At 33.4% G+C, this 61,992-nt stretch overlaps 3 protein-coding genes and 1 pseudogene across 3 annotated transcripts in view; all 4 read left to right on the top strand.

Moving 5' to 3' along the window:
- Positions 1 to 13,167: 13,167 nt before the first annotated feature.
- Positions 13,168 to 17,939, top strand: LOC118054214 (glutamine synthetase leaf isozyme, chloroplastic-like; annotated as a pseudogene).
- Positions 17,940 to 20,054: 2,115 nt separating this feature from the next.
- LOC118054215 (membrane protein PM19L) lies at positions 20,055 to 21,307 on the top strand. The gene is made up of 4 exons (XM_035065697.2): positions 20,055 to 20,376; positions 20,474 to 20,693; positions 20,827 to 20,872; positions 20,970 to 21,307. The coding sequence occupies exons 1-4, from the start codon at positions 20,250 to 20,252 to the stop codon at positions 21,087 to 21,089; spliced, it is 513 nt and encodes a 170-aa protein (XP_034921588.1). The 5' UTR covers positions 20,055 to 20,249; the 3' UTR covers positions 21,090 to 21,307.
- A 22,928-nt stretch (positions 21,308 to 44,235) lies between these two features.
- On the top strand, positions 44,236 to 48,915 carry LOC118054217 (protein ABCI12, chloroplastic). Its single transcript, XM_035065699.2, has 8 exons — positions 44,236 to 44,646; positions 45,000 to 45,116; positions 45,664 to 45,900; positions 46,209 to 46,373; positions 46,545 to 46,620; positions 47,134 to 47,198; positions 47,816 to 47,991; positions 48,606 to 48,915. Exons 1-7 carry the CDS (start codon positions 44,311 to 44,313, stop codon positions 47,966 to 47,968), a joined length of 1,149 nt encoding a protein of 382 aa, XP_034921590.1. The 5' UTR covers positions 44,236 to 44,310; the 3' UTR covers positions 47,969 to 47,991; positions 48,606 to 48,915.
- Positions 48,916 to 52,172: 3,257 nt separating this feature from the next.
- Positions 52,173 to 61,992, top strand: part of LOC118058536 (DEAD-box ATP-dependent RNA helicase 22) — a 15,441-nt gene continuing 5,621 nt past the window's right edge. The window contains exons 1-2 of the mRNA XM_073411037.1: positions 52,173 to 52,181; positions 52,288 to 52,435. Coding sequence (XP_073267138.1) covers positions 52,173 to 52,181; positions 52,288 to 52,435 — 157 coding nt within the window. The remainder of the gene's footprint in view (positions 52,182 to 52,287; positions 52,436 to 61,992) is intronic.

Genomic DNA, 61,992 nt, shown 5'->3' with positions numbered 1-61,992 from the left:
CCAATAGGGGTGATAAGGCTAAGGATTTTGCTGAAATCAAATTCGTTACTCTCGTGTAGGGCTCTAAAGTTTTTTCCAGCCCATTATGTGTGAAAGATTATCCAATAAATTATGTCAATTTTATTGGATTATCATTCAATGGTAGTATTAGACTGATTTTTTCTTACTGTTAGTTATAGGCGAGGAGTCTAATTATTAGGGTTATTTTGTAAAACTATAATAGATAGATAAAGAGTATAGTAGTTCCAGTAGAAAATGTTGTAAATGAAAACCTTTTGTTATTTAGTTGATTCCATTATTGGAGTGATTTTGTTGAGTGGAAATGAGCCAATGAGCCTCCTTGTTTTTTACATTCCTGGAACTCTTTGTTTGCAAAAAACTATCATATTCTATTCTTTTCCTGTCAATTTAATTTTCTTTTCTGTACAACTGAGTAGTAGCACTGAGTTTACTTTGTTTTCATGTAATTGTTTCAATCCATAATGTCTTTGGCCTTAATTGATATCAGAGTATGTTTCGAATCCATTATTCTTTTTATGCTTGGTACTTGCAGTGGACACTCCTACAATCCTATAAACCAGGGATTGCAGGATCATGGTCTTCCCAACCCAACTTGAACTCTACACAACAAACAATTCCACTAAATGACCCTGCCTTAATGTTTTAACCAGTTTCAACAACAAATGGAACTTGTTACTCATACCTTGGAACTATTGTTGGTTGTTTGGATGTCACAGGAGAAGTTTAATATGGATATAATAGCAGGGGTCGACTGAGACAGAATTAGTAGGGAGATGTGGGTGTTAGGTGAAAAGGAAACGGGGAGAACATTTGGGTGGAGGTAGAAACAGGGAAAATGAGAAGGTTATGAATAAACTCACTAAACAAATGAAAGTAGAAGTATCTGATTTTAATGGGAAGTTTGATCCTGATGTTTCTCATGATTGGTTGGTGTCTCTCTAGAGGACTACTTTGAATAGTTTTCAATGCCTTAAATAAATCAAGATATGCTTCGTTGGACTCAACAACGGGATGAGCATGCTAGTTTGATCAATACACTGCATCTAATAGTGAGGAGTCGGATTATATAAACTGATCAACAAATCTGTGCTCGTTATTTAAAAGGTTTACGAGGGGAGATACAAAAGGACATGTTCACTGCCAGTCTATTCACAGTGGATGAAGCCTATCATAGCTTTGCAATTAGAAAAGCAACAAGCATTCCAAAGAAACAAAGCAGTGAGAGATTGACATCGGAATGAGTAGCATCACTATATTTCAATGCAAAACATATAAAAAGCAACATAAACACTGTTAAAATTGCAGCACTCTCTTGTGGAGACCATAAAGCAAATATGGGATTCTATAGGACCATAATGTTATAAGTGCAAGGGATATGGGCATTTTACAGCAGTGTGCCCTACAACTGGAGAAAAAAAAAATTATGGCATGCCTCTGAATTGAATCTGAAGTAGCACTAGAATCATCAAATAGAGATCAAGACACCGTGGAAGAAGATATTGAAGAGGAAGGAGCGCAGGCTATTAATCTACCTATTTATGTGGTTCATAAGATGCTTCTAGTCGGACAATTCCATGGCACACAGTGGAGATGATTGGAAGAGGACTGACATCTTTCACACTAGAGTTTCACACAAGGGCTAGACACTTAATGTAATTTTTGACAATGATATTAGATTTAATGTCATCTCCATCCTGTTGTGATAAAAACTCAGGAGCAATGGAGAACCTGAATCGCTCATTACAAACAGATGGAAGCATCAAGCCTCCATACAATAAACGGTGTTGTAACAATTAGTTGGATCATGAAAAACATCCAAAAGGCCTGAGTATATTATAGTCGAACATCGCTGTTTGATATACCATTTTCTTTGGGCAACCATTTTTGACGATGAAGTTTGTGTGTGAGGTGTACTCCCCATCAAAAAGTATGTCATTTACTCTTGGGCCAATCATGGCTATTGATAGCTATTATATAATCGTGAGAGTATAATAGGCATGAAAATACGGGATGGGATTATTCCTTATCATGCAAAAAGGAAAAATTAATTTCTAAGCCTCTTCCTATTAAAGAGTTTTGATAGAATTCAACCATGATACCATCACTTCAAGGGTTTCAAAGAACACTACTTGAGAATCCAATTGTGTTCATGCTCGTTTGTAAGGCTATAAATAAGAAAAGGCAACCAACATTTGAAGTTTTGCCAGTAGTGCTTCAACATTTCCTACAATAGTTTGAAGATATTTTCCCAAAAAAAACCCCTTTCCAACTACCACCCTAATTAGTAAGTACTTAAAAGTGCATTTTATCAAGGTTTTGTATTATCAATTTACACTTGAAGTATCAATTAACTCCTTAACTAAAGCATGTTTATAATAACGTACCTAATAATATAAGATACCTTTTTTAATTTATGGTAAATTTCATCTTAAATGCAGGCCTATCACATAAATCAAAGGATTGATTGATGAATTCAAGTATTGGAATTGAAAGGATAAAGAAAGGGCCAAACTTAGAAAAGAGATGTTGGTGCAGTCCAAACTGGAACAATGTTCGGTAATTGGGTCATATCTCGTGTTCTAGATGTTCAAATGATCTCAAATTTTTACATAGATTAGGTAAGACATAGACCTATAACTTTCATGTGGACGTTAAGATCTAAGAAGACCATTTTCAAGTTCAAATTATAGCAACAATGAAGAAGTCTGAATCTGTCCTGCAACCCAGACACTGTTCAGTGTTCAACCCATATCTCAAGTTCTAGAAGTCCAAATGACCTCTATTTTTTTTTCCTGGAAAGCTAAGGCAATTTCCTACAACTTCATAGGTATAGGTGGATCCAGTTATTGATGCTAGCACTTTTTTTTTTATTCAGACAAGAAGATAAGGATTTTCACCAAGTTAAGAGTTGGCCACCCATTCAACAATTAGTCATCAAATCAATAATTCTGAATTTTGGCCTATAAAAGGAGGCATTTGCCATGCATTTAGAGGTTGATTGTTCAAATCAAGAACTTGTTCTTGCTCTTTCTCTTTATAATTTTTTTTTGTAATTTTTAAGTTTTGTTTTCATTAATATCTTGTTTATGCATTTTTCATTTTCCTTTCCTTTTACTTAGTTAACTTGTATCTTATTTATGTTCTTGTTTATTTATTTATGTTTCTCTTCTTCATTATGTTTTAGCTAAGTTGATTATGTTAAGGTGAAAATGTTACACTAATGGTGTAATAATAAGTATAATGTAAACTCAATATGAAACTTTAATGTTTAATATTAACATGTCTTAATTTTTTTTATCTTAGTAATTTCTTAATATCTTGCTTGTTAAATGGTTAATCTAGATTTGTGTTGTATATAACACTTGGTACAACAAATGCTTGGAACTTCCATAGCCCAATCGTATGGTATTACCTACACTTGTGCTATGAAAGGAACTTGATTTGTTGTTAACATAAGTTAGCATCATGAATTTCTAACAATATTTAAAAGTTTGGTGTTACTTAAATAAGATAATTAATATGATCATGTTAATAATTTATAATGAGCTATTAATAACAAATCATCCGATTGGAACCTTCTTTGTATGTGGTTTCCAGTTGAGTAATAAGAGTTTATACTATACTTGTTTGAAATATCATTAATGGATTTTTCTAACCTTGACATTTGTTTTTTATCATTGTTTAATTCTCACATTGATCTTCCATCTTAAAATTCCATAAACTTCTTCCTCTTCTTTATTATTATTTATTATTATTATTATTGTATTACTATTACTAACTACTATTATTAGTATTATTATAACTATTACTATTACTATTATTGTTGTTTATTGTGTTGTATTATTGTTGCCTATAAATTTATACAATTAACTCCTTGTGGTTCGACCCCGGTCTTTGCCGGGTTATTTATTACTTCGACACTTCTGCACTTGGGAGAAGACATCAATCTTTTGGTCGTGTCACACCCCTACTTGGTATACAATATTCAATTGATTTGGTTCCAAGTTCTTCATTTCCAAAACTTCCACATTATCGAATAAGCCCCACAGAACACAAAGAGTTACAACGAAAAGTATATGAGCTTGTAAACAAAAGGGGTTTCATCAGATAAAGCTTAAAGTCCCTATGCTGAATCAACCCTTCTCATGGCCAAAAAAAGATGGAGCTGGAGGATGTGCATTCATAGTAAGGTAGTGAATAATATCACAATCAAGCATTGTTTTCCAATTCCACGGCTGGACGACAAGCTTTGATCAGTTAGGGGCGTCAAACCTTCTCTAAACTAGATCTAAGGATTGGTTACCATCAATTCATATATGATTTGGAGATGAATGGAAAATATCTTTCAAGATGAAAGACGAATTGTATGAGTGACTGGTAACACCCTTTGGCTTAATAAATGCACCAAACATGTTCATGAGAGTAATGATTCAGACATTTAAGCCTTTTCTAGGCAAAAGTGTGTTATCATGTATTTTAGAATGACATATTTGTTTTCAGTCAAAATATGGAAGAACATCTAGAACATTTGGAGCAGATTTTACAAGTCCTGTGATAAGAAAAATTCTATGCAAATCTCAGCAAATGCTCTTTCTTTCTATCCAAGGTGATCCAGAGAAGGTTCAAGCAATTCTGGAGTGGCTAGAATCACAATTTTTTTTTTTTTTTTTTTTAAGGTTAAGTTTTCATAGTTTAGCCACCTTTTATCGTCAATTTTTTCAAGCTGTTAGCACCATTATGGCTCCAATCATAATGTTAGAAGTGTTTGAAAGAAAACATTTTTAAATGGTCTCTCCCTACAACAAAGGCCTTTCAGATTATCAAACAAAAGATGGCGTAAACTCTTGTTTTCTTAAACTTCTAAACTTCTTTCAAGTTTTTTGAAATTTCTTTGTAATGCATTCCTATATAGGCATTAAAGGTGTATTGAGCCAAGTAGGACATCCCATTATGTATTATAATAAAAGGTTAAATGATATCAGGAAGAAATATTTAAAATATGATTTAGAATCTATGCTCTTGAAGCACTGAAGGCTTTACCTCATACATCAAAAATTCATTTTATTCACATATCATAACTCATTAATGTATTTGAATTCTCAAAACAAGTTAAGTAGCAAGCATGCTTGATGGATTAGTTATCTATAACAATTCAATTTTGTCATCAAGCACAAAACTAGCCACGAGAAGAAAGTGGCATATGCATTTAGTCGCAGACCCCATCCATTAACCATTCTCTTAATAAATCCGTAAGGTTTTACTTTACTAAAAGACTGATAGAGTACATATTCAGATTTTCAGAAGACATGGGGTTCCTTACACAACAATCCTTTTATTCTAGTAACAGATTATGCCATTATAGATGGTTACTTGACTAAAGGTGGGTGTATTTGTATTCCTAAGGGTTTATTTCGGGAGTTTATTAATCAAGAATTACATAGGGGAATAGTAGGTCATTTGGGCAAAAAAAACATTTTTCCTTGGTTGTTGATCATTTTTTATTAGCCAAATATTATAAAATATGTCAACACCTTGTGAACGGGTATATAATTTATCAATTGAACAGGGTAAGAAACACAATACTGGTCTTTAACTCCCTTACCTATTCTATAGAGGCTGTGGCTTAAATTGAGCATGTGTTTTGTATTGAGACTTTCAAGAACAGTTTGAGGCAATGATTTTATCATGGTGGTGGTGGATTGATTTTTCAAAATGGCTTATTTTATTCCTTGCAAAAAGAATTTTAATGCTTCCCATATTGCTTCTATATTTTTAAAAGAAATTGTGTGACTCATAACCTTCCACTTTCAATTGTTTCTAACAGAAATGTCAAAGTTGTTAGTTACTTTTGAAAGACACTATAGGCTAAATTATGCACTAAACTTATTTTCTCTAGTGCCTTCCACCCACAGATTGACAGTCCAACTAAAGTCATTAGCACGAGTCTTGACAATATGCTCAGATATTTAACTAATGATTTTGGTGAAAGTTAGGACTTAATTCTACCCCAACCTGAATTTACATTTAATAACACTATCAATAGAACAATATGATGTACACTATTTGAATTGATGTATGGTTTACATCCCAAGGTACTTACAAATGTTACTTCCTTACCTCTACCTCAGAAAGTTAGTGAGGCAGGATTGAATTTTACAGCGTTTATATCTTCCTTACATGAGAATGTTAGGTGTAAGATGGAAAAACAAGTTGCTAAGTATATTGCTCAGGCAAACCATCATGGAAAGGATATACAATTTGAAAAAGGTGATCTAGTGTTAATAAGATTAAGACTTGAGAGGTTTCCCACTAAAATATATAACAAGTTACATTCTAGAAGGGGTGGTCCATTCAAGATTCTCAAGAAATATGAACTAATTCTTTTTTAGTTGATTTACCAATAAAATCTCAATTTAGTCCAATTTCAATGTGGAAGATCTCACAGGTTATCATGGTTCTACCTCTATTTATGAACTAAATGGTCCTCCTTAAAGTATTCCCCACATTTCATCTACTCTTGAAATTATGGATTCTATATTGGCATATTAGTATGTACCTACCAAGAGGGAGGGGGTTATATCAAGTTATTGATATAATGGGCATCCAAACCCTATTCGAAGGCAGAGTATAGTTACATAAAGGTGATGTTCATCGTCTTAATCCTAAATTGCTTCAAGATTATATTCAACATTACTTGCCTAAGGCAAGTTGTTTGGGGAGAGGGGAAAATGATGCCAATTCTGGTGATTAAGATAGGAGCACCTGAAGTAGAAGGAATTGACTGAATCTAACAATATGAATAGGGTTGATAAAGCTATAGATTTTGATGAATCAGATCCTAGTGGATTGAAGTACTCTGTGTAAGCTAAAGTTCCAGCCATTTATGTTGGAAAGATTGGGCAGTTGATATCCAATAATTGATGTCAATCTTATTAGATTATCATCCAAGTGACAGTAATAATTGATGTTGTCCTTGTTATTTGTAAAACCATATATAGAAGATTATTAGTTCTAGTAAGATATGTTGTAATAAATACCTATTTGTTATTTGATGTGATTCTAATATGTGAGTGATTCCTTTTAGTGGTGTGAGACTAGTTTCTTATTCCCTGTAACTCTTTGTTTGCAATAAAACTATTAGATTTCTTTCTTTCTTGCCATTAATTTTTTTTTGTACAGTTGAGTTTACTTTATTTATAAGTAATTGTTCCAATCCATAGTGTCTTTAGCATTAACCTTACTAGGTCTAAGTTGGCAAACAATAGGTAAATCAGCAGGAAAGCACTCTAACAATATGGTTCAAAGACAAGTTATTTGGTATGTATTATGCTTCAAAGTTCAAAAATTGTTCACAATATGACTAGAAATTCTAGATTTTGCTTCTTTATCTTTTTGTCCTTTTTCCTCCAGAGGGGTTTCATAAAGATAGAATCATGACATGAGAGTGAACTCTGAAATAAATAAAAAATGATGAACATGGGCTTTTTAATCAACTGAAGTTAGCTTGTCATTATATGGTCTCTTACACACACAAATAAACATGAACGATTTTGAAGGTATGAACCTATGGGAGGGTTAACCATATTGAAGGCTGGATAAAATATGAATTTCCTATGATGAAATGCATGGATTGTGACCATGTTAGAGTATTATATCACGTTGGAACCAAAACAAAACCAATGTTTGTGTTAATGACAAGACTTCTGCATATGTGATTAAAGAAATTATATGAAAATATGTTAGAAAGATGTTATGTATAGAATTGTATTGTCATTTGAACCTTATAAGCATGTGGAAGCTGAAACTGAAACTGAAATCACTCCATGTTAATGCCATGAATTTGTGTGTGTAATGGATGAACTTGTTTATTTAGGAATCAAATGGTTATATGTATGAACATGACATGTTATTAGGAATATTATTATGTCAGACTTGATGGAATGCATGCAAAAGATTAAAGGAAAGAGGCAAATATACTTCAGCAAAAAATAGGCAAATATCCTTATATCGACGTGAAATAGTACGTAGAACTTGTTATGTGTTATTGAATTGCTACTAATGTTGTTGATGAACTTTGGATAATACAATAAAGAACTTAAAGTGATGATTAAGGGATTCTTTGAAAAAAGATGTATGTTGAGAATTGGCTATGCATTGTTGATGGTTTTGTGATAAAACTTTGAATGTGGTTGATTTCTGTATATGTTCAAACTCAGTTAGGGGTGAGTTATGAAGGGGGAAACTAACGTAAACTTTATACTTAGTCGAGGGAAAGAGTAAAATCAGAAACGACACCATTGTCACTTTGATTTCTAAATCGACAATGACTTGTGTTGTGTTGTGTTGATGATTTCTAGATCAATAGCGACTCAATTTTGTCAATGATTTTAGTAGCATGTGTGCACACGATTTCATCGTCAATCATAGATATGTGTTGCGTTGACGATTCTAGATCGGTAGTGATTCAGTTTTCATAAACATTTTTTGAGTCAATAGTAGCCTGTGTGCGCTGATGATTTTAGTGTTAGCTATAAACATGTGTTGTGTTGACAATTTCTGGGTTGACAATGACTCAGTTTTCATCAATGATTTTTTAGTTAGTAGTATCATATGTGCGTTAGCAATTTCTGCCGAATTTTATGTCACCAACAAATCATTTTTCAATGTCGAATCGTTTATGGCTAGTGAATCAATTTTCGCTGCCGAAATCTATGTCCCCAATAAATAAGTTTTTGCTACTGAATTTCGCTGTTGAATTTTGAGTCACCAATAAATCATTTTTCACTGCTGAATCTTGTGTCGCTAGCGAATCAATTTTCGTTGTTGAATTTCGATGTCGAATTATGTGTCTCCTGTGAATCAATTTTCACTGCCAAATCCTGTGTCACCAGTGAATCAATTTTGCTTTTGATTTTCTATAATAGATTTCAATGTCAGAAATGACTTAAATGCTTATAATGATTTCACGGTACAATTATGTAATATGTGGAACACTTGAATGCGAACATGTGTATTTTGGGAATATGTATGGTGATGAGTTATAACATTTCCAAATACAAATGTGTTGACTTGTGATCATTAATGTGTTAGGTGGTGCTATCGAGATTGGACCTACGATCGGACAAGGATACCCTACAAGAGGAGCAGGTTGGTGGTTTCCACTTTTTTCTTGTATAATGTTAATGTTCTGAAATGATTTAGTTATGGATGATATGTTATTGAGTTGTTGATAAATGTTAAAGCAATTATGAAATGTTGATTGAGTTGTTGACGAATGTCAAAACGACTATGAAATGTTCATAGAGTTATGGATGAATGTCAAACTAACTATGTCATCCGAGATGGATGGCCGAATTATGTTTGATGAGTTGCTTCAGCTAATGGCATCCTAGATTAATGGTCGAGTTGTGTTGATGATTAGTTTGGGCTAATGGCATCCTAGATGGATGGCTAAGTTGCGTTGATGATTAGTCTTCGTTAATGGCATCATAGAGGGATGGCTGAGTTGAATATGACAATTAGCTTTGGCTAATGACATCCTAAATGGATGACCGAGTTGATTATGATGATTGGCTTCAGCTAATGATATCCATAAGAGATGACAAGTTTGATTTTATGATTAGTTTTGGTTAATAGAATCCGAGATGGATGACTGAGTTTGGAAGTTATGATTAACTACGACTAAAAACAACCATAGTGAATGACCGAGTTAAAATGAAGTAATTAATCCTAATCAATGTTTAAACTTCAGTCTCATAACTCCTATAGAGAAGTTGGAGCGTATGAGTGAGAATAATACACTTAACAAAATAATAAAGATTGCACAGTGCATATGAGAAGTAAAAGAAGGAATGTATTCATTTTAAGTTAACAGCGAAAAGTAACAATAATGTTCCTCTAGTTGTTTATTATCATGTTTAAATTAATTAAAATTCTTGTATCTATGTTGTTTTTATAATAAGAACATCACACAATCAAGGTGTGTAGGGAAGCTCGTTTTATAGGTTCACCTACTTTGAAAAGTGCTATGGTGAATAGTATGTTTTAGGTGTTATGTATTTGATAAAAAACCGAACTAGTTGAATATTTGCCATTCGGTATTTTTGTAAGGACTTGTATCGAAATTTATAATGGAATACGGATGCAAAAATATGATCTTGTATATATAAGGTGGTGATTGTATGTATGTGATATTCTCTTTTATAAGAATATTATATTGAGAAATCATATGAGTATTGCACTATACTAGAGATGAATTCTGTTATGATAAACCCTAAATATTGTTGCGAGAAGATTTATTGTCACTTTTTATGGGATGTTGATTAACCTTATGTGGGTTGTGCTTTGCTAATGATTGGAATGCATTTATAAATTCATAGGATGATTTTGGCTTTAAAGAAGCTGGGCTGTTACAATTATTATCTACAACTCTATGCATGTTACTATCATTAGAAGTTGACTCAACCATCCCTTTTTCATAAACTTTTTTTTGTAGAAGATGCATCATTACAACATCTAGATTGATAAACTTTTTATTTTTATACCTCTTGTATGGACATATAACATCGTTTCCACTAATATTTCTTGGATTAGATATTGTGTAATTATTAAAACCCTAAACCTCATTACAATAATTCATCATCTGCAACCATTGGGGTGAGTCTTAAACTTCCATGAACGATCATCCATTACTTCTATCAAACCTATATAAAATAATGATGACAACATGTATTAATTAACTATGTTAACCAAATAAATTTGCAAATATATTGGTTTGGCTCAAGCTCATTCAATCTATTTTAATAATTCTCTTAATTCATTATCAATTATCAACATAAATTCAAATTTGTACACATTTACCAGAAATTACAACTTGATAATAAAATTGACAAAATATAAAACAAACCCATTAAATAAGCCATTATTTATTTCATCATAGAACACCTAAGTAAAAAAATTCAACATAAGTTTTATCAATTTACAAACAAATATAATTTCACAAAATCTAAAACATATACAAATCATAAATTCATACAAAAAATTTGTTTGAAAAAAAAACTATAAAAACAAGTAAACACCCAAACAAAATACATATAAAAAAGAAATGCAAAAAAAAATTAACATTTTAAAATTGTATTCAAATAAAAAATGGGTAGATTTGCTTACTTAAGGTGTAGAATCCTTAATAAAATTTGAATCAAAACATATAAATTGACAAACCGAGTGTTGTAGTAGCCAGATTTGTTCTAGAAGATTGAATTGTGTTGAGATTGAGTGGGGTGACTATTTTCATTGGCATATTCATAAACGGGTTTTATTGTCGAGTTAATTTTATCAGTAACATTGTATGTAAAACTTATATGTCATCGTACTGTTTGATTTTTTTTATTCCTTATTTTAATTGTTATCATCTTGGTATATACTATAAAAATATTTATGTCGGTGTTTACTAATAGATTTAATGATAAAAAATTCAATTAATAAATATTACCATAATATACCCACAAAAAACCTACAACAATATTTCTATTTATATTCGCTATATTTCTAATAGTGATCCATCTCTTAGTATTTATCGTAAGCAGCAAGGTTGATGGCATCACCGTAAACGATCTTCGAAAGCGAAGAGGGTAGGTGGGAAATCGTAATCTCCTTTCAGAATTTTTCCGCTAACAACTCGTGCCTACCGTTCATAGTTTGGTAGTAGATTGTGTTTGTTGATGCATCGAGTTAAAACGACGACGCCTGCTTGGAATTTGAAAGTGTAGGTAGGCTGTCAACATCGTCGTGGTCACAATTCCATGCTTCCATGTAATTACAGATATAGGGTGGGTGGGGAAAAAAAAAAAGTCCTTGCAGTCTTTCACCGCTACCGTTTGTTATTTCTGTAGTTAAAAGTAATTTTTAATTTGAAATATATTAATATAATATATTTTTATATTTTTTTAAAATTTATTTGAAATATCATAACATTATAATTATATAAAAATATTAAAAATATAATTGAAAAAATTAAATTTAAATAAAAAAACATATTAAAACTCACTTTAAACATCTACGATTAAGAAACCTCATGAAATATATGATGATCACTGAAGATTTATATGGTCGTTAACTTTAGGGCCCATAAAATTAATTAAAGTATGCGCAAGCATAATTATTAAACTCAGCCCAGATGTTAACCTAACCAAGGGGCCAGGTCTCGGGTTTCATGGGTCAACCCAGGTCAAATTAAAAAATAAACATGCATAAAATTTATTAAATAAATAAAAGAAAAAAAATATAATGCAATATTGCACATATTATAAATATTATCTAAAAAAGTATTACTTATTTTTTAAAAATAGAGTTTATCTATATAAAACATAGAAAGATAATTATTTAGAAATGGTTAAAAATAAAAATAAAAAATCAAAAGAATTAAGTTAGAAATTGAAAATACCAAAAACAAAAAAAAGCCAACTTATAATTATTTAGGGAGGATAGAGAGAAAAAAAAGTTCATCAATGACAAATCGTCTTATTAACACACGTCGCATTAGGAGAAAAAAGACACAACAATACTTTTAACAATATAATGATAGAGCAAGTTTGGCCACCAAAATACATGCATGTCCCAACAACTTTTTAAATTTAAATATTAATTAATCAAGAGAAAAAGACTAAATTGCCTACAATGGTTATGAAATTAACAAAAAATAAAAAATATTTGAAAAAAAATAAAAATTCCTTGAGCACTTGTCTTATTTTTTCTTGACCCAAGGGTAAAGATGTCCTTTCAGTACTTTTAAAATAATAAAATAAAAATAAAAATATCCTTATCAACAATTTTAATTTTTTAAAAAAAATTCAAAAGTAATATAATTATCTTACTATTTCGAAAACGTGAAAAAGATATATATACCACTGGACAACACTTTAATCACCAATTTGTCATTGGAAAAACACCAAATTACTCCCGCAACCAAAACATCTCATTTTTTCTTGGAGGGAGGAAAAAAAAAATAAATTTCAACTAGGTCTGGGGTAGAGCATTTTCCCACGTGTTTTAGGAGCATATAGCTTAATCTTGCATGTTATACACAATGTAATTTAATTCAGCTCCCAGCTTCTGTCAGTGCTTTGAGGTAGATAGAGAGAGCTGAAAACCCTGAGATCGAAAGAACCTTATCTCTAATAATTTTTATGGAGTCCAAGCTTCTCTTGGTGTCGTCAAAGAGACCAAAACCCATTTTCCGCCACTCATAGCACGCCCCTATCTGCTTGGGAAAAGCCAAGAGACCTTTTTGTTTTGATCATTAAAGCCTTTAGTTTAATGCTACACTAATATATACACTTCTGCACCATACACAGTTCCCCCTCTCCCTTCCCTCTCTCTGCTAACGCAACTTCTGTCTGCTGCACAACCCACATTCCAGTCTCTCTTCCAGCCATTTTCAGGCAGTTCCCAGGTAATTAAGAACCTTGTTTACTTCTCTGCCAACTCTTTTTATGGGTTTCCTTGACAATGGTAACTTTGTATGATGACCTAAATTAGACTTTGGATAGTAGGCAGCGAGCATATATCTGGCACGTTTTCCTCATATCTACCAAGTACGTTCTTGATATTTGAGACAATGAGAGCAATCGTAGGTTCTGTTACTAAACTTCTTATAAGTTTGAGTGTATCATTCATAGTTTGATCAATCTTGAGATTAATTTTTGAGAGAGTTTCATCTTCTAAAACCTGTTTTCCATTTCAAAGCTGTCATGATGGTATTATATTCCTGAGCTACAGTAAATCTTGGCTAGATTGCTACCAGCAAGCATGAGGTTCGTGGGGGTTCTTTTGGTCATTTAAATAATAGAGCCCTTTCTGAACTTTATGCCACTGAATGATCTGGTCCACACACGAGGAATGGTATTGGGAAGAGAATAAGTCAACCTGTTAACCAGTGGACTATCACTATGGCCATCCAACACGAAGTTCCTTACTTTAGATTTCTCTTTACTTTTTGAGGTGAAACATTGTTTTATATTGCATTCTTGAAAACTGATCTACCCCTTCTTTAAATTATGTTGTTTTATAGCTGACAAGTTATATAGTTGACTATATTGTAGCATGCCAGAAATTAAGTGAAGGAGCATTTGTTCGGCCATTTTGGAAGTGAGAATTGAAATCTTTAAGTTTTGCATATGTTATAAACCAAAACTGGGAAATTTGATAAGAGGGTTCAGAAATAACTCAGATCATTTTAAAGTTCATCTCTGTAGCGTAGAAGAGGTAAGTTTGTTTCTTGATCAATTATGAGGTTGATCCACTTTCATCTTTTGATTTTGAGTGTTGCTGATATGATTTGCCTGTTCTACAGTGGACATGGTTAGCTAGACTACTGGTTTTATTAATTTCCCGTTGTCAAGTTTTGAAAATCTTGGTCAGAATATTTGTTCTAATTTTCCAGGGAGGAATAGGTGAATATGGCACAGATTCTAGCACCTTCTTCACAATGGCAGATGAGAATAGCAAAGAACTCAGCACCCGCAAGTCCCATGACTGCAAAGATGTGGAGTTCTCTAGTTTTGAAGCAGAACAAGAAAGGAACAGCTAAAAAGCTCTGCTAAATTTAGAGTGTTCGCCGTCAAGTCTTGAGAACGGCACTATCAATAGGATGGAGGATCTTCTAAATCTAGATCTTACTCCGTACACTAACAGTTTCATTGCTGAGTACATCTGGTACTATCGTCTATGCTAATCTAATTTGAATCAGTTCGAATAAGCTTATGATATTGTGTTTTCTGGATTGAGTTTGAGTTCACTTGGAATAGTAAATTTTAAGCTAGTTGCATCAGTAAGGTTATGGCATTGATCTTTCGACATCTCAATGAGTAGACTTGGGATCACTCATGATACTATTCATTTTGATACAGGATTGGAGGATCTGGCATTGATCTTCGTAGCAAGTCAAGGGTAATAAGACCTTGGTGATATTACTTGGTGAAATAAATTGCATGCCTTTTCATTTAAGGATTAGATTTTCTCATGCCCTTTCTTTTTTCGTTGCTATCGGTTGATGTCTACAGACAATTTCAAAGCCTATAGAACATCCATCTGAGCTTCCCAAGTGGAACTATGATGGATCAAGTACTGGACAAGCACCAGGAGAGGATAGCGAGGTCATTCTATAGTAAGATCTCATGAAAAATCTGATAGCATTCTGTATTTCTTTCTATTATCAAGCAATAGTATTGACTTAGCACCTTATCCCAGTCCCCAGGCAATTTTCAAGGACCCATTCCGTGGAGGAAACAACATCTTGGTGAGTGCTGTCTAAGAAAAGCAACCAGTTATGGTTCTGAGGAATTGAATTCTTAGGGAAATTGAACTGCATAAATAACTCCATTGACATCGTCTTGTCCATTCTACAAAGGTTATGTGTGATACATACACTCCACAAGGTGAGCCCATCCCTACAAACAAACGCCATCGGGCTGCTGAGATTTTCAGCAACAAGAAGGTTGTAGATGAAGTTCCATGGTATGTCTTCTTAAGCTGTCAGTCTTTCGTTAGTTTTTTTCCTTTCAATAAATCAACATGCGCAGGTTTTGAAGTAGAGTTCATGTACTTTGTGATAAATATGTGGTTAGAATTAGATGTGCTAATCCTCTGTGATCTCATAACATAGGTTTGGGATAGAGCAAGAGTACACCTTGCTTCAAACAAATGTGAAGTGGCCTTTGGGCTGGCCTGTTGGAGGCTATCCTGGTCCTCAGGTACTAGTCTGCTTGTAAAAATTCCAGTTTTATTTTTGACATAACCATTGAAGACATGGGATTTTAATATACAATGGTGATTTCTACCTATTTCAGGGTCCTTATTATTGTGGAGCTGGCGCTGATAAATCGTTTGGTCGTGACATATCTGATGCACATTACAAGGCTTGTTTATACGCTGGAATTAATGTTAGCGGCACCAATGGGGAGGTTATGCCAGGCCAGGTTTGCCTCTAGCCATTAGCATTTTCGTATCATGCACAACTCAATATGTAGCTAACAGTGTAACTCTCTTTAATCCCTACATGAATCTTTTGTTGTTATGCAGTGGGAATATCAGGTGGGTCCTAGTGTGGGCATTGATGCTGGAGATCATATCTGGATTTCAAGATACATTCTAGAGGTAATTCACCTTTATATTAAAGATTTGAACGAAAGAAAGAAACTCTAAGGAGAAAGTTGGTGTATTGAAAGACATCTCTCCATAAGCTCCAGTCACTTTTCTTATTCTATCAGCATCCTTGTCAAAGATTTGCTCTTGTTTTCTTCATAAACTTGCCCTCTTCTTCCTTCAATTAGTTTCGTGCTGCACTTTAAGGTATCTATAATTTATCAGACTGGCAAGTTTTGGAATACCCTAAATTGCAGATGGGTAAAACTGAAGATGGTTATGGGGGAGGATTTGAGTTTGTTTTAGCATCAAAATGATTTCTTTTTTTCTCATCCTCTGTTCTGACAGAGAATCACTGAACAAGCTGGTGTCGTGCTCTCACTCGATCCAAAACCAATAGAGGTAATACATATTCTCATTTAGCTTTATTATGATTTTCAGAAAACAGGTTATAGTTCTCTTTAATATTATGGATGCATATATTCTCTGTGTTGGTAGGGTGATTGGAATGGCGCTGGATGCCACACCAATTACAGGTAACAGCACTATCATTTTATCTTGAATATTAATGCTTTTATAGTACCAAGGCACACGAAATGTAAGAGAATACTGAGTGATATACATATATTGCTATGTCTGACAGCACAAAGACCATGAGGGAGGAAGGAGGCTATGAAGCAATAAAGAAGGCAATCTTAAATCTGTCACTTCGCCATAAGGAACACATTAGTGCTTATGGTGAAGGAAATGAGAGAAGGTTGACAGGAAAGCATGAAACAGCAAGCATTGACACATTTTCTTGGGTATGCTCTTAAGATATATGAGATTCCAATGAACTGAAAACACATAAATCAGAAGGGAGCTTTTCTTTGCCATAAATTGTTAATAGGTTTTCAATTGTTAATGTGCAGGGAGTGGCTAATCGTGGATGTTCTATCCGGGTGGGACGTGAAACTGAGAAGCAAGGAAAAGGTACTGAGTAAGCTAATTTTATGAGGACTCTTTTCAAAGTGATTGGTGGGTTGAGCGAATTAGGTTTAAACCTCTAGTCATATTTGGCATCACAACAAGAACAATGGATCATCCATATATATTTGGGATCACAACAAGAACAAAGTAAGAATGTTGCAAATCCTGTGATGTTGTGACCATTGTCCATGAGTGACTTCTTTTGGATAGGTTAAAATAAATGTGTTGGAATCGGTAGCTTCCCCAACTATACGAGTTATTTCCTATTTTTTACAATGTTATTGCTCTGCACTTTGGATCTGTCCTGGAATCAACATCTGCATTGTTGATCAATTTCCTGATTTTGCTTTTTATTTTCTTTTTGCAATTAGGTTACTTGGAGGATAGACGTCCAGCCTCAAACATGGACCCTTATGTCGTGACTGCTCTACTTGCTGAGAGTACAATTTTGTATGAACCAACACTTGAGGCTGAAGCTCTTGCTGCTCAGAAGCTGTCTATGAATGTCTGATATTTGTTGGTTGAAGATAACCTGAAGAGACTCAGGGAGCACCACTTGGATCTAGTTGGCCTGCGCATGGGAAACTTCTCTCTTATTTCTTCTGGACAGATCCTCGTAAATAAAGTTCCTGATGAACAAGTATTCATGCCCAAGATTGTAAAATGGCCTCTTAGATGATTAGTTTCAAGTAACGAGTAATTTGTTTTGATGCTCAAACCATCGACGTTTTGAACCTTTCCCTGCAGCTAATTGAAAATTATGGGCAGACTTTATCAGGCACTATCAAATTGAGTTCTTGATTTATTTCCTTGGCCTTGTGGGGAATTATCTAATATCGAATTTATATATGATAAAGATGATGTTTCAAAAATCCAAGTAGCCTAAGAATAGGATTTCCAACTTGGATAATTGATTAATTTATTAGTTCTAATAATCTTATGCATTCTTCCTAACTAGGAAGGTTGATAACTTGTATTTGGTGCTTTGTAAGCCATTGCAACTTATAACTAGCACTTGCAAAAGTCTTTTTTTAATGGAGGTAGGAACTCTTCAATGATTAACTAAATATCTTTTTAGAGAGCAAATACAATAATATTCTAGAAAGATGCTTTGAAAATATGCATGTAATAGAAAATGAAGATTCCAGACCTTTTATTTTGAAAGATTCATGGTGTATTTATAACCTATAAGTTTTGTCATTTTGTGACAAGAAGAGTTAGAAATGTAATTTTACCCTTATAGCATTTAATGAGAAATAAATATTTTTTACATTTATATTAATGTTTGATAGAAATATGATGAGGCCTTGGAGGAATTTTATTCATTTAAAAGGTATAGAAAGATTATGATCCTAGATATCAAATGTAGTTGAGCCTATGAAGCTTGAGCATTTCCCTAAGCTACAACTAAGGGAGGTGGGTTCGTTCTTTGAGTGATCCCAAGTGAAGTTGGTCATTTTCTTTGGCATGCCCAAGAGAGAAGATGCCATGCAAAAAGAAGAATGATCATTCCATTGGGCAAGTCTAAGAAAAGATGGTTATTCCCCCCAAACATGCCCAAAAGGAGATGGTCCATTAAGCATGGCCAAGAGAGGATGCCTATTGTCTTTGTCCTCCCATTAGAATATCCAAGGGAGGATGATCATTCCATTCGGCATGCCCAAGGGAGGAAGGTAGTCATTCCCCTAGTCATGCCATGGCTTGGCACACTGCCAAACCATATCTCGGATTTGAATGACTGCCAAGCTCACATACCAAAGTCCATGTATCTTGGACTTGACTGACTGTTTAGTCCAACTATCTTGGGTCTAGCATATATGCTAGACCTATGTTATCTCGGACTTAGCTGTCTTCCAAATCCAAATATATTAGATCTGATATATTTGTTAAACTTACACTACTTTTAACTCATTTGACTACCAAGTATAGGTATCATGAACTTTGCTAACTATCAAATCTGAATACATTGGATCTAACATGTTTGTCAAACCTACTTTATCCTGGACTTGGTTACCTGCCAAGTCCAAGCACTGTGGACTTGGCTAACTACCAAGTCCAGGTATTATGGGTCTGATATGTTTGTCAGACCTATATTATGATGAACTTGATTGACTGTCAAGTCCATGTATTTTGAATATGGTATGTTTGCTAAACCAATATTATTTTAGACTTGACTGCTTGCCAAATCAAGGTACCTTAAGTTTGACATATTTATCAGATCCATGTTGCCTTGAACTCGGTTGATTCCAAGTCGATCTAGATATCTGGAGCCTAAAATATTTGCTAGATCCATTTGATATAAAAAGATTTTTATTTATAAAAATCTTAACAAAAAAGAAGATGAAGAAGAAAACTCATCATATAAGATCTATGATTATCAACTCGCACCTGGTAAGGTGGTTCTTATTTTGCTTCTTTCCGGCTGCCAAATATAATCTAGAAATTGTCCTTATGCTATAATAAATTGTCTTAATTATTTCCCATGCCACCAATTGAACGAATAGGACAGTCCAGAAGAGAGACGGAGAACCATTTACAAGTATCTGCCATAGCATTCAAGCTGGAAACTGAAAAATCTTCTTCTTTGTTTGCTGGGCGTGTAGGAAAATTTGTGCAGAAGAATATTTTCCAGTTGAAGTGATGTCTGCGGCTCACTTTCCATCAACATAGCGATAGCAAAGAAGGGGCAAGTGAACGCAGCTAATAGCTGGTGATACTAATTCTAGAAGGTAGATACAGGATTCCAGGAAACTTTATTCTTTGTTTATGATCTGCTGGTAAAGGAAAAGTATATTATTCCAAGCAAAAGCAAAGCCCCGCAGTAAACAAACCGACAAGCCCCGCTTCAAGACTCAGGTTGATTCCTTCCCCTTCAATGAGGCAAGCCCATGGAAAGGACTAAGGGTAAGGAATTGAAGACATTTCTTCAAAATCAAGACAACGCCATTTCATATTGGAAGTAAAGAAAGACATATCAATCTGGCAGGACCAGCAACTATCTATTGAAATTTCTGGTTAAGACCAACTACTTGCATATATAATACAACGGATCTCTTCTTAGCATAACAAGTTAGGGTGACTTATTTTCTCCTCCTGTTTTTTGAGCCAGTCATAAGGCCATGGCTTCCGGAGCAAGCAAATCTGCTGCCTTCATGCTCTTAATCCTCAATATGGGGCTGTATTTTCTCATGATAGTAATCGGTTCTTGGGTTATAAATCATGGGATTGTTAGATCTCGTGAAGCAGGTGAATCAGATACCTTGCAGAGATATATATTTTCAATTATGGATTGAATTTTTCAAGAGATTACTGACTTATGCTTTACCTGTTTGAATCTATGCAGCGGCTATTTTGACAATCCCAGCACGCATATTTCCGATATACTTCCCGATGGGAAATTTGGCAACAGGTTTCTTCATCATTCTCTCCCTTCTTGCCGGCGTTGTGGGCTTCACCTCCTCTATTACTGGACTACATAACGTTTCTCTCTGGAATGCTCCAAACTTGCACGCAGCATACGCGTCTTCTCTAGCATCATTGTCACTCACCCTTCTATCCATGGGGTTGATGCTTATGCTCTCTCACTCTGTCTTTACTTAGAATCTTCCATTTTTTCTCTCAAACTCACATCGAATTTCAATTATTTCATGTTGGTTCATTCAAATTTACCAAGCCTTTTCTCAATGTGCATTGCAGATTCGCATGCAAAGAGATCGACATAAGCTGGACAGATTCAGTCTTGGTATGTCTTTCCTTTTCCTTTGTGTGTGTGTGTTCCAAGCAACGAGGGAAAGACTTTCTAACAGTGCATGGTATTGGATGTTGATGTTGATAAACAGCGTACTCTAGAAGTGGTGACGATAATTGTGAGTGGAACCCAATTGTTGTGCACTGGAGCTATCCATGTTGGAGTAGAAGACATGGTCGCACGACAGAAGAACCTGGGAGGAAGAGTTTGATTGAGCCTTCGATTTGAAGCCTGGCAACTTGTTCTGTATAAAAACACATATCTGTGGTAATAAATTAAACTGGATTTGACCATTGAGTGAGTAAATCATGTATTTCTTCTGTTGAGAATCTGTATGTAAGTACATTTATTTTCTTAATTGGATTATGAAATGAAATTTATGTACAATTATACATGATGTTGTTACTATAAAGACGAGAGATTCCACAATTCTAATTAATGCCCCAAATCACGCAGATGGGACATGAGATGATGAGGTTTTTAGGGTTATTTTTCATGTATTGATTGAGATGTGAATTAATCAACCTCTATGGTAGATACCTGAGAAACGCAATAAAGACACCTGACAGGGATGTTTTCTCTTGGACAATGATCGGCAAACAACAATGGCCGCGTTAAGGAAATGCGCTAAAGGTGGCATCCTTTCATGACTAAAAAAATTACATTAAATATTGTATTTTGAAAGTGTTTTTAAATAATTTATTTTTTTAAAAAAATAATATATTTTTAAATTATTTTGATGTGCTAAGCTCAAAAATAATTTTTAAAAAATAATAAAAAATTATTTTAATGTGTTTTGGAATGAAAAACACTTTAAAAAAATAACTGATACCACACTTTTAAACATCAACTAAAATAAAAGGGTTTTTCACCCTTCATGAGCTCAGTATTCATCCTCTTATAAATATAGATAGATTGTGTAAAAAATTTTAATTTGATTCTTGATTTTTTTTCTAGTGATTTAAATTTAATTGAAGATTAGTTAATTTTGATTTTTTATGAAAGAGTGTGATTGAAAAAAGAAGGATCCAAAAGTAAAAGACACTAAACATGAGTGGTGTTCCATAAGTTTTAAAAAAAAATGCACTTTAATCCTCAAACTTAAAAAAATAACGCAGATTATATAATTCCCTTACCTCAAAATTTTTCAAATTCAATTTTGATAGAAACGTTTATTTTTGTTATTTTTTTAGTCTTTGGTTGAGAGAGAAAAAAAAAAAAAGTCACCAAATCCTAATAATATAGAGAAATATGTCGTTGACATCGATTTAGGCTACCAAAATAGACGATATTTGTGTCAAATGGTTTTTTTTGTATTAAGGGAGTTCATATTAGCTGGTTTTTTTTTTTTTAACTTTTAAAGTTTATGAAAAACATATCTGAGCTCAGGTTGATTTTTGATTTCGGGTTAATTTTGGTTTTTTGGGATGATTTTTTGGAAGTCATAAATAGGTTTATCATGGTTCTTAAGGTGTTTTGTAACAACCCCGATTTCCCACATCCTTTTTCGCGATACATTGGAAATTTTCAGGTATATATATATATATATATATATATATATATATATATATATATATATATATATACCTGAAAATTTCCAATGTATCGCGAAAAAGGATGTGGGAAATCGGGGTTGTTACATGTTTTTATATGTATTTTGGGTTAAAATGGGTTGAAATTAGGTAAAAAAAAAACTTAGACTCCGATTTTGCGGCCATCATAATGGCCAGAGTGTAGGTAAGATCAAACAACATGTTTTCTGATTTTTTTTTTTTCAAAACAATTAGGGCAAACAACATGTTGTCTTCCCCGAGTACAACAAAAAAAATAAAGTCCTAGTTGTTTTGGCCTAGCCTTGACAAAATAGACCAAGCAGATTGGCCTAGTTTGCAAGCTTAGTAGCATCTGACCTTTTTTTTTCAACGAATGCTTCTTTTTATATGTATTTTTTTAAAAAAACAAATTATATTTAAATTAATATTTTTTTCTCTCTTTTATTTTGTTTAGAGAGCCACTTTTAAAAGATAAATTTTTTTTATGCCTTTAATTTTCAAAGAAGTTTTTTTGATTAATCTATATATATATTTTTTAATCTTTTGTATAGATAAACTATATTTTTGAAAAATAAAAAAATATTTGTTTTCAAATAATATTTCTAATATGTGTTGCCTTGCATTTTTTTTATTGTTTTATTTAACCAATTTAATGTGTTTGTTTATTTCTATTATCATTTGATTGAATAAAAAAGTATTATAATAAAAAAAAATTAGCAAATATAATCGAGTAAATGTCCAATCTTGCAAAATTAAATATTTTGATCTGCATCTATCTTTTGGTTTTCAAGTTTTATTTTTAGGTATTGTTAATGACTATTTACTTATTTATTAACATACATAGTTCTCAGTTTATTGATTTACATATATGAATAAACTTTTTTATTTGTACTTAAATTTTTTGAACTACAAAAATACATTGAAAAAACCTGTATATACAGTTTTTTTTTTATAAGAAATAAAAATATCTGACCAACGGCGAAGCCCAAGTCACATAACTAGTAAAAATCTAAAACATGTAGGCTAGGTACTATTGAGCCGCACTATTCACACACACACAAAACATTGTGGATGGCACTGTGCATTTTCCAATAATTAATTTTGATCTTCAAAGTTTTATTTTAGACGATTTAATCATGATAAAAGGCCAATTGATTTGGATTTCTTAGTTAATGGTTGAATTGGAAGAATAGAGATCAAAATTAAAAAGACACCAAACATAGACGGCGTGCCAGAAGTTTTGGGAAAGATACATTTTAGTCCTCGACCTTTAAAAATATCGCATATTATACAATTTCAATACCTCAATATTTTTTCAATTTGATTTTAGTATAAAAGCTCATTTTTGTTATTTTTTTTAGTTCTAGTTAAGAGAGGAGAGAAAGAAAGAGGTCATTGATTTTTGGCGATAGGGAGAGAAAAATATATTTGACACGGATTTAAGGCATCAAAATAGTCGATATTTGTGTCAAAAGGTTCCATTTGATAAGGGGAGTTCATATTAAGTGTTTACTTACCTTTAAAGTTCGTGTAAAAACATATTAAGCCCGAGTAGATTTTTGGTTTCTGGTTGATTTCGGTTTTTTGGACAATTGTTTGGTTTTTTAGGTCGTGAATAGGTTTATCATGATTCTTAAGGTGTTTTATAGGTGTTTGGGATTAAGAATAGATTGAAAAGTGAGTTTTTTTGGATAAAAAAAAAACTTAAGCCTTGATTTTTCAGCTACCATAGTGGCTAAAATATAAGAAAAGTTAGACAACGCATTGGCTACCCCAGGAGGCGACGCGTCATTTGATTATTTTTTTTCAAACATAATATTTGTTTTCTCTTTTATTTTATTCAATCAATTTAATGTGTGTGTCTATTTCTATTATCATTTAATTGATTAAAAAATTATTTTAATAAATAAATTTATTAAATAGAACCAGATAAATCTCACGTCTTGCTCTACACATGTAGCAAATAAACAAATTAAATATCTTGATATATATATGTTTCTTATTTTTTTTTGTTTTATTTTTTTTTATCATTGATGGTTTATTTTATTTATTAACACGCATAATTCTCAATTTATTTATTTACATGTATGTATAAAGTTTTTGATTTTTGGGTTTTTAGATCGTGAATAGGTTTCTCATGATTCTTAAGGTGTTTGGGGTTAAGAATAAATTGAAAAGTGAGTGTTTTTTTTATTAAAAAAACTCAAGCCTTGATGTTTCAACTACCATAATGGCTGAAATATAAGCAAAGTTAGACCATGCATTGGCTGCCCTAGGAGGCGACGCGTCATTTGATTTTTTTTTCAAACATAATATTTGTTTTTTCTTTTATTTTATTTAATCAATTTAATGTGTGTATCTATTTTTATTATCATTTAATTGATTAAAAAATTATTTTAATAAATAAATTTATTAAATAGAACCAGATAAATCTCACGTCTTGCTCTACACATGTAGCAAATAAACAAATTAAATATCTTGATATATATATGTTTCTTATTTTTTTTGTTTTATTTTTTTTATCATTGATGGTTTATTTTATTTATTAACACGCATAATTCTCAATTTATTTATTTACATGTATGTATAAAGTTTTTGATTTTTGGGTTTTTAGATCGTGAATAGGTTTCTCATGATTCTTAAGGTGTTTGGGGTTAAGAATAAATTGAAAAGTGAGTGTTTTTTTTATTAAAAAAACTCAAGCCTTGATGTTTCAACTACCATAATGGCTGAAATATAAGCAAAGTTAGACCATGCATTGGCTGCCCTAGGAGGCGACGCGTCATTTGATTTTTTTTTCAAACATAATATTTGTTTTTTCTTTTATTTTATTTAATCAATTTAATGTGTGTATCTATTTTTATTATCATTTAATTGATTAAAAAATTATTTTAATAAATAAATTTATTAAATAGAACCAAGTAAATCTCATGTCTTGCTCTACACATGTAGCAAATAAACAAATTAAATATCTTGATATATAAATGTTTCTTAATTTTTCTGTTTTATTTTTTGTTATCATTGATGGTTTATTTTATTTATTAACACCCATAATTCTCAATTTATTTGTTTATATATGCATAAACTTTTTGATTTTTACTTATAATTTCTTTTAACTACAAAAACATGTTGAAAAAGCCTGTATATAAAACTTTTTATTGAAAATACAAATCTAACCCATGGCAAAGCCCAAGTCAACTATCTAATATAATATAATTCAATTTTACAATTGAAAGCTTATCTTTATTATAATTCTTATTTTCTAAGTTAGATGTAAATGTTTTTACACTAAATGAGAATTTTTTTATGTACATTATAATTATGAAATGTAGTAGAATATTACAAAATGATCATACAAAACCACGAACTAAACATGTTTATTAAACTTGATTAGGATTGGCATGTTGTTCTTGTAAACATGGACCTATAATCTAACTTGAATTAAGTTTCTAGTTGAATCAGACAAAACATTAATGCAACATCCCTATTTCTGGGATCAAACAACACAATTATACTACTGAATTTTTGGGTACACACACATTAGGTTTACCAAAATTTCTATAGAAATTTGGGCAGAGTCTCCCCTATACCGGGAATATCCCAAGTTATCGACAATTTATCCTGCATACATTTCATTCTCATTCCACAATCATAACATATTCATTTTGCATCGCAACCAAACTCACTGCTAGTCACAAAAATAATAACTCACATATTCTTTTCCCTTCTCAATTACAAACACGTACAAATGGTAGTCAAACATGGATAAGCAACATCAATATTACAAGAATAAAATGGTAAGAATCTTAGGTCTTGATGATTAATATAAAGAGTTACTCATACAATTTGAGTCATATAATTACTTCAGGCAAAATACATTGGAATTCATTTAATTTCTAATTCATAAAAGGGAACTAGAAACACTAATTTCCTAATTCATTCAAAAGGACTTAGAAACATGAATTCCCTAATTCATACAAAAAAACTAGAAATCTATGACACTACTCTTGACGTGAATGAGAAGGATTTGTAACAAAATACATATTATTGAAATATGAATATCACAATAACTATAGCAACATAAATATCTAACAATTTATTAATGCAAACATGTTTTCATATTCCATTCACTTCTTTCTTCTAGTTCCCATTGGAACTCCTTTTTCATTCATCTACTAAAAGTGTTTCCTTTTCCATTATCAATTCCATTCAAGATTTCATAAGATTAACAACGATTATTTTCCGCTAACACATTACCAACACCAATTTTACTAGTATCATCATCACCCCGTAGATGTCGATGCATAGCGATCCCTTTACTCGGGATCCTAGTATACACTAAATGTATGCTAGCCAGTACATGGTGATCCCCTTACCCAGGACCCTTACATACATTAAATGCATGCCAGTCCACGCTCCATATCACACTTCTCATTTTTTCTTTATCAGCAATAATTTCATTACTTGGCAATTCACACAAGAATCATTCACCTTGAATACATATACATTCAAAATATTATCCAAAATATCAACATCATTACACAAACTTTCATCCTGTCACATAATATCCAACATTCATTAATTTACATTTCACATCAATAACATATTAAATCATGGAATTTAACTAGAAAGTATAGGTGTGAATCACCTACCTACAGTAGAAGCTCTACTCGTGCTCCTTTGTTGCTGCTGTTGCACAATGCTTGTGGTCCTTCCTAGTAATCACATGCGTATCTCATAAGTTATTCTCATTCAAGGATACATTTCATAATAACGATATCAATAGCGAATACAAGCCTTTCTTTAAATTATTTATTTCCTTATATTTTACGTTCTCTCATTTCATCCATTAATATCGTCATTCTTTGTCCCATTATAGTCATCATTATAAATTTTCATTTTAAATATGGCTCGTTTCCTTTGGAAATTAAAATGCAATATCCCATGTTTTTCGAAGTAAAAAGACCCAGTTTTCACCCTTAACGCATCTAGATAATCGCTTTAGCAACTTTTCAAATTTGCCAGTAGAGGTCGTATTCCGATCTCTCCTCAGATTTTTTACTATATCTTGAGCTACATGACTCCATTTTAAGCAAGGTCGTCGCTTTGGAAAGCTATGGCACAGGGTTACAAGTCCCTTGAAGAGAGAAGAACCCAGTTCTGTCCCCAAGACACTAAAAATTACTTATCAACAAATAAGATCTACTGCTCTACAGGGTCTATCATGACCCAGTCTCGATTGATGACCAATAAATGGAGTTCTATAGCTCCAAATTAAGCAAAACCAACTTTCTTGGTTAGTCAACATCCAAAATATAATTTTTATAAAGGAACCTCATCCTAATTCCTTCATCCTTCTACTTGAATTCTCTTTGAAAGTCAGGAAATGAATCTGTCTAGATTCCTTAACCTTTCCATTTACACACAACACTTACAATTTAACTTTCCCTCTTTTCTTTTCATATGGCTGGCCACCCCTCACTTAATTACCAATATATTTTCTTTAATAATTGATTATGATTTCATGCCGTTAATCACATATAACACATGAATTTACTTAATTTTAACAATTAATACATTTCCCCCAATTCAAGTCTAAGAACCGAAGCTCAAAATTCAACATTCAACGTTAAGGCATCAATTCATAATCGAATTTGAAATGACTTATAGGATCATGTTTAGAACTCCTTACCTAGTAAAAATCAAGGTCTCGATCTTCAACCAATAATTTTTTTTTTTGACTCCCCTTCTTTTCTAATGGCAGTCGACCATCCCTTCTCTTTTTTTGTTCAAATCTTCTTGTTAATCTCTTGCCCATAAGTGTTTACTCTACCTAAAATGAGTTCTTGGAATTTTGGTGTTTTCCTTTTGATTTGGCAAGAATAAATTCAAAAACTCCCTTCCTTTATCTTAATATTGCTGCAGATTTTTTATGAGCAAGGAAGAGGGGTATTTATACCCCATAATTTTTTTTATTTGTACTTAGGTCCCATTTCCTTTAGTTGTACCATTTTTGCCCCTTCAACTTTTTAGCTTAGTTCATTTTTTTTTTAATTTAATCTAACCCTCAATATTTTTTAGTTAAATTTATAACATCTCGAAATATTTCATCCAGAAATTTATATCCAAATTTTTTTTGAATTCTTGTTTTTATTTAAATATGTAGATGAATTTCTTCACCTTTATTTCCCATTTATTTAGTTTACAATTTACACAAACATTTATTTCTCAGGGTTTACATTCTCCCCTCCTAATAAAAATTTTATCCTCGAAATTCAAGTTACATACCCATATCGAAGAATAGATGTGGATATTTCCCTTTCATCTCAGATTCTTTTTCCCATGTTTCTTTTTCTATTCGAGAGCTTTTCCACAATACTCTCACTAAGGGGATTATTTTATTCCTCAACACTTTCTCATCTCGATCCAAGATCTTGACGGGTTTGGCTTCCATGGTTAGATCCTCTTTAATCTCCATAGGAACTTGTGGCAATACTCGTGAGGGTTCTATCTTGGTCTTTCACAACAATGATACATGGAACACATTGTGAATCTTATCCAAATATGTAGGTGACACGACCAAAAGATTGATGTCTTCTCCCAAGTGCAGGAGTGTAGAAGTAATAAATAACCCGGCAAGACCGGGTTCGAACCACAGAGAGGTTAATTGTATAAATTATAAATAAATAAGACAACAACAACAATAACAATAATAATAACAATAATAACAATAATAGTAATAGTAATAGTAATAGTACTCAGTACGTGGCGTTGTTATACCTGAAAATGATATAAAAGATCGGGTCACAGGTTTCCAGCCTATATACTGAGTTTATGAAAAGATCAAAGAGATATATTATATAATATAAACAAAATGTAAATAATAATAATAAAAAAAAAAAACATCAAAGGATCCACCAATGGTATTTCAAACAAGTATAGTATAAACTCTTATTACTCAATTTGGAAGCCACACACGGAGGAGGTTTCAATTGGATGATTTGTTATTAATAGCTCATTATAAATTATTAACATGATCATATTAATTATCTTATTTACATAACACCAAACTTTTAAATATTGTCAGGAATTCATGATGTTAACAACAAATCAAGTTCATTTCATAGCCCAGGTGTAGGTAATACCATACGATTGGGATATGAGAGTGCCAAACATTTGTTGTACCAAGTGTTATACAACACAAATCTAGATTAATCATTTAACAAGCAAGGTATTAAGAATCAGTAAGATAAAAAGATAAGACATGCTAATATTAAACATTAAGGTCCATGTTGAGTTTATACTATACTTATTCTTACACCATTAGTGTAACCTTTTCACCTTGACATAATAAACTTAGCTAAACATAATGAAGAAGAGAAACATAAATAAACAAAACAAAAACATAAATAAGATACAAGTTAACTATGGAAAGGAAAGGAAAGGAAAAACATAAACAAGATATTAATGAAAGCAAAACTTAAAAATTACAAAAAAAATATAAAGAGAGAAAATAAAGAGCATCAACTTGATCTGAACAACCAAGCCCCCAAATGCAATGCAAATGCCTCCTTTTATAGGCCAAAATTCAGAATTATTGATTTGATGACTAATTGTTGAGTGGGTGGCCAACTTTTGACTTTGTAAAAATCCTTATCTTCTTGTCTGAATAAAACGAAAATGCTAGAATCAGAACTGGGTCCACTTGAAAACATGAAAGTTGTAAGAAATTGACTCAGCTTTCTAGAAAAAAAAATGGAGGTGATTTGGACTTCTAGAACTCCAGATATGGGCCAAACACTGAACAGTGTTCCGACTACATGACAGATTCGGACTTCTCCGTTGTTGCTATAATTTGGACTTGCAAACGGCCTTCTTAGATCTAGATGAAAACATGAAAGTTGTAGGCCTATGTCTTACTGAATTTGTGTAAAAATTTGAGATTATTTTGACATCTAGAACTCGAGATATGACTCAATTACCGAATAGTGTTCCAATTTGGACTGCACCAACATCTCTTTTCTAAGCTTCACCCTCCCTTTGTCCTTTCAATTTCCATACTTGAACTCATCAATCAATTCTTTGATTTATTTAATAGGCCTGCATTTAAGATGAACATTTACCATATATTAAGGCATTTTATAGTATTAGACTTGTTATTATAAAACATGCTTTAGTTAAGGAGTTATTGATACTTTAAGTGCAAAATAATGATATAAAACCTTGATAAATATACACTTTTAAGCAAGGTTGTCAAAAACGCTTTTTTGACACGACACGGAACATACAATATAAACTCGACTCGTAAACTCGACTCGTAAACTCGAATCATAAAATCGTAAAATCAGAAGTAAAATTTTTTAACTAAAAATCGTAAAATCGCAAGTAAAATATTTTAACTAAAATCATAAAATCGCAAAATAAACATCCAAACATCTTAAAATACATAATTCAAATACAATACAAGTAAAATAAACAATACAAATATCCAAACATCTTAAAATACATAATTCAAATAAAAGTAAAATAAACAATACAAATATCCAAACATCTTAAAATACATAATTCATACATGTCCATAGTATTTCAATAACTAAAAGTTAACACATCTAAAACAAACAGTCTGTAGGTGTGTCATGTAAACTAAACACACCCTCATTACCTTTGTCTCCCTCATTATTCCTAAAACAGTCATCAAAATCATTACCATCTAAAGGATTATTACTGCTACTACTAGTACCAGCACCGATATTAGGAACATTAGTGCTACTACTAGTACCAGGACCAACACCAATATTGTCAACAATATTTAACTCCAAGCTCCTTGAATGATTTGGATTGACATCATTCTGAATCTCTAAATCATCTTCAGTTCCATGACACTCCATCCCAGCATCATTAAGATTTTCTTCATCATCACTTTCATCTTCTTTGCCGTTTTTCCTTCGTGTTGCACTATCAATGACACCAAGCAAGTCAAAGTTGGATGAACCATCATGTTTCTCTCCCTCGGTTATCCAATCATCATCAGATGAGAGATGATCAAAAACTTCACCAAAATCATTAGCTTGCCTTTTGACTTGGTTATCATTTAATTTCAGATTGCACATTACAAATACCAAGTCATTCATTTTTTTCTGGTGCAAATGATTTCTTCGTTTTGTATGAACCTATGTAAGAAATTCAAATTAATACCATATAAGATTCTTATAAAATATTAAAATATTAAAATTAAAAAGGAAAAAACTTATCATCTCAAATGCACTCCAGTTTCGCTCGCATCCAGATGAACTACAAGTCAAGCTTAAAACTCGAATTGCAAATTTTTGTAGCTCTGGACATTCATCCCCATAAGAATCCCACCATTTAGCTGGAGTCTTTTTATCCCTTGTTATCTTGGCAGCCTCAATACCGAACAACCCACTTGCATCCTTGAATGAATCAAGTTGCAAGTCAATTTTACACTTTTCACTTGCATTGGGCACCATCCTTTCTAAGCATTGATATAATCCAATTTTAATGTTGGCATTAACTTTAAAATTAGAATTATAATGATAATGAGGATTCAAATAATATGTTGCTGCATGTAAAGGTCTATGAAGTTGAAGCTCCCATCTTGCATCAATGATATTCCATATAGGCATATAACTACAAAATAAAAATAAGAATATTATCATCAACATTATATGACCTAGCTAGTAAACATTATAATCAACTGATAGTAGTAAATAAATAATTAGCAATATATATAATCAATACCTTTTTTTCACAGAACCAAAATTCACTTGTATCTTCTCTTTTGCTTGATCCATTGCTTCATATATAAAACCCATAGCTGGTTTTTCATCTGAATCAACTAATCGAAGAACTTTTATCAAAGGATATGCTGCTTTCATACATGTAGTAACATCATGCCAAAACTTGTTGTCCAAAACACAACTTTGAATTCGCTTCCCTTCTTCTGTTTTTGAAAACCTACATGACCTCCATTGGGTGGAACTAAACATTGTCATCAATTATATCTTACAATCACTCAAACATCCAAGAGTTAAGTATGCAGTAGCAAATCTAGTGGCAGCAGGCCTAATCAAATCCTTTCCTTTTGTAAAGTGTCTGAGCATGGAAATCAGAATAGTTCTTGAATATATGTATGAGGTGATTCTCCTCCCATTAGAAATAGTTACTTGATGGACCTCTAGTTTCTTCTCAAAATCTTCCAATATCAAGTCAATATAATGGGCAGCACATGGTGTCCAAAACAATCTTTTTCCTTTTCCCATCAACAATTGCCCTGCTGCCTTATAATTTGCAGCATTGTCAGTGACTACTTGCACCATATTTTCCTCTCCAATCCTCTCCACAATAGCATCCAACATCTCAAATACCTTATCAGCAGTCTTGGATATATTTGAGGTATCTACCGATGATAAAAAAATTGTCCCTTTAGGACTATTAACCAAGAAGTTGCAAATAGAACGCCTTTTCTTATCAGTCCATCCATCAGACATTATTGAGCAACCTGTTTTTTTCCATTCTACCTTGTACTCCTCAAGCAAGTTGATTGTGTGATCTACTTCTTGCTTCAAATACTTCTCTCTAATATCATGGTAAGACGGAGGCTTAAAACTTGGTCTATGCTTTGCAACCAATTCAAGTGCCTTAACAAATTCAGGGTTTTTCACACAGTTAAATGGAATTGCACTGGTGTAGAAAAATCTTGCAATTTGTCGACATGCTTCTTCTCTAACATCCCTTTTTAGCAGCTGATTGATGGTGGTTTGTGTACTTCCACTCCCACTTACTACTCTTTTTCCTTTGTCCACTGAGGTAATTTCATTCCCTTCATCATTATCTTCATCTTTTCCAATATATTGGAAAGCCTTTCTTTTTTTCTCTGCTGCTTCTTGATTTTTCACCAAAACATTCAACATCATCTTCTTTACATCTTCCAGTACTTGTTGGCATGGCTCAACATCCTTTCGAGTGCAAGTCAAATGATGCTTGAAACGGTAAATACCTCCACTGATAATTTTCTGACAATACTTGGACTGCACCCTTCTTGAATTCTTATCAACATCTATACCATATTGCCATCCCACATCAAGTTTATTGCCACTGTTAGTTTTTTTAGATGCCATGAAACCTGCAGTTCAAGAATAAAAAAAAAAAAAAAAAAAGCAACTATTCAGCACAGCTTGCAAATCAACAAGAGAAATAGAATTCACGTGGATAATAGTTGCCAGCCTAAAGCTACAAGGCCCCGGGACTCCATGTTTCACAGAAGCCGAAAACAAGAGATGATGTGTTTCATGAGGGCATGAATGATGCTGGAAAGGAATTTTAAATGTTAGCAGAACTTATTTGACGAGTAAAAAAAATGAAAATTTCCATGGTCTTTTCCTATTGTCTTTCTATACAATCATTGTATCCTACAATAATGAAAATTTCCATGGTCTTTTCCTAGTATTTAACCCATTCAGGATTCATCCTTATCTTGCTTGAATGCATAGATCAAATGATAATTCCTCGTGCTTAATTCCAGAAGGCCAAACATATATATGTATTAAAATAGTTCTGTTGTAAAATCTAAAATGGTGATAGCTGATGCCGTGTATGACGAAGCTAATTACACTTCTTGGATGTCATGGTTCATGAACACAGAGAATTAGTTCATAGTGCCACAGAAAAGCCAGTTCTTCATGGGGAATAAAGGTCAGCACAAAGTACCGCATGATTCGAAAGATGATCATAACAGGATTGAAAGTACTCTTAAAGTAGCAGAGGTAAAGGAAAATGCAGTATTGTAAATTTGTAATCCTCTTTTTTGCATTGAAATTAATAAAAAAAAAATGCCATAAATAGTTAGTGGTAAAGATGAAACTGTAAGGGCTAGTAGTCGGGATTTCAACTTCTCGAAGGATGAGAAAATGGGATGCCTTGAAAATTTTAATATAATTAACAGTAGAGATATCTTGCTTTTTAATCCTTCTTTCCTTTAGTACAAAAGGCATTCCAAATTTCCAATCCAAGACTGCAACAGAAGCACTACAAAAGGCAGGTGCCACACACACACTCTCTTTTCTTTCATTCACATTTGAAAATTTTCATGCTTATCAACAGATACATGCATTTCATCAACACGTCTTGGACTCTCAAATTTCAACGAGAATATAATATTTCAAGGCCCTACTAGCTAGTAAAACAATGAACTTGACTGGATAAATTAAAAACACAAACAGGAAAAAAGCTACTGATGGAAAAAGAAAACCAGATCCATGGAAGTGCCTTGGCAGTGAACTTACAACTTACAAGGAGTTTCCACGTTCATACAAGAATGCAGCAGACTTTTCTTGGCTGGAATGCTTCGTTGTCTATACAAAATTGCAGAATCTGCAACACCAAAGCAATAAGATCAAACACAGATTCAGAATCCTAGATAATCCCCTTTCGAAAAAATACCCAGCACTCCAGCAGCAAACAAAGTATAGTAGAAATGTAGAATGCCTAGAAGCCTAGAATCTAGATAATCCTAGATAATGCAGCACATAATTCCTAGATAATTTGTCTCTAATCAGCACCATTACACAGAAAAAACAAAGCTTGGGATTGGGAATCAATTCTTACCTTCGTCCTTGGCGAGACGCTCCGGATCGGGGGAGTGATTTTTTAATTTGCTGGGGAAAGGGGAAAGGGAAAAGGGGAGAAAGGGATTCTTGGATTGGGAGAGTGTGACTGTGTGAGAGTTGTAGTTACTCTATGTCTTTGTCAAAGTCACGGTGAAACAGTGGAGAAACCGAGAAAGTGAAAAATTTTCTTAACTCGTTAACACGGTCCGATTTTAACGTTTTTTCCGATTCAGACCGTTTTTATACGAGTTTGACCGAGTCAACCCGATTTTGCTGGTTTTCGAGTTTTAACCTTGATTCTAAACGTTCTTGGAGTTTTAACTCGTAAAATCGGACGATTTTACGAGTTAAAACGCATTTTTAACAACCATGCTTTTAAGTACTAATCACACCCCCCCCAACCAGTTTATTACTAGTCCCTAGTAATCAAAGCGTTAAAATAGAAAAACAATTTGCAAATTCCATAAAGCAAGGCATTCATCAATCAACTTCCTTTAATTTATCTAGATAAACAAACTCTCATTAAATTCATATATCTGCTCAATACCTCTCAAGCAAGATATTACTAAACCTTTCTTTTGTGCTCAAAATATCAACATATAGTTATGGGGCGTTACTTGGAAGAAAAACAAATTTTTGTTATAATGTTTAAGGCTAACTTCCTTAGGTTGGGATTATTATTATTTTTTTCTTTTTATTTATTTATTTATTTATTTATATACACATACAACTTGAAACACAATGTATCTTTAACCCATGTAACGAGTTTTTGGCTAATGACTCCCAGGCCAGTTGGTCTTAGGGCATTAGGTGTTGAGACACCCCTATGAGCTTAGCAACTCGGGTTGCAGATACTGATACGTAGATAGTGCAATATTTGATTCCCTTAAGCTTTTCTCCTCAACCCATGTAACAAGCGTTGGGCCAATAGCTCCCAAGTCAGTTGACTTTAGGGTATTAAGTGTTAAAACACCCATTCGGGCTTAATTGCTTAGGTTAGGGAGGCTACAAAACCAAAATTATCTACCTTTTTATTATCATTATTTGTTTTTTTTTGCAAATTATGTACTATACATTTCCCTTAGTTGTTACCTTTAACAAAAGAATATAAATAATGTAATAATCCAACATGCAACCCACAATCATGTGTTAAAGTGTGTGTGTGAAAATGAAGATTTAAAAATACTTGTTAAATGAGCATATGAGCAGAATCAAGTGCTACCAATACGAGAATTTGTAAACCTAAATATTTCAAGAAGTATTCTGATAGACCCTGTTAAGAATGTTTACTAAGATGCGTCTCAAGAGTTACTTTAACAAAAGAACTCCTTTTACTTTGCCATCCTAGTAACAACAGTTTTGCAAATAGTTTATGAAATAGAAAACACAGTTTTTTTTTTTTAAAAATATCAACTATTACCCTTTCCCCCCAACCAAAATGAGACATTGTCCTCAATGTCTTAAGGTAAAAAGATAGAGTATAGAAGACATCACCTAAAATAACAAACACCGACAAACCTGAAACATATTTAAACAAATATAAGAAACAACAAAACACAATAATAAAACCAAAAGACGCAAATATTTATAGATGAGAAATTAAAAATGCAATCACATCACCTATATGTAGGTCATTCGTAGTCTTACACTCTCTCTCTCTCTCTCTCTCTCTCTTTATTTATTTATTTTGAAAAAGCATGTGTATGTACAGGTAGTTGTGATTGTGGCTCACATCTTTTCTTGGTTTTACATCCAAGAACGGCTTAAACGCCCTTTATGGGTTGGGGATAGGCTTCCCATCCAGTTTTCTTAAAAACTGGTTAACATGGTCTTTTTTAGTCAAATTCCCAAGACTAAGTCGAGCATGTTTTTTATGGAATTAGGGCCATAAATCATAAATTGCATGATGCACATCTCCACTAGGGTGCGTCTTAAGAGTCAATAGAAGATTATCTAAAGACCCCTTACTCAAGCCATCCTTAATGAATTGTATTTTATCTTCACGATTTACAGATACCATCCCTAAAGAACAACATGTCGCATTACAAGTCCATTTGGCACATGTATGACAGACTTTTAGTCGTTTTGCACGACGCTTCTTTGCAAAAGTGCTTTTACCTGTTCCAGGCATGTGTGAAATGAAAGAATTGGAGGACTCACCTGATAATCGAACCTTTGCTTCAATCAGCCAACGAATACCTTCAAGAATTCCATGATTCATTAACAACCTCAATCTTGCACATCTAGCACGGTAAATTTTTGTAATCGCATTCTGAGGCAGAGCGGAAAAATATTTTTTTAATTTTTCAAGAGTGGTGTCCATTTTCAAATGAGAATTGGATGAGAGATTCAAAGAAAAGAGAAAGAGAAAGAGAAAGAGAAAAGAATTGCACAAATATATACACAGATATCAGTTATCATGGAAAACTGAAAGAACCGACTTAAAAGTCACGGAGTACCGTTATCCTCCATTTGACCGGGGTGAGATAAACTAGCAAAACAAAAGTCACACAAAAAAGGAACACACAAAAAAATGTGAGAAAAACAAAATAATCAACCTTTATCTACAAGATCATTCAAACTAATGAATTCATTTTCACTAGGAAACTCATCAAAGTAAACTTTCAAACGATATCCATTTACCTTCAAAACATTGTCATTCTTTGAATTCTCAATATCAAGGGCCCCATAAGGATACACATGTTTCAAAATAAATGGACCACTCCATCGTGATCTTATTTTTTCAGGAAATAAATGGAGTCGAGAATTATAAAGTAAAACTTTTTGACCAGTATCAACTTTTTGACAATTTTCACAAGTTTTGCAGAATGCATGCGTGTCCTTGAACATGGTGGGCCAATAAAATCCATTTTGTAAGATTTTTGCAGTCGTCTTTCTTGATGAGAATTGACTCCCACATGCTTCAGAATGACAAAGTTTAATGACACTACTTACCTCATTGTCAAAAATGCATCTTTGAAATTTTTGTTCAGGACAATATTTGAATAAGTTAGGGTCGTCCAAATAAAAGTTCTTTACTTCGTTCAAAAACTTTCCTTTGTCTTCAGTACTCTAGTGAGCTGGCAAATCTCCTGAAGCAAGAAAATTGATATTTTTAGCAAACCAAGGCATTGAACTAAGAGAAAGTAAGGATTTGTTAGGAGAGTAATCATCGATTGGTGGGATGTCAGATGTCAAATCTGTTGTCACTCTTGACAAAAGATCGTCATCAATATTTTTGGTTTCTTTTTCATCCGTGATTTCTTCCTAAGAATAAATCATTTGCAAATTTTCAGATTCATCCAACTCAATTTTACTCAAAGTAGATTTAAGTTAATCATGAACTAATTCTTCAATATGATCTACTTCTTGTAAATCATTATCATCTCCAAGCTGCTTGCAAATGTTGAAAATATTCATCTCCAATGTCATGTTTCTAAAAGATAACTTTATGAGTCCATTCTTGCAATTAATCAATGCATTATAAGTTGCAAGAAACGGACGTCCTAAAATAACAGGAAATGAATTACATGCTTCAACAGGTTGCGTGTCCAAGACAATAAAATCCACAGGATAAATGAATTTATCGACTTGTACTAACACATCTTCAATTATTCCTCTAGGCACTTTTACAGATCTATCAACAAGTAAAAGAGTTATAGAAGTTGGTTTTAACTCACCTAGATTAAGACTTTGAAAAACCGAATATGAAAGTAAATTCACACTAGCTCCAAGATCATGTAAAGCTCTTTCAATTTTATGTTCTCCAATAAAGCAAGAAATGGTAGGACAACCAGGGTCTTTATATTTCAAAGCATTATTGTTATAAAGAATAGCACTTACTTGTTCGGCTAAAAAGGCTTTCTTTTTCACATTCAGTTTTCTCTTCACAGTGCATAGATCTTTCAAAAATTTAGCATAGGAAGGTACTTGTTTAATAGCATCCAACAAAGGTATATTGATCCTTACCTGTTTGAAAATTTAAGGATTTCAAAATTGTGATTGACTTTTCTTTGTTTAGTCATGGTATGAGGAAATGGAAGTGCTGGCGGAGAATCAGTCTTTTCTTCACAATTTTCAAATTCAACCCCTTCCTTACCCTAAGAGATTGACTCATCATCTTTCTCACAAGGTTCAAGAGTGGGTTTTTCAATAACCTTACCACTGCGAAGAGTGATGACTGATTTGACTTGATCCATGTGTTGGCTTCTGGAACTACTTGCATTTGCATTGTATTTCCCCTTTGGATTTTGTTGTGGTTGAGATGGAAACTTACCTTTCTCTTGAAAACTGAGAGCAGATGTTAACTTTGAAAGAGCATCCTTAAAATCTGTCATGCCTTGAGCAAGTTGAGTGTTGATTGCCTCTTGCTTTTCAATGAATGCATGCAATGTTTCCTCAAGATTTCTTCTAGGAGGTGGAGCATAAGGAGGTGCATATCCATGAGAATTTTGGAAATTATGGTGTGCTTGAAACGGCGGCTGTGAAGTTTGTGCATTGTTGCTATCACTCTTTTAACTAAAATTTAGGTGATTTCTCCAACCAGGGTTATACGTTTGTGAGTATGGGTTATGGTTGGGCTTTTGGAAACTGTTTAAAGCATGGGTTTGTTCATGAAGGCATTCCTTGAAAGAAGGCAAAGTTGGACAGTCATTGGTTGCATGTTCATTTGTTTCACAGATTTGACACACAATGTCTTGAACATATTTTAATTTACTATTTTTTTTCAATTCTAGTGCCTTGACTTTTCTAGCTAAAGATGCAAACTTGGCTTGGAGGTTATGATCTTCCCTATGGTTTATACATACCTCCACTAGATGTATGAGGTTGGGTTTTACTTGGTGCTTCATAAGTGCCCGTAGTGTCCCAATTTTGTGCATTTTCAGCTAGCAAGTCTAGGTACTCCATTGCTTTATTAGGGTCTTTATCTTTAAAAGTTCCATTGCACATCAATTTAACCATTTGCCTATCTTTAGGTGTTAATCCTTCATAAAATTGTGAAACCAATCTCCATGTTTCAAAACCATGATGATGGCAAGTATTAAGCAAGTCTCAATACCTATCCCAGCATTGGTAAAATGTTTCACCTGGTTTTTGAGTGAAAGTGATGATTTGTCTTTCGAAAGAGTTGGTTCTATGAGATGGAAAAAACTTCTTTAAAAATTATTGTTGCATTTCATCCCAAGCACGAACGGATCCTGATCTAAGATTTTGTAGCCATCTTTTAGCTTTATCTTTTAATGAAAAAGGAAAAAGCTTTAATCTAATGGTATTCATGCTACAATTTAAGTCATTATAGGTGTTACAAACTTCTTCAAATTCTCTCAAATGCAAGTATGGATTTTCTAGATCTAAGCCATGAAAAGAAGGTAAAAGTTGAATAATGCCTGGCTTAAAATTAAAATGGGATGCATCAGGAGGGAAAACTATGCATGAGGGTGCATTTGTTCTTGTAGGATTCATGTGGTCTCTAAGTGACCTAACACGGTTATTCTCATTATGAAGTGACTAGTTATCTTCTTCGGCCATATTTTCTGAAAATGATGAGGATACCGTACAAAGTCTACCAATTAATGTACGTGACTAAACACTCATGCACGTGTAGAAAGAGAATAAAAGGAAGAAGAAAATAAAAGAAAATAAACAAAACAAAAAAATAAAGTTAGATACAAGAAAAGTGAAAAGAGAAAATAAAATAAATACTATAATTTGTATAAGAATTTACCTCCTCGGCAACGGCGCCAAAAACTTGACACAACCAAAAGATTGATGTCTTCTCCTAAGTGCAGGAGTTTTGAAGTAATAAATAACCTGGCAAGACCAGGGTTAAACCACAGAAAGGTTAATTGTATAAATTATAAATAATAAGACAACAATAATAACAACAATAATAATAGTAATAGTAATAGTAATAGTAATAGTAATAGTAATAATAATAATAATAATAATAATAATAATAATAAAAGAAAAGAAAAGAACAAGATGAAGAAATTAATGAGAACTTTGAGATGAAATATTAATGTAAGGATTAAACAATGATAAAAACAAATGTCAAGGTTAAAGGATCCACCAATGGTATTTCAAACAAGTATAGTATAAAGTCTTATTACTCAATTTGAAAACCACACACGGAGGAGGTTCCAATTGGATGATTTGTCATTAATAGCTCATTATAAATTATTAACATGATCATATTAATTATCTTATTTACATAACACCAAACTTTTAAATATTGTCAGGAATTCATGATGTTAACAACAAATCAAGTTTCTTTCATAGCCCAGGTGTAGGTAATACCATACGATTGGGATATGAGAGTGCCAAACATTTGTTGTACCAAGTGTTATACAACACAAATCTAGATTAATCATTTAACAAGCAAGGTATTAAGAATCAGTAAGATAAAAAGATAAGACATGCTAATATTAAACATTAAGGTCCATGTTGAGTTTATACTATACTTATTCTTACACCATTAGTGTAACCTTTTCACCTTGACATAATAAACTTAGCTAAACATAATGAAGAAGAGAAACATAAATAAACAAAACAAGAACATAAATAAGATACAAGTTAACTATGGAAAAGAAAGGAAATGAAAAACATAAACAAGATATTAATGAAAGCAAAACTTAAAAATTACAAAAAAAATATAAAGAGAGAAAATAAAGAGCATGAACTTGATCTGAAAAACCAAGCCCCTAAATGCAATGCAAATGCCTCCTTTTATAGGCCAAAATTTGGAATTATTGATTTGATGACTAATTGTTGAGTGGGTGGCCAACTTTTGACTTTGTGAAAATCCTTATCTTCTTGTCTGAATAAAACGAAAATGCTAGCATCAAAACTGGATCCACTTGAAAACATGAAAGTTATAGGAAATTGACTCAGCTTTCCAGAACAAAAAAATGGAGGTGATTTGGACTTCTATAACTCCAGCTATGGGCCAAACACTGAACAATGTTCGGGCTGGAGGACAGATTCGGACTTCTCCGTTGTTGCTATAATTTGGACTTGCAAACGGCCTTCTTAGATCTGGATGAAAACATGAAAGTTGTAGGCCTATGTCTTACTGAATTTGTGTAAAACTTTGAGATCATTTTGACATCTAGAACTTAAGATATGAGCCAATTACCAAACAGTGTTCCAATTTGGACTGCACCAACATTTCTTTTCTAAGATTCACCCTCTCTTTGTTCTTTCAATTTCCATACTTGAACTCATCAATCAATTCTTTGATTTATATAATAGGCCTGCATTTAAGATGAACATTTACCATATATTAAGGAATTTTATAGTATTAGACTTGTTATTATAAAACATGCTTTAGTTAAGGAGTTATTGATACTTTAAGTGCAAAATGATGATATAAAACCTTGATAAATATGCACTTTTAAGTACTAATCAGTAGGCAACTCCAATCGATAGGCAACTGACCTGATTCTTTCCAAGATATCAAAAAGGGCCAATATATCTTGGGGCTAGTTTCCTTTTCACTCCAGATCGAATAATGTCTTTCTAAGGTGCCACCTTCAAAAACATCTTATCTCTAACTTGGAATTCTAGAGGCCTTCTCTAGTTATCTGCGTAACTTTTCTATCTATCATATGCTTCCTTCATCCTTTTTTCTGATTATCCTCACCTTATTAATTGTTAGCTATACCATTTCAGGTCCCAAAAGCTTCCTTTCCCCTAATTCGTCTCAACAAATTAGGGTATGCCATTTCCTCCCATACAGTGCTTTATATGGAGCCATAGCAATAGCAGTTTGATGACTATTATTATAAATAAACTCCACCAATGGCAAGAGATCTTCCCAGTTCCCACCAAACTCCACCACGCAGGACCTTAAGAGATCATCAAGAATTTGAATGGTCCTTTTAGATTGACCATTCGGTTGATGATGAAATGTTGTGCTTAGATTCATCTTTGTCCCTATTTCTTATTGTAAACTAGGCCATAATCTTAATGTGAACCTTGGGTCTTGATCTGATACAATCGATATTGGCACCCCATTAAGTCTAATTACTTCATTTATATACAATTTCACTTGCTTATCTACAGAATCAGCTGTCTTCATAGGAAAAAACAAAGCAAATTTTGTTAATTAATCCACAACCACCCATATAGCATCATTACCTTTCTTCCACCTAGGTAATTCCGTCATAAAATCCATAGAAATATCCTCCCATTTCCATTTCGGGATCGATAATGATTGTAATTTCCCTGCAGGTCTCTAGTGTTCTATCTTTACTTGCTGTCAAATCCCACAATTCGACACAAATTCTGCTATTTTCCTTTTTATATTTGGCCACCAGTAATATTCCTTTGAGTCCCTATACATCTTCATGCTTCCAGGATGAGTAGCAAATCGAGATTCATGAGCTTCTCTTAATACTTCATCTTTCAAAGTTTTATCCTCAAGCAAATAAATTCGTCTACCCATAACTATTAACCCATCAAATAACACTTGGAATGATGTCTCTATACCGTGGTTTATCCTCTCTTTGATCTCCCTTACTTTCTCATCAGTTTGTTGACCCACTAAGACCTTATCTTGAAGCATAGATTGAATTTTTAACCAAGTTAACAATGATCCCTCAAGCCCTATACTTAGTTGTAAGCTCATCCTTTTCAATTCCACCATACTTCCTTATTCTTTTACCTCCATATCATTCAATACTATTTTTCCTTTTTTACTCAAAGCATCAACTACTATATTAACCTTATCAAGATGGTAGTCAATCAGACAATTGTAATTTTTTATTAATTATATCCATTTTCTTTAGCCTTACCAGGATGGTAGTTAATCAGATTGATATTTTTAGTTTTTTTTATCTTATTTTATCATTTTATATTTAATGAGCTGAAAATTAATTTATTTTGTTGTGGTTTTTCTTTAGAATTTTTTTTAAGTTATCATGATTGTTATTTTTTTGTCCATATATTATTGTTAATTATTTTTATAGTTTAATTAAAATGAAATTAATTTTTTTTACCCAATAAAGGTTAGAACTTGAGTTGCAGTTTTTTTTTTTTTAAAAAAAACTATATTTGCAACACCTAAATATATTTTATATGCAAAAAAAAAAAAAAATCAAGCACACATTTTATTGATATTGACGGGTTCATCCCTTGTGTTTTGCTGTCTAATAAATAATAATAATAAAAGGGATAATTCCCGCCATTTTAGAACATAACAAACTGCACTAAGGAACCGTACCACAAAAAAATCCCTTAAAAAAATACGCCGATGAACTGCACGCACTGTACTATCCAAACGGTCACTTTCCCTGCGCTGTCTGCAAGAGCCAGTTCAAAAACCCTAATTTCTCCGTTTCTTGCACAAGTTTACCCTAAAAGTACTTTAAAAAATGCCCATCAAACTTTGAAGCTGACAAGGTTCAAAGTCAGTGCTTCACTGGACAATTCTGGCGATACCAACAACTGGGTCAGCCGGTTACCCATCGGAGCTTTATCCGGCGATAAGATATTCAAGTTGATTTCCGGTGCCACTGCTAGTCCCATTGGCCAATTCATTTCTTCACCAACCACGTTTTTACATTCTGTGGACCCCAGAATCAAATTGGTAAACAAAAAGTTTGGATTTTTAAATGCTAATTCTTTGTTCTGGGCTTCTTGTTTTTTTTTTTTTTTTTTTTTCATTTGTGTTCTTGCAATTTTTCTTTTATTGAATAAGATCTGGGCTTGCTGATATATGGGTAGTTTCGTTTTTTCTTGATTGTTTTGATATGTGGGTTACTTCCATTTTGCTGGGTTTTGATTAAATCAGCAGTGGAAGTTAATTGTATGATAGGACTTGAATATTTTGTGATGCTGAGTTGTAAATGATGGGAGTTTTTCGTTTTCTTTTATATGGAGTTTTGAGAAAGTAATGTTTATGTTTGTTGTAAATTCGAAACATGTGTATTGGTTATGCAGATATGGCTTCTGGCTCTAGTTGTTTTACCAGCACGATCGCATATCGTGATGCGTTTCGGATTGGTAGTTTACATCGCTCTTTTGTCTGTATTGGTTCTCCCAAGGCATGTGTGGATGGTAAGTAATCAAATTCTCTGACTTGTAACATGCAAAGACTTCCTTATGCGTAGAAAATGTTGGGGGCCTCCTTGTAGGATTCTACGAGAGCTTTTGGAATGCTTTTTAATAATTTGGTTAGATTACTTTGTTATTAGTTAAAAAGAAAGAAAATGCAAAAGAATTTTTGGTAATTCAGGGACTTTGTGTTGGTATGTCTAAAATAGAATGGCTGCGATACATGTTTAGGTTGTTTAGATCTGAGTTTAGTTTTCTGAGTTACAACTTCAAGACTGTGATGCAAAAGATATGCTTGTCATTAAATTCCCTTGTTAATATTGCTAAATATCGATTCTTTTTTAAATAAAAAAGGATTTCTGCTCAAAGTGACTGGAAGAAGGATGTTCTTTGTAGGGAGTTGTTCTAAATGTCTCTTTAATATTTTATGACTTTTTATGTTTTGTTTTGTTTTTTGGTGTTAAATAATGTGGTATGTTGTTACATTTGAATAATAAGCAATATGCTGTCGTGGTTGTTCTCCATGCTGAATTTGCAGCAATCCTTGTAGGATCAATTGGGAAGAGTGTCATTGCTTTCTGGAATCCTATTTATTACATTGGGTTTAGGATCAGATGGTGTGCCTCCACTTGTCCAGATGAGAACGCCACCACCTGCCATCACAGGCTTGCCTAATCTTCCAATGTCTTTGAGCGGCTATTCGTATTTAATCATGAAGCTAGGGCCTTTACAGTTTACAAGGAAGGGCTTGTCAGTAGCAAGCACAGCTGCATGCTTAACCTTCACTGTAAGTTGCTTTTCGTTCTCAACATTCTTTTTCTCTCTTTATTATAGTGTGTCTGTGATAATTAATTCTTTCATATCTGCGTTGTGCATATTTATGGGGAGATTTTACTTGCACACACGTGAAACACTCTTGCACATTGTTTGCTGGGGTTGCTTCAGAGAACAAAAAAGTTGATTTTTTTATTCAAAATTCATAAAGTTTCTATTTTTTATTTTTCTCTGATTAGACTAGTAATATTCATTTCTGTACCCAACTACATATGTCCAAGAACAAATTGTATCTGTTTTTTGTCTGTTTTTCCCTAAAAGGTCTTCCAAAGTGCAAGCCTTTGCCTGGCAACCACAACCCCTGAACAACTAGCGTTTGCTATGCGGTGGTTTATGCTTCCCTTAAGATACATTGGTGTTCCGGTGGCTGAAATAACTCTTACCCTCTTACTATCATTGAGGTTCATCAATCTAGTCTTTGATGAGGTGAGAGTCTGATTTTTTCCATTAAATTGAATTACGTGTTTTTTTTTACCCATTTTGATTTCTCTTAGTATAGCATTACATGTTTTTTTTTGTCCATTTGATTCCTCTCAGTATAGCATTAATAAATGTTTTTTTTTTTTTTTAACTTAATTGAAAAGTTATGGTGTACAGGTCCGAAATGTTTCACTGGGGATTGTATCTCGTAGGATAAAATGGAAGCAATTGACGATTATCGAGACGATAGATAGTAAGTAAACAGCTACAATCTCTTCCCCCTTTCTCTTGTTTTTGGGAGGGACAGGGGATGTTGCATGGTCGGTGGGAGTTGGGATTCTTCTGGAAATTATTTGGATGGCGAATACCCAGAAAATGTCTGTTGGTATTTCTTTATCTTTTTTGGATTGTGTTAACATTTTCTTAAGCTCTCAATGGAGACTCTCAGAGTTTCATTGCTAGTCTAATGGAACCTTCCAGCCATCTTCCTTTACATTTATTGTTATGCATTGCAAGCAATATTTTTATTTATTACACAGCATACACTTTTATAAAGAATTCATGGTTTTACTGGGATAAAGAGTATACAATATCATGAGTTCAGTGTCTGCTCTAAAAAAATTATAATTTGAGGTTTTACAGGGATAATAAGTTCCATGTTTTAAAGAACTAGGAATACGCCGGATATTGTTCTGATGAAAGGGATCATAGACTATCTTCTATGTATGTTCTGTTTTAGTTTCTAATTTGGTGTTTAACTTTTCAGTTTTCGCTTCCTATATACGTCGGATCTTCAAGAATATTTTTAGCCATGCAGAGCAGATATCGCAGGTTTACATCTGAACCCACTCTTCCTCACAATTTATCATCAGTTTTAGTGCTTGTGATCTACTGTATCGGTGACTTTTCAACCTACACCGAAGGCTGTTCTTTGATAGTCAGGGAGCTGGTTATATGTAACAAATTTGACCAGAATAGCATGAGAAAAATAATCTGTGATCTCATTTGAAAAATAAACTCTTGCTTGAAATTATGCAGTAGGATTTTCGATATATTTTCTTCCTCTAAAAATATAAAATAACTGGGTAAAGGCACAACTGGATTAATTATTCACTTTTGCATTTCAGCATTACACTTATATATGTTTAATAAAAACGGTTGATTGTAATTTTTGATTTTGGAAACAGTTTTGAGAATCTACACCCCCATGATTAGTGCAGATCCTGATATATGCGCATCTTCCCAAGTCATTCTTGTATCGATGTATAATTTCTTCTTGGTCTTGTATATTAAATTATTGAATGTAATTATGGTTTTCTGATATGTGTTCTCCTCGTGACATTGTGGACAATATGCATTAGACCTAAATCCAGTTACAAGTAGCTTGGAAAATCTTGCCATCCAAAGACTTCTGCTTTTAATATTCCAGATGTTGTGGCATCTTACAGGCAATGATTGTCCGGGGTTTTAGAGGTGACAGCAACTCCCATAAAATCTATTTCTTATCAGACTCATCGATTGGGATGGCAGATTTTGTTTCTCTGCTATGCTTGATTGGTGTTGTAGGTGCTGCTCTCCTGTCTGACTATTACTTGGTCTGATTTCATGTTCCACCATTGCCATGGTAAGTTCTCTCCTCGTACTAAAAATATCTACTGGACTTCCAAATAGAAGCTGCTTGTCATGCTTACTTTAAGACATTTATAATTATTGTGCCTTCAAGTTTATGAAATAATAAGTTCAAGTTTATGACTCGACAAGTGCAAGCACTTAAAAACGGTATAACATTTTTTCTTCTTCTCTACGGTGACAAAGAACCTTTTTTTTATATTAAAATTATACTGAATTGTTCAAACTATCATAACTGTGAGGATTTAGCTAAATTACGAAAAGATAAGATCATTTTTACACAGCATTAGGTGAACCTTACATAACTTTTCATGATCACGTACTTATTGTGAAGTGAATTAATATTTATCTTCTTTTTTGAAGGCAACACCGTGCTTTTTGAGTTGTAATTGTACTGTAATATTAGTAACTAGTATGATTACCGGTAATTAGTTAATTTATTGAGAAAGAAGATAAAACATGACGATACAATCAACAAAAGTATTAATAGTTCGAAATTTTAAGGCACTATAATAGAATGCCTTCAAGTAACCATATAAATTGCCACAGATAGAATCCTCGCGGTTTTATTTTCTAGATATTTGCATCACATGAGTGACTTGCTTGCAGGTAACTGGGCTTGCTTGGTCGTTGATGCCATCGATGTGTACAAAATCATTCACTTAGCAAGTGGGACTTTGATACATTGGATTCTTAGAGACAATTGGATGTAGCTGTTGTCTGAATGATAGTTTAGCCAGGTGATTGATATTCCTCATTCTTCCAGGCTTAAATCTGTAGTTTTCTCAAATAAAACTACGATTTTGAGACGTTGGATTCTTAGAGACAACATCAGGCCCTTGTGTCTCATGTTGTGCTTTTTTGTATATTATTCCAATGGTGCTTTTTTATGGCAAATTTAGGAATAAATAAGCTGTAAGATCTCTCTAATCATTTCCTTTTGAGAAACGAGAGGGACCTATCTCTTATGCGCCTTGAGAGTTGAGAGGGAACAGTGTTCCCTTGCATTCTGCGCACGAAAACCACTGGCGTCTAGATAAGCAGGGTAACTCTCACTTCACCCCCTTTTATATGGATTTTTTTTTTTTTTTTTTTTTGAAAAATAACTGTCTCGTTAAAATTTTATCAGAATGATAAAAGGTTGAATGACGGTTTAAACTCTACTACGTTTCTAAAAGTATACATCTCTCACAAAAGTCAAAGCTAAAATTTTTCATGCGAGAAAATAAATAATAAGAATTTAAAATAAAAAATAAAAATAAAAGTTTTCTAAAAGAAAAGCTAAAAAAAAAAAGAGATTGAAGATATATAAAATCTATAATGTTTTCATTAATTATCAAAAATTACTTAACATTTAGAAAAGTAGGGTATACATATTAAAATTCTAACTAGAACAGGTGATTGAGCTTTATGGCTCATTAAATAAAATACCCAACAATAATAAAATCAAACCCAACAAATAAAGCTAAATTAATAAATCTCAATTAAAAAAGTTCATATAAATTAAATCAGAAAACATAAGTTAAAGCCTAATCTTTTTTTTTTTTATTTTTTTTTTTATCAAATGTAAGAAGTATATAGATAAAAAAAGAGCAAAACAAGTTTGCAATACAAGCTGGAAACCAGCAGAACAATACATACACCAGCCAAGGGAATAGAGACCCTTGAATAAACCGAAGCTAACACTAAAAGTGAGTGCAGAGGAACATTCTCCCCAGCACAAGCCAGCCAAAAAGAATCTTGAGCTAAGGAAGAACCTCCCCAGAACAAGCAATCTTACCATGGACAAGAGTGAACTTTCTCCCTAGATTGTAGAAACCAAAGCAAAAACATAATTACAACACAAAAAGTGTGTGCAGGAGAACAACCTCCCCAGATAAGCACGCTGAAACCAGAACAAAGAACATGTTCCCTTGAATAAACACAAAAGAAGTCGATCCAGCCACATACCAGTCGTTACCACCCAAGCAATGACAATAGGCCTCAACCACCAAAGCAGTAGGCGATGCCAGCCAGCAACAACCAACCAGCAGATAGCCTAGTGTAAATCCTCAACCAAGCAGGGGAAATACCCATCAACCGCCAGAGTAGAGACCAAAACAGGGATGAAGCTATACAAGAAGAATATTCCCTACAGTCCTGACAAACAGGAACATGAGAAAGCAATGGCACAGTGGTGAACCACAAATTAACTGCACAAGATATAAAGCAAGAGCCAACCAGTAGGGAAGTTGCACAAAGCAAAAAAAATACCATAAAAATAGTCTAGATGAACATGACATCCACCCAAAAGCAGGAGCCACGAACTCTGCAGACAAAAGACGGAGACCATCAGAAGGTGGATAAACAAGGGGGCAGAGTCATCAGAGCGTTGTGCAGCGACTGAAAAGACGATATACTCGCCGCCTGTGCAAGGGGTGTTGGGTTTTATCCCCAATACAAAGGGATGGTAGCTGCTTTTACTTCGAGGAGATACCGCCTCTTTGTTCATAGTGGTCTTAGATGCAGTCCCACCTTTTTAGGAATTTGGATCAGAGAGCTCAGTACCATTAGCCTTGGATCTCTTGCAACAGTCGGGACAGACTGGGTGCTTGTAGAAGGATTTGCTGCAGCAAACTTCAGTGGACATAGGATCCTCCTGAAGATTAACAGAAGGCCCTGTACAATACTGATCCTGTTTCTCAACAGCAGTAGTCTCTACAGAAAGACTAGAACTGCTAAGCAGGCTGAAATCGTGTGTCACGGGGGGCCTCTATTCTATTGCGGGAACATGACCTTTGTGCATAAGTAAGAGTGAATGGCCAAGAGACTTACACTCTTACAATAGTGTGGCAGTGAATCCATAACCAGTTGCCGCACCAAAGTGTTACCATTGGGTAATAGCACAGTGACAATGGATTGACATAATTAGAAAGGAGGTCTCCATTTTTAATGAGGACAACGAGCATAAGTAAACCGGTTCATTTATTGCTGTGAGGGCCCATCACAATGAATCGGCTTCCTCTTACGCAACCATGCTTGCAAATTTTGGATAAGCAGATATTGATTCTAATAACGTAATGGCAGATTAGGAATCACACTCATGTGGGCATTGTAGTGAGCTCAGTGAATTGGAAATCAAAAAAAATCGAGGGCGATGATTTGCAGACAAGAGGCCTACAAATATAGCATATGGACTCGCGCTCTAGAACACCGTCTGAACATCTCTAATTCTGAAGAGAATGCAATATCATGCCCACCAACCCGAATCATGCATAGAGAAAATTTGCTTCCGTATGTTGCCATGTACGGTTAATAAATGATTGCATAGCACAAAATATCTAGGAAATTTCCCAACCACATAGCCGACCAACAAAACTTCCATTTATCAAACTGGTTCACTAACATCACTACCCTGAATATGACATGCAGCAGAGGACATGCACCTACAGCTGGCAAAGCCACTGAGGATTGCTCGTATATACCGATCGGCTTGGTGGTACATCTCAGCTTGTGAAACAGTGAGCCTCTGAGATAGATATAGAGCATGTGAGTGGTAACCTTGGTGGTGACACCGAACCAACTCTAGAAGCAACTCGGCTACAATAGCTACCCGATAGGGTGTAGCTATCACCCAGATTGACCGGTGTCCCGCCATACCGGGACCCCCTCAAAGTAGGGCTCCTCTGTCACTGAAGGGTGGCCCTGAATTTGAGTGCGGGGACCGAAGGAGCAACCGAACGTGAAGGTGTACATTGCGAACCGCTAGCTTTAGCCTTGTTGTTACCCAATTTTTGACCCCATCTATTTTTTGAAGGAGAAAGGTTTTTTGAAAAATCCAAAAATAGCGAAAAACAAAGAAAATTTTCGCTCAGCGGTTCTCACCTTGCTCCTTCTATCGCGTTGCAATTACTTTCGCGATTGATTTCCCCTCGTTCTTGTTCATCATTTGTGATTATTTATCGATTGATGTTGTTTAGCGGCGGAAGGCACTTGTTTGATAACTCAGGGACTGTCAGAGTGAAATCGCGAGCGAGGACTCGTCTGCTTTATAACTGTAGTTTTTGTCTGTTGAAGGAAGGTGGTGGTGTCACCCGCTGTGTTCTACTGCCTTGTCTGTTCCTCAAACTATGGCTTGAGGGCATGTAATCGTTGGGTATCCCACAATTCACCCCGAGTGGGCAGTTATTGAAGAAAATGACACTGGTACTTGAGGCAGCTCGCCCTTTTAGCTGGGAGAAACCACTAGTCTAGTACTGGCGGTGATTAATAGGTTTGTGGTGGCCTGTGGCTGGTGGTTTTTACAAATCAGGATGTTGCCGCTGGTTTGACTGCTGAAGCCGCAAGTCTGCTGTGGTCCTGTGGAGGCGCTGTTGAAGATGATTATGTAATTTGTCTAGGCGCGCGGTGCGGCCAGAACATCAAGGTCACAACCTGTTTGCCTCAAACTTCCTTGGCCGGTAAGGCCATAGTCCCTCCTAAGAAGGTGGCCGGCGGCAGGTGACCTTCTGGCGCTTATAGAGTGAAGTGGCCTTCTCTGTAGGAGAAATTTGTCATGTGTTGGGTCTTGGGGTTCTGTCACTGAATAGGTGTTGCTCTCGATGCACGCTATAATTCGCACGGTTTTCTATTAGATGCTGTTAGTCAGTGTGTATGATAGCGCGGGTGGCTATCTTATTGTTCTGGAGCAAGATGAACAATGTTTCCCTTTTTTTTTTTTTGTAGATCAGAACAATAGGTTTTTTTTTTAACAATAAACAGTGAACATTTTTTTTTTCCAAATCAAACCGGATCTGAGGGTTTTAGCATAGACAAGATGTGCCCGATCATTTAATTTAAGAAACAATTAAAACCCTGGCTCTGATACAGATTTGATGTTAGGATAATAAATAATAAGAATTAAAGTAAGAAAAGAAAGAAGCTTTAGAGCAAAGAAGAAAGCTATAAAGAAAACAAGAAAAAGAGGATTGGAGATATGCAAACTCTACAATATTTTCATTAATCATAAAAAATGGCTTAACATTTTAGAAAAAGTATGGTATAAATACTAAAACCCTAACACAGAACAAGCGATTGAGCTTATGCGCCCACCAAAATAAAATACGCCAACAATAATATAAATTGACAACCACCCCCAACAACAAATAAAGCTAAATTAATAAACCCTCAACTAAACAAAGTTCATATAAAATTTAAAACCCAAAACCATAAGTTTAAATCTTTAATCTTCTCAAGTATGTTTGGGCTATCCTCCATCGTCTATGATCATATACACATGCATAAATAATATTTCTGAGTTTGGTGTCGCCTTACAATTTAATAAAGGTATAATGGCCTAGAAGCTTATATCATTTAAAATTCATTATGGTTTAGAAGAAGAAAAAGCATAAGGTCGATGGCATGGAAGCAAAAAAGAAAAAAGCGAAAAAAAAAGGAAAAGAAATAATGCGTCACACGGAGATAACATCTAGATTTAACATCCGGTCATATTAAAAAAATTTTGACAAGAATGATTATAACAAGACCTTGAAAAAACTATAAAAAATATCGTAATTGGTTATAAAGGTATTGTTCGGGGGTTAATTAGGGTTAATTTGAAGCTCGTTTTAATGATCTTTCAGGTGTTGTTAAAAACTTTTCTTGTTGAGATTTTGCAATCGCCTATTAACCCAATATTATGTGTGCTAACACCTCGTGTAGTATTTCCCTTCATGCATTTGGGTAAGTATATCTTGCTCTCCAACCCAAATTAATTTAATTATGGAAAATTGTTTGTTAATTAGTTGATTTCAATTAAAATACGCTTCCACTAAAATAATCAAAAGGATGTTGATACGATTAATGCTCATCTTAAGAATTTCGTAACGCATCCAGCTGTTTTTTAACTATTCCGAAAGATAGCCTTTAATTTCTCTACAAACTTCCTTGGTTATTTAAGATTTATCACTTCTTCTCCCCTTTATTTTAGAAAAATCCGCGTGATCCTCAGATATACAAAAATTCCCCAAATGTTGTTTGTTTATGGTTTGTAAGAAAATTTATATTTTTTTTTTATAATGATATTATCAATTTTTTTCATGAATAATATTATTAATAAAATAAAATAAAATTTGATTAATAATATGTGTATTAATATATAGAATGAAAAAAAAAAAATTGGATCTACTTTATTCTAACTCTTTTCATTTTTTTTTATCAAATTAAAAACTCACGACTTAAAAAAGATATTTTTGTTGTTGAAAAATATATTACTAACAAGAAAAAAGAACATACTATAAATTCTTTTTTTTTTATATAGGTTTATATTATTATGTTTTCTGACCAAAAAAAGCTCTCTTAATATTTGAAATCAAAATATCTTAATATGATATTTTATTTAGTTTTTTCTACTCAATTTGTTTTCTTGTTGGAATCAAATAATATTTATTAGCATATAAATTTTTTAATGTATTTTATTGATATATATATCAACTTTTTAGTTTATAGTTAAAATCTGTTGTTGATTATTGTAAAAATGAGATTTTATAACGCTAGCTTGATTATCCCATTAGTAAACCGAACTGGGGTGAATATTTCCTATGTTCTAACATATTCATCAATTTATCCATTTAGATGCAGAAAACCTTCTTATTATTACGATGGAAAAAGGAAGTTTATGTTGAAACAAAATTAGTATAAGAATATCAAAACCATTGGAAAATTGACATAAAACATCATCAATTTACGAAAAATTATTTTAAAAAGTACTTTAAAAATCACTCCTCACCGCAATGACAAACCGCTACGAGACATCTAGAATCCATCCCCCAAACGTTATTGACACACAAAAACCAAACAGGGAAGAGAATCCAGAAATGGAGTCGTGAAAACAGACAAAGCGAGGCCAACTCACCCATTCCCAACCAACTTCAAGAACCGCGAGCACAGATCCAACTCTTAAAGACCACCATGTCAACCCCTCTTCCTCCTCATCTTTCACGTATCACCGCTCACGTCAAAAACAGCAAAACACGATCACAACCTCCTCGCCACCACAAAACCAATAATAAAAAAGAAACCAAGAAACACCACCTCCACGTGCCAAACCCTCCCTCACGAACTCATCATTGAAATCCGCTATCTCGCGATGCCAGCCAAAATCCCGTAATCAAAATCAGGTGCGTTCCATAACATTCAAATCCCTGATTTCAAATCCCAATCCATCACAACCCATCTCGAAAGGGTCAAGATATTATCAAGTAACGGCCTCTGATTCTCTCCAGAAATCGTTATTTCCTCCAGCTGAGGCCGAGGACTGTTTAAGCTCAAAAAGCTGCTCACCCTTTGACTCTGTTTATAATAACCCAGTGACTAAATTGCTGTGGTGCTTGATTACTATCTATTGAGGCATATCTATCTCGTTATGATTGGGTTGATACGCTTGGTCTGCTGATGCGTACTGACCTGTTGCATCACGACGGATATGATCAAAAGGTTCTCTCATGTATATATGAACACCATCTACATTATGTTATACAATTTGTGGCTTGAGATTACAAGGAGAAATTAGAGTTATACTGTTTTGGGTTCGGTGTCATGATAGTCAATAGATGACTATAAGGTGGCGGCTATTTTGTGTCGTCTCTCCCAAGAGTGGTTGTATGGAGTAGTAAGAATATGTGACAAGAATTAAGGTTTCGTGCATTGAAGGGTGAGTGTTGAGGAGGCTTGAGGAATTTTGGGGCTGGTCTTCCTATGATGGTTTCAGAAAACATGTGATGGGAAGCTTTGTTGGCGGTTATGCCTGAAAGGGAGTATAGGGGCAGCGTGGTCTATTGTTTGCTTTTGATTTACCCAAGAGAATGTTCTGAGGAACGGTTTGTGCAGCCTGATTATGGGGCGGTTGATTGAGAGAGTGTTGGGGGTCTTACAAGGCTGGCTCTGTGTGATGTTAACTATCAAGGGGTTCGGTGCAGATGTCGGGTTTTGAAGGAGTTTTGGAGTTAGAGATTCCTGGACTAAGCTGTTTGCATACATACTTGGATCCTTTGTGGTTTTCATTATTCAGTGCCTCTGTGCATTGATGTTGGAGGTGAGGTTCGTTTTGGAGTACAAGTCAGTTTTTAGTGATTTACAATCCCAAACATGGTACTTTCAGTACTGTGATGAAATGGGCTAAGTTCTTGTATAGAAGACAGATAGTTTACATTCAAAAGCCTGGTTTTCACTCGTTGTTGATTGGTAGGTCTAATTTTTAGACAACAAGCATAATGAGAAAGCACAGTGGGTTGGTTCAAAAACCTTTTTGCTATGCATCTCTAGTTGGTTGCTGTCTTTTCAATTTGATGAACACTGTGTTTTAATTTGACAAAAGAAAATCATGATCTCCCTGTAAAGAATCTCTTGCTATTGTATATAGAATAAGGGGTGCAGAGTTTAGTGACAAGCTTCTCTTTCTTAATGATTTTATTTTTTTCTGATTCTATTTTTCTATGAGCTATCTTTATCTCTCTAGGTTTGTGTTTACTCCAATTTGTTAAGTAAACCTACAAAAAAAAATGATGGTTTCATTCCCACAGGAACCGAACTTCTTCACAAATTAAATAAAACCTCGTATAAATCTTGGCTAGAAGGGCAACAAACAATTCAATATATACTGTTTGGCTTTTTCCTCTCTTGGCCTTTTGTTTTGCAAAGTCAAATTCAATCTCTCTCTCTTTCTTCTTCTCTCTCTCTGCTCTGCTTTTATTCAAGTTGGCTGGCTGATGCAATTTTTTCGGTGAGCTGGATTCAATCTTTCCTATAACGCTTTATGCAAATCAAGATCCATAATTCTAAGAGATGCTATAAATGCCTCTCTCTCTCTCTCTCTTTAATGAGAATGATAAACTGCAAATGTTGATATCATAAATAGAATGACCTTATGTGGCCAATGAACATGTTATTTGGTGTTGAATCCGAAATAAAATATGGACGCCTGAGCTCTCAAGTATAAATTTTATCAACACCGCAGACATGCAGTCAATGATCATTGCAAAAAACACTCAATTGTATCTCTCTATTTTTTTAAAGTCAAAGATAAGAACTAATAGCTATATATGTTGAAACACATGAACTTTGAACTTGAAGAAAAAGAAAGATATGCCTCTTTTTTGGCAGCTTGAAGGAAAAATAAAATCGTTCATTTTTATTATTTTATAGTACTCTTAAGCAGTTTAATTTTCAATATGAAAGATCGAGTTTTTAGCTTTTCTTAATGGTAGAAATCACAAAGTTTTAGCTTCAAACAGGGCGAATTTTCTTCCAAACTCCAATACTCTGAACGATTCCCTTCCATATTATACACGCACGTACGATGTATGGCTTCTTGTTTTTGTGCTAATCATACTTCCAATTAGCCTTCTACAACAATATTATGCCATTTGCTGATCCAAATAGCAAGTAAACAATGGGCTGGATCAGGGAGTACAAAATTGTATGATAATTCTAATTAAAAATCCCACATACAAGTACTACTACATATGTGACTCCGTGTAGTCCAATTGAAAGGAAGTATGGTTTTGTGATAATATAACAAGGTGAAGCCCCGGAGGGATTCATCGCCGAAGTTGAAGCAAACGGGAGACACGAGAGGCGTCCCGATCGTGGAGGATTCCTACAGGAGCGACCTGAAATCACATGTGGGCTGCTCGGCAACCTGTGTTCTTCAGGTCGCCCCTGCCGGGCTCTCCTCCATATGCCTAGTTCTAACATTTCAGCTGGTGGGCCCAACTCTGATGGTGTGCTTTTGGTACCATTGGATCTTCGGCCTAAGTTCCCTCTGTATTCTTTGTAAGTCTATGTTTTTTTGACGCTGTTAAATACTCGAGTGTTTTTTCAACTTCTATTGTCTAGCTACAGCATCCAAGGGCTGCTCTCTGTTAAAAAATTGGAAAGTAAATTTCAACCAGCAACTGTAAACAAGTAATTTCAATATTCATACAATCCACAAGCATTTTAAGTTGTTCTTTTACGCAAATGAACTAGGTATGGCATTGGCAAGCTTCTTGTTATAGTTTTTGCTCTGAAAGTTTATGCAACAGTCCAATAAATTCCAGTAATTTCATAAGAAATGAGGTTTGTAAAGGGTTGCAGATGAATATCAATGAGAATAAATGAGTAAATAGGGCACCATAAAGAAATAAAAAATGTTATTCCGGGGACTTACACCAGCAGCTCTTCTTCCTCGACTTCCTTTCCCAAACCCCGTTTATCATTTAGACAACCTTTTGGTTCCAATCTTTTGAACAAAGAAATCTTTTTTCTTTTCTTTTCTATTAAATTTTTTTAATGAATCATACTGTTATCTATAAATCCTCATGAATCAAAAGTTCAGGTCCTAAAGAAACATCTTTAAAACTAAAGGATCAAATAAGAAATATTTTAAAATTTAAAACAGACTAAATAATGAAAATGCAAAGAACTATGATAAATAAAAGAAAATATGTTTCATGAAAGGTTTATAGAAAAAGAACCAACAAACTGCAAAACAACACAAAAAGTGTGGCAAAATAGTTAACATAAAAGCCAATAAACCAAATACGGTAATGTTAAGGTAAAATAGATTTTGTTTAAAGTTTCTTAGTTAATTTTAAATGATGAAGGGTTAATCTAGTAGTTCTTTGCTGTTGGTGTTCGAAGATTGTAATCAACAATGTTGTCTTCTAAGCATAAATTGGTTCTTTTTTTTTTTCTTTGTTATTATTTTTTTAAAAATTATTTTGTCTATTTTATCTTTAAAGTGGTTTTATATTCCAATTTTAATTATTTATTTATTTCATTTTATACTTTTATAGGGTTAAATTTAGTGTACGGATTTGTTAGGGGTAGCTCATATACCCGATTTATAGGTTTATGATGGAATGTCTTTTTTATTTTTTAATTGTATTCAACTTTGTTATTCGTTTATTTTTTTTTTTCTGCATATAAATTAAAAGAAAAGCCAAAATGTGTGGGAGAAATAAGCCTGTTAACTACACCATTTCACTATAGATTATAATAGTAATCTATAGTGTTTAGCTTTTAAAAATAATTTTATATATTTTATCTTTTGAGCTGGTTTATAATTAGTTTTGTAATTTATTTCTTTCAATTTGTCCTTTTTATAGGGTTAATGGATTTACGAAGTTTGTTGGGTAATCAAATTGCTAGATTTACAGTTTGGTGGGGTATTTTTTTTTAATTGAAACTTGAACTTTTTTATCATTTTTTTCTTCATATAATTAAAAAAAATATGTTTAAAAAAAATCCATGTTTATTAACTTTTATAAAGTTTATTGGTACATGTTCAGAGGTTTGGTTGATTGACTTGGTTTTGCATGTCTTGCAATTTAGAGTTTTTAAATATTATATTTTAATTTCGTCCATAGATATTGGGTAATGGAAAACTTCAGTTTCAAGGATGATTGGTTTTTTGTTTCGCTTCTATCAAGTTATGTAAGTCTAAAAAAATAGTTGGTATTTAGTGATGTTTAATTTTGTGATAATTTTATTTATGTTATCAATATAAATTAATAAAAAATAGTTAAAAAAATAATTTATAATCCTAATAGAGTCAATAAACCGGTTCATGGGTTTGGGGTGCTTTAGCCCAGGTTACCCCGATTCACAGGTTTGATGGGTTTACCAATGATTTGATATTGTTTTTTTTTGGTCTTTTAAAATGTTTTAATTGATTTTTTTTATTTGTCCTTTAAATATTGAATTGGTTAAGAATTAGATTGCAATAACTATTTTTTGTATTGTTTTGGTATAGAGTTTTCACAGTTTTCCAAATACATATTTTATTTTAGGGTTTAAATGCTCAATTTTGTTAGATTTATTTTTATCAATATAATTAATTAATAAAATTTATAAAAAGTAAATTAAACACAATAGATCCTCCGATGACCGGGTTGCAGGGGGAATGTGATTAATCCAATTTATTGTTGTCTTAATATTATTTTAAAAACGTTTGTCACCTTAAGGGTTTTTAAAAGCTAATTATATTTTTATTATCATTCGGTTATTTTTAAGATCCATGAAATTTGTTAATTTAAATTAAGTCAGTCAATATAGTTTAATATTAAAATAATTTAAATTAAACAAAAAGCTAGGTAAGAAGGTTTTAATATGATTCATTAGCAGGTTAATAATCACCGTTAAACAAACATCTCTCTCCACAGAACCAGAAATCTTTCAGGAATTACAAAGAAACCCGAAATCTTTCAAGAATTACAAAGAAACCCGAAATCTTTCAAGAATCAGGGTAACAAAAACGTTGCCATATCGTTTTCTTTTCCTATTTTCAGTCCGCGTCTTGCAGCTCACACCGTACATGTCCATTCATAGCAATCCAAATGATGCGCTGATTCAAATTGGGTAAAGTGGCCTGAGGGCGCCCGCTCCGAGGAGCCGGTAGCGATAAATGTCAATCATCAAGGCTCCCCTGTGGTAATCGTCAAGCAGTCCAATGAAAAATATCAATATTCAAGAGTTATGAAAATCGCTAATAAGAAACAAGAAAAGAAATGAATATGACAAACACAACAGTCCACAAGAAATTGACAGAGAAAATGGGAGGACTTTGAGCTTCCTTGTCATCGTGGGGAGTTGGTGAGGTGTAGTGGGAAGGAGGCGGAACTGAAACTAGTTCTCTCTCTCTTCTCCTCTCTCTCTTCTCTCTTTCTCTTCTCTCCTCTCTCTCTCTCTCTCTCATCTCTCAAATCAGAAATCTTTCAAAGAATTTACTAAGTTTCAGTTCCATCCTCCTCCACCACCCTCACCAACTCCCCACGATGACGAGGAGGTCAATTCCTCCCATTTCCTCTGTCCAAGTTCTTTGTGACTGTTGTGTTTGTATATTCCATTTCTTTTCTTGTTTTTCTTTATTAGCGGTTTTCATTAAACTCTCTTAAATGTTGGTTATTTTTCATTTGCTTTGGTCCACGCTCTGTTTTGTGAAACATGGAGCAATAATTTCCTGTTTTCGCTCATATCATACCTTATGCATGCTTAATTTGGATCAATGGTGTTGGCATGACAATTTTCTTCAGTGAGTAAGTATCCAAATCACGCCTTTTGGTTGGCAATTCAAGACACAATCTGTTTTTCTTACTGAAATCCGTATTTTATTGATTTCGAAAGTTGTTTTTTTCTGGTCCTTCTCCAAAGGTTTCTTTTTAAATACGTTTTAAAGGGCTCGGGATTTTTATCTTTAGATTTCGCAATAGCTTCTTCAATTGCCGAAATTAATAAATTGATTTCGAAAAAAATCGAAGAATAAGTTAAAAGAATTTATTATTTTTTTTAGATTTTAATTAAATATTGCGATTAATATTCCATAATTTATTAAAGAAAAACCATGGAGAGTATTTACCAATTTAACATCACTCAATTTATCTAAAAATTACGGTCAAAAATGCTTTATGAAAAATTTTAAATTTTTTTTATATTTTTATTTTTAATTTAATATGGCCTTTAATGTTTTTAATATCAATTAAATATAATAATGTTAAAAATATTTTTTTAAAATAAAATTATTTTGAAAAGTTAACTCGTTATTATATTTTAAAATACCTTCTAATAAAGATATATAATCCGGGTCAACCATAAGGAAAAATGTTTACATCTCTTTTTTATATTACTAATTAAACCTTATATAAGTCGTGTTACAAATATCTATTAGATGGTTCCTTGAATAATCTCGAGGGAAATGAAATTGGTAAACCATGTTCGATCTTGACTTTGTTTAAAGCGTCGCAAACTCTCCATTGATGTTAGACAGTAATTCAGAAAAGAAAAGTGTGTTGCTAACAAGTATAGGAGATTAATGTAGAAAGAGATGTTAACCATTCCCGTTTCTGATGATATGGTCCCTGAGGGGGTATTCAGCAAAGATGATCTCCTGATAACAATTATATATATTATACAATGTCTTCAGAACGAAAGAACAACAAATCTTCCATTAACTTGCCTGAAGGCTTTTTTTATATATATACTATATATATATATAATATAT

Source organism: Populus alba, chromosome 8 (assembly GCF_005239225.2).
Source record: "Populus alba chromosome 8, ASM523922v2, whole genome shotgun sequence".
In the NCBI taxonomy this organism is placed as follows: Eukaryota; Viridiplantae; Streptophyta; class Magnoliopsida; order Malpighiales; family Salicaceae; genus Populus; species Populus alba.
The sequence above is the reverse complement of the archived record's forward strand: the minus strand, read 5'-3'. Positions and strand labels throughout refer to the sequence as shown.

Excerpts from the sequence above, each read along its gene's own strand:
- LOC118054215 (XM_035065697.2), top strand. The coding sequence starts at position 20,250 with ATGGCTTCCGGAGCAAGCAAATCTGCTGCCTTCATGCTCTTAATCCTC. Across the intron at positions 20,694-20,826 it reads CTCACCCTTCTATCCATGGG|ATTCGCATGCAAAGAGATCG; the intron begins GTTGATGCTTAT and ends TGTGCATTGCAG. Across the intron at positions 20,873-20,969 it reads GCTGGACAGATTCAGTCTTG|CGTACTCTAGAAGTGGTGAC; the intron begins GTATGTCTTTCC and ends GTTGATAAACAG.
- LOC118054217 (XM_035065699.2), top strand. The coding sequence starts at position 44,311 with ATGAACTGCACGCACTGTACTATCCAAACGGTCACTTTCCCTGCGCTG. Across the intron at positions 45,117-45,663 it reads TCCCAAGGCATGTGTGGATG|GATCAATTGGGAAGAGTGTC; the intron begins GTAAGTAATCAA and ends CAATCCTTGTAG. Across the intron at positions 47,199-47,815 it reads ATGCAGAGCAGATATCGCAG|GCAATGATTGTCCGGGGTTT; the intron begins GTTTACATCTGA and ends GGCATCTTACAG.